Source organism: Amia ocellicauda, chromosome 4, assembly GCF_036373705.1.
Source record: "Amia ocellicauda isolate fAmiCal2 chromosome 4, fAmiCal2.hap1, whole genome shotgun sequence".
In the NCBI taxonomy this organism is placed as follows: domain Eukaryota; kingdom Metazoa; phylum Chordata; class Actinopteri; order Amiiformes; family Amiidae; genus Amia; species Amia ocellicauda.
Window position 1 is genome coordinate 46,817,499 of NC_089853.1, and position 72,089 is coordinate 46,889,587.

The 72,089-nt window shown below is 40.3% G+C and overlaps 2 protein-coding genes across 6 annotated transcripts in view; both read left to right on the top strand.

The window, feature by feature from the left end:
* The first annotated feature begins 18,285 nt into the window (after positions 1–18,285).
* Positions 18,286–54,430, top strand: LOC136748665 (pleckstrin homology domain-containing family G member 4B). 5 transcript variants are annotated; one of them, XM_066702608.1, is made up of 24 exons: positions 18,286–18,600; positions 34,268–34,465; positions 36,325–37,648; positions 39,788–39,976; positions 40,100–40,223; positions 41,346–41,439; positions 41,868–41,954; positions 42,087–42,203; positions 42,745–42,843; positions 42,956–43,104; positions 43,447–43,585; positions 44,195–44,317; positions 44,482–44,673; positions 45,276–46,240; positions 46,609–46,858; positions 47,077–47,166; positions 47,527–47,751; positions 48,862–49,032; positions 49,534–49,711; positions 49,920–50,036; positions 50,135–50,398; positions 50,727–50,971; positions 51,443–51,502; positions 51,710–54,430. In XM_066702608.1, exons 1-23 carry the CDS (start codon positions 18,598–18,600, stop codon positions 51,482–51,484), a joined length of 5,385 nt encoding a protein of 1,794 aa, XP_066558705.1. In that variant the 5' UTR covers positions 18,286–18,597; the 3' UTR covers positions 51,485–51,502; positions 51,710–54,430. The 5 variants fall into 5 exon arrangements, with proteins under 5 accessions (XP_066558705.1, XP_066558708.1, XP_066558706.1 ...); XM_066702611.1 differs by having other exon boundaries at positions 50,727–50,944; XM_066702609.1 differs by having other exon boundaries at positions 47,530–47,751.
* Positions 54,431–62,406: 7,976 nt separating this feature from the next.
* Positions 62,407–72,089, top strand: part of tgm2b (transglutaminase 2b) — a 13,644-nt gene continuing 3,961 nt past the window's right edge. The window contains exons 1-10 of the mRNA XM_066702613.1: positions 62,407–62,520; positions 65,785–65,964; positions 67,548–67,778; positions 67,980–68,098; positions 68,403–68,531; positions 68,809–68,986; positions 69,734–69,869; positions 70,175–70,278; positions 70,423–70,662; positions 71,158–71,436. Of these exons, the coding sequence (XP_066558710.1) occupies positions 62,511–62,520; positions 65,785–65,964; positions 67,548–67,778; positions 67,980–68,098; positions 68,403–68,531; positions 68,809–68,986; positions 69,734–69,869; positions 70,175–70,278; positions 70,423–70,662; positions 71,158–71,436 (1,606 nt within the window). The 5' untranslated portion in view covers positions 62,407–62,510. The remainder of the gene's footprint in view (positions 62,521–65,784; positions 65,965–67,547; positions 67,779–67,979; positions 68,099–68,402; positions 68,532–68,808; positions 68,987–69,733; positions 69,870–70,174; positions 70,279–70,422; positions 70,663–71,157; positions 71,437–72,089) is intronic.

Genomic DNA, 72,089 nt, shown 5'->3' on the forward strand with positions numbered 1-72,089 from the left:
GATCATTCTGCGGTTAGTGGTAGAGTTAAATTGTTCCATCGGTTAATTTCTTAAGATGTAGCACTGTTGTTATATTTGTTTAAACAACACACAGGTAGTGTGCTGGTCGATTGCTACCTTATTTCACTAGCTGGGATTACAGGTGTTGGTTCTCTGTAGAAAGGAAGTGAATCAGGGTTTGGGTAATTGCTATCCTGATAGTAGACACACTTGCAGTCTATATAAAGAGTCATAAGGAAATGTAAACACCTGTGTCCATATAATCTGAGAATTAGCTCACTATGTGAATCACATTTTTTTTGTCTATTGGGTGTAGGTACTTAAGAAATCATAAGAAATTATTTCAGCACAGGTAAATATCTTTGTACAAATGTCAGCTATGAATCACAAACTCATTCATGATTTAGGGATTGTTAAGTAGATGACAATTCAGTACCTAGTGAGTTTGTACACTATAATAATCATTTATGGCACGGTATATTAAACATGAAGAACAATGATAGATCCAGATAAAGATAATCAAGGAGGTAGCTGTTTTCTGCCCTTATTCTGCCTCTGTGATCAATCAATTCTCCTAGGAAATGGGGTTCAATAGGCTTTTTTTCTTCCAGCAACATGTCCCCTTTAACCTTTGCTAACCTGAATTGCTGGTACAAGTATATTATTTTCTAGGCTTGGCATGCATTACTTATTTGAAGTATTTATTACTATTTATTTTTTTAACTGCTTCAACAGACACATTTATAATAGTGAGGCATCTGTGAAATAAGAGGTCAAAGTCTTAAAGCTACATCTGCCGGGGTCTTGTCAGCTGACCGTCTATTTCAGCTGCCAGGACCAACCAAGGAACAAGTATTTATCAGGCTCCTGTCAGTCAGGAAAATGCAGTATAATAAAACCCTTTAAAAACCACTGCAGTCCTGCCTGCTGTGATTTACAGACGTTTCATACTTCACGTGTATCGATTTTCCATCCCTACAACTAAGCAGCATTTTTCAAAGCTCTTTTCATTAGGGAATATAGGGAAATAAGAGGTTGTACTTACAAATAAAAAAGGTGCAGTTGTTTTTAGTATATTTTGTAGTTATATGTTCATGAATATACTGTATTGTCACTCTTCCTTTGGCGTGTTTTTATTTATTTTGTTTTGTTTTTCCCTCCTCATTATTTCAGAGCATTTGTTTCAACAGAAACCACTCCCATTTGGTGCACACTCGATCTGTGCCTACCGGAGATAGATTTGGTTTTGTGTAACGCTAGACGTAAGGACAGAACAGAGCTGCACTTATTCCAAAATGGAAGAGCAGACATCCTGTCCAAGCAAGTCTACCTGTTGGCCAGGCCTCAACCCACTTTATGCCTATTTCCTGACTTGGCACTGCTTAAGACATTGCTGAGCTTTTCCTATCAGGGTAAGATGGATTTCAATGGAAAACAATCCAAATGAGACCAATCCAACTGGCTGCTACACTTTTAAGGGGATGTTTACAGAAAGGCCTGTGAAACTGTCACGAGTTACTGATCAAGTAACGCAAACAGATTATTCAGGCCATAAACAGATGCTGGAAGGTAGGCCGCTGATGTCTGTGCAGAAACATGAAGTTTGAGCGATACAGCTCACCAGACCCTGGCCAGAGCTGGATTGTAGACAATATTTACTTTAACACAACCATGCCGCATGAAGAAGCCTTGTGAATAAAGATATAGTTTGAGTGCTAATTGAAATTCAGTTCACAATGTAAATCCAAAGACACTGGCTGAAAGACATCTATTTCACAAATGGAAATTAGAACACTCCAGAGTTTTAATGAATTCAATATAAAAATAACGACCCTGGAGAAACAGATTACCCTCATAAAGGTCAATTCATTTACATAAGAGACTTCTTAAACCACACAGTTTTCATTACATGAATAAGGCAATTTGAAAAGAGAAAAAAATGCCACAGATGTGTGCTGTTCCATGACTGTGTTACTGATGTGTAATGTCCTTTCTTAATATTATGGAAGGTTTATCCCAGACCCTCACTATTATTACTACGATTAATTTTTCAATTTCCATACTTTTTTAAAGTGTGCAAAAATAAATTCAGATGTATCTTCATTGTGGCTGTGTTCAGAGAAACAGAATAGTTTGGAGTAATGAGAATGCACAGGACTGAGGATTGTGAGAACATGTTAATCAAGCTGAACATTTTCTGACACCGGGAATAAAATGCAAGGCAGAGTGCAGATGAAAGGCAGAGAGTTTGAAGCATCAATGAACCCAACAAATACAGAGAGACAGTGTGTGACTGAATGACTGTTTGTATTTAAAAAGAGCACAGGAGACAAGTTGCACGAGTGATGTCACTTTGGCGACGCTTTTCTTCATCTGATCGCCAGATCTGTTGCCGGAGTGACACCTGCAAATGTTCCGTTTGAGATGTTATGCCCGTGGGATACCAAACACAAATACCACATTTCAGCTATCATTTCCTCTCCTTACAGACTATATATATATTAAAAAAAAAAAAAGTTCAAAGCGGCTGTCTGCTCTCAATTGCTTAGCTATGAGCCCTGTGCAGTCTCAGGTGGATAAGGGTGATGAAAACCAGTATTAACCATTCAGTATACATCATAGCCTTGAATTTCAGTGCCTTGATTATTATTTTATTATATTTCTTAGCAGATGTCCTAATACTTTTTTTACAACTATGACATATTTGTTTACATACAATTACCCATTTAATTAGCCTTGCTCAAGGGTACAACTGCAGTGTCCCCGACCTGGGATTGAACCCACAAACCTCTGCTGCAGAATCCAGAGCCCTAGGCACTATATTGCATGCATACTTTAACTTTACATTTTAGTCACTGCTACATTTCCATTGATCTAAAATTACTGTTCACTGCTTGAGTGCTTTAACATCCGAAGTTGGCTTTTATTCCTTTAGAAACCAGTCACACAAATATCTACCCACCTACTATCCTGCTCTGTGTATTTACTTTAGTGGCAGACTTGACTTGACTTGCGTCTCAGACCAGTCCTTTTTCCATTTTGTTTTGGCCTACATTTCGTGTGTGTGAATGGTATGCATTGCAAAAGGAGCGCAGACTGAATCAGGCCGGGAGGCTCGGCTTTGTGTTAACTGCCTTCACCTTTACAGGAGCGGGGCTTTGATCTTTACAATGGGGCCGAGTCTCCCTTCCTTTTAGTGCCTGGGTTTCCTTGGCGACTGCCATACATTGGCCCTTTTGGCTTTTGTTGTTTGTGTAACCTTTGAAGAGACCAAAATAATAATAATTAAAAGAAAAAGGAAAAAAAAGGCCGGTCAAATGCAGCTACCATGGTCAGGCTCTTCTGACTTGCATTAAAAAGGAGAATTAGTGAAAAGAATAAGTCAGCGCACACCTGTAGGAATACACAAGGGCTTCCTTTGTGTCGAGGACTAGTAGCGACTCGCTTGATCTGTGTTTCCAAAGAGCTGCCAAGACATAGCATGACACCCAGGTTGACGGCTTTGTCTTTGTCTTTGTTCACTTTTTTACTTATTTTTTTTTATTCAAGAAAAAAATCTAAACGCTGCTGAACTTTCTTTTTTCAATCCAAATTTGAAATCCAGAGCAGACAACTTCCTCATACTGTATCAGTTTCATGGTGATTTATTTTTTTCTTGTATTTGTTTCTTTTTGAGAAAAGGTGTCTGACTTCATCCTTTTTTTAAAGCTGTGTCTTTTGTCTTTTAACCACACATTCTTTTGCAAAGCGTCCAACTATTGTATTTCATCAGCTGAATTGTTATTTATATTAAAAAGGCAGATTTCTCAAGGAGATCCGTTTCAAAAATATCATCAGGTTTTTGTTTTTATGACAAGTAATTCTTATACTTTTATGATAGGAAAAGAAAATTGGGAGGGGGAGTTAAAAGGGTTTATTTTAAATAAAACAAAAATATATTGCCATATTCATCTGTGATTTGACTTGTACTTACTGATTTTCAGAATATGCCCAGCTGGTGGAGCTAGTGTACATGAAGTTGGCGTGTGCCTATGCTTACAGTCATTTACATTGAAGTCACAAAAGAAGGTGAAACAAGAAAAGTATACTGAAAAAAAAGTGAATTGTATCAACATTGGTTTTCTTCCAACATTTCTTATAATTCTCTGTCATTTCTATCCATGGTGCATGCCAGGCTAAATCACCCTTCTTACTACTGAACACACTTCTCCGAGACACGCACTAACACCTTTGTAGCTTTCTGTCAAGTTGGAAAGCATTATGGAGGAGAACAGATACTTTATGTTATACATATAAACCACGTACTGCCTCACTCTTGGTGAGTATAGAAAATAAAACACACAAAGAACAGGAATATGGAGGCATATAGGACATTAAATCTGCTTTCAGTTCAGGGGGAATCTGAATTTGGCAGTTTGGGTTTTTTGTTGCACTGATTGATGGCCAACAGACATGTGACCTGCACATTGCCAGATACATCTTGCTGCCCTCTCTCTCTTTCTCTCCAGCTGTTGCTGTCTGTACCCCATTCCCCAACTTGTGTCTGCAGAAAGCTATAAATACAGGCCTGCGAGTGTAGACACCCATGGCCTCACTCTCCTGTTGTTTAGCCAGCTGTGGGCTGTCAGTCTGTGTTGGGGCGATGAGGGGAATATGTGAGATGGGTAATTTTGGGTATGGGTGAGGGATAGGCTCCTAACAGGTAGCCCTGAAAGCCTAGGACATAGTCTTCAGCTTGCAAGTCCATGATGTGGTTTAATCTCAGACAACACAAGAAGACCAGATGTTCAGTTTTGATTGCCATGCAAAAACTAAGAATGGGTCTCATGGTTTCCCCCCCTTAGGCAAAGTTTGTGCTCCTTCACAAATAAGGAGTTCATCTAACCTAGATTGTTGACATAACACAGGCTGTGTTGAGTGAATTATGAATTATGTGTTCAATGTGTTCCACAGACTACAAATCAGTGAAATGCTAGAGATGGTGGTGGAAAAAAAACTGCTATCAGAATGGATTGCGAGTGTAGGATATTGCTTAGTAGCCAAGTCTGGATGCTACTGTTGGGTTGCTTGCATGCAGCTTAAAAATGTTTCTCAAGCAATAAATGTTAAAGCACAAAAGAGTTCTGTAAGACGGGTTATGAAGAATGCTAGAAGAAAAAATGTGCAGTTCTGTGATGTTTAAATAAAAATAAATACCCTTCTGTTACATTACCCACAAAACTGCATTTGCTAAACAAGACACTGATTTATGATGCCACTCACTGACAGGGTTACTCAGAAAGTCAGGGTCAGGGGATGGGGTCTGGGAAGTGAGTTCGCCAGTAGGAACAGAATTTTTCCAGGAGATCTATTTATTGCTCTCCGTGCATCTGTTGCAAAAACTGAAACAAATGCATCATGGTGGAACCAAGAAATGTACTAAAAACAGTTTCCTATTTGACCTTATAGGATGCTGTATAGGTTTGAACCACAGCATTTACTGCAGCTAAACAATGAAGTTTCTTAGGTAATCGTTGTGTTTAATTGATTGCATTATTGGTTTTAATGGGTGGCAGGAAACTTATGTATAAAGTGATCAGTTTCAGTTAATGATCTTTCTTCTAAACTATATGGTGTCAAACCTAAAATAATGAGTTTAATTTTATTTATTCAAACAGATTAATCTGTGGAATTGTTCTGTTCTGCAGTACCATTAGTACAAAAGGAAGGGACTGTTCAAATCTGAACCTTGAATCTTGTGAATATAGTTTGTCTGCAGGAGTCTGAATCCCCTTTGCAGGAGGATTTCACAATACAAACAAATGTGAAGTTTCTAAGCAGTCAGCTCAGTTTTGAGATCGGCCAAAATATTTAGTTTGAAAGAATATGGTGTTGTTATGGTTATTTCTGCACATCTAAAAAAATAAGTTTGTTACTTGTAAATTATTTAAACTTTGCGCGATTTTACAATTTGTGCACTTTATCCACATCAATGCTCAATTTCCAATTTTAAAACAGTGTAGTAAACTCCAGTTAAACCCTGGTAATGTGAAGATATATATTAAAAAAAACAGGTCAGGTTATCATTGAATAAGGGTTCTTGCATTCATGTGGGCAGTTATTTAATGTATATATACACTGGATACTATTGCAAGCACTAACCTTGCACACACACACACACATACACACACACAAAGAAAACTATACCTGCACTGATGTCCTGAAAAATGATCTTTCTTTATCCCTCATAAGGTTTTTATGGAAAAAACTGATGGGAATTCCAGGGATGTTCCATTTCCCCCCCAGGGACAGACCTGAAATGGACCCCGGTAACAAGAAACCCAGGGGTTAAATTCCATCGTGTAGAAACAAGGTTAGCTGAGCCCGCAGTTATGACCGTGAGACAGTGCTGCGCAACCTGCAACCAGCAGTTCCTGACCACTAAATGGTTCTTCCTCACAAGGAATGTCTGTGTGCTGAAGTCTGGTGGTGTACACCGAGTGGATTAGCGTTGCTGGGAGGGAAAAGGAAAAACAGGTGACTGATTCATCTCAGGCATGTGAAGTGAGGCCATTCGGTGGAGAAGCAGCAGGTCGTTTCTTCAAGTCTCTTCTTGCTCATCCCAGTGAAGCCAGACTTCAGGGATAAAATATGACATCGCCCTGTGTGTCTACAGAGATTTTGAGTCTGTCCCCAAAGGGCAGGGAGGGAGGGTGAAAGCATATGGCAATAACAGCGAGAACACAGAAGTGACATGTTTTTATTTCAAGGATCCTTCCTGTCAGTTTGACCTTGAGGAAGTGGCTGTTGTAAGGTATAGTCTCTCTTCATATATGCTCTGCTGATGGATTGTTGTCAGGACAGATAATCTCACTGACAGAATATTTAACGTACTGTAGCTGCAGGCTGGGTTTCTGATTTTTTTTTTTCTTCAAGAAATGATGTGACAGGCTAGGCAGTTTTAGATCCACACATCTTCCTGTTGAATTATTTATTTTGATGTATTTATATTATTCTAGGGCCTAAGAAAGCAATATATAGAATTATGATTTAATGTACTGTAGAACCCCTTGTACAATCAAGAGTTATATTTTCAGCTATTAAGGCCTTCTAGACTGCTGCTTTATTAGCATTGTTAAACCAATAGTAAATAGATTGTCTTTTAAGGGAAATTATGTGTTGAGTTAGTTAATGAAGGACAGACCTGAACTGGAAAATCAGAAGTATTGCATTGAATAAGTGGTGCTTTACTTTAGCACCACTTGGTGGTCAATGGTTGTACCTGCAATTTGTTTTTACAGGATTTTGAGTTAAAGCACCTGTCTTCTGGAGATTGACTTTTTCAGACAGATATTCAGAAATAGCATTTTAAATCCGATACACTCTGCACAGTTGCCTGACAGAGTGAGGATTTCTGTCACATAACTCCTCTTGTTTTTTAAGGGGAGGGGGTTGATTCCTTAACTAAATTGCTGTATTCCACTGTAAATATTGTACTGCAGAAGTTTAATTACTTTATTGATCAGCTCTTATTTAATCATTTTAATGGATTTAGAAATTTAGAAACTTGCCTTATGTAAGTAGTTTCAAAGAAAGTAGAAATGGGATAACTTGTTTTTGAATGCATAATTTCTCCCTAATGCCCTTCTAAACTGCTCATTAGAAGGTAACTGTATAAAAATATACCAATGATTTATTGTGTGTAGACCCAGATGCCTAAATTATAGACATATCATGAAAGGAGTGTAGCTAAAGGTGAAGAATAGATAAAAACTTAGCTTAGTACATGGTTGAATGTCATTCCCCATCTACATTTTAGGTAGAGTTGGTCAAGAAAGATCTAATTATTGCTGTTCTAAGAAATAATAATAATAATAATAATAATAATAATAATAATAATAATAATAATAATAATAATAATAAACCAAGTAATTAAGTTAAAGAGTTCAGTAACCCTTAACAATTAAGAAAATCCAGGTGAAGGATGAGAACTCCTGAGAACAGTTATTTGCAAAAGATTTGCTAGGACAACCACAAATCTCCAAATATATATTTCTGTCTACTCATTTAACATCTAATCTAAAATGTTCTGGTTTACTCAGATAAGCTCATTTATCTAAAAAGTATGCATGCATGTGTATAAACCCTTCTTTATTAAGTTGCACTGTCACTTTAATAGCCCAGGGTTCAGTGTACTTAATATTCTCATGTGGTCAGAAGCAACTGGCTTGCCAATTGTGGTTAAGGGTCTCACTGTGCTGCCTTTCTTCCCATTTGAAAAAGAAAACGTACCGTTCCTTGCTGGACTTCCTGTGTGCGCGTCTCGCTCTGCTGGATAACTAGCTATCGGCAGGTGGCTCTGAACTACGTGTTTGGTTCAGGGGTCAGTGTGGGTGGGCTGAAATAAACCGTGTTTGGTAGCTCTATTGGTTTAGATTCTGGGTTTCTTTTTTGCTTGCAAGTCGTCTTGATTGTGCGCCGGTTGGTAACCTGCAGTTTCTTTGGCACATAATGCCAACGAAACATCTGCTGCCTTCATCCGCACACAAGAGTGTTAACACTTGGGCCATGTCTCCGCTGAGGATTAGGGGTTCTGCATAGTTTAGGAAGACTGTAAATCAGCCAGGGATTAGTCTGCTTTCCCATGCTGCGGTCCAGGGCCAGCTGACCAATGCCCTTTTTTGATTTAAACACCAGTCTAAATTCCCTTTTTGCGAATTAAAAAAACTAATAAAATTGCCACCTCAGATTTTGTACATCCTTACAATCCTAGTTTGTGATCCACGACATCAAATGCAAAGCCATTACATGCATAGTAAAAACACTACAAAAAACACCATTGTGTTGGAGAGATGTACACCTGTTCTCTCAGCGTCACCTGCAATAACAGCGAAGAGAAGGAAGGAATGCTTGTGTTCTTTGTGGTTTCCCATTTTGGACAACAGAATTCCTCTCTTGCTGTTTTTCTGCCAGCTCGATTCACGTTTGCTTATTCAAGGCAATTACACGTGTGCACATTTCCCATAATTATAGGTTGTCCACACAGCTGTCCAGTTCACACATCCGTAAACGACGAGAAAGCAAGTCCTCCACTTTAACCCGGGGAGCCCTTTTAAAAATGCTCCTCTCTTTGAATTGATTACAGATTTTCTTCAAGGACTTTTTTAATGAGTGAAATCAGTCAGGCAAATCAATCAGAGGAGGCTGGTGAGGGTCATTTATCATAGTCTCTGGATATCTACAGAACCATCATTCTTGGTTACATTGAACTTGTTTAAATTTACATTGAATACATAGCTTTTCAAATTGAGCTTTGTGTTGCACACCAGTACTTGGCATACATATTTTGATAAGTTTCAGATTCTTAAACTTGATTTATTATTATTATTATTATTATTATTATTATTATTATTATTATTAAGGTCACCAAACAATAAATAAATAAAAAGGTGGCTCTAGGCAAATTAGAGTATTTAATTTTTGTCACCTTACTCATGTATGAAACAGCAGAGAGGATAGCCAGCAAGTATTGGAAATGTGAAAAGACTGAAATGGAGAGTAATTCTGCAAGGAACCTTCAAACAGCAAGACATCTCAAACTGCAGGTAGGATAATACGATCATATAAATAAACCAATTACTATCCAGGCGAATACAAATAGTCATTTTAAATTGCTGAATGTACTGTGATCTATAAAAAGTAAATACACTAATGGTAACTGTGATGTTTAAGTATCTAATTAATTGCTAAATATCTGCAATTTTTGTTCTGTACCCTGGATTCTCATTTGCCAAAGAGGTTACATTAATGTAAATGTGTAGTTCAATATAAACTACAGTATAAAACACAACCCAAATAGCCTAGGCTCTTTGAAATATGTATTTAAAGCATAGAACCTCTGTGACCTTTCTATATCGAGATGTAGAGGATTCCCCATGGTACTAATAACTGGATCTTTTTCTCACGTTTGCATATGGTACTCCAGAAATAGTTGTTCAGCAGAGCGATGGGTTGGCTCTGAAACACGGGACTTCTTTAAAGATGCACTATAGATAGGGGCTGTGTCCTTCAGTGCCCTATAAACCAAAGTGACTGGTTTATAACCAATTTAGCTATTAACTATTAGTTTTCCATTAGCCAGTGGCGTTGCACTAGGGAGCGAAAAGGTTAACAGAAAACGAACCTGGCACAAATGCTCCGTTGTTAACCACCACTGCCTAGCAAACGCAGAAGGAAGTCATGCTAGTAAGGCAGTACAGTAATCCAATCATAGATTCATCAATTCCATGGGATTCGTCTTCTCAATGGAAAGGCAGTAGAGAGAACCCGACTTAACAGTCTGACAGGCACGAAAAGTATTACTTATCAGGGCGGAAACACGTGCCAAGCTTTTCCTCTGGCAGAGCTCCAGCCACTCATGATATCACTCCTGTGCTACAAACTCCTAAAATTACCTCCGTAAACTCTGGCAATGAGGTCGTCAGCGTCTGCTCTGAAGTCGCTGTAATCACACCCTGGTCAAGAACACGGCAACTGGCACCAAGTAATAATGTGATAAAGGAAAGGGGGTTAAGACTAAGGCCCAGACCAAAAAACTAAAACATGATCTACCTCTGCACTTCATAAACTTGTACCCTATCGTGTTTTGATTTAGAAATTGATCAACTGTGGTAGATTACGGGTCTGCACTTAGTGATTCACAGTAGGACAGTGTTTTGATTTGGTCTAGCCCTAATCACAACCGTACAACTAGACCGGAGAGCGTGGAAGCCCACAATGTCAGGAACTTTTAATATTTCAAAAGAGTTTCAAAGTTTAAATGAAGATTCAGACCATAGATGTGTTTTTTAAATTTACCTTGAAAAATAAATGTTATCTTAACTAAAATATGACAATGACAATATACAGTTTGTGTTGTTTATCATTACCCTTATCACATATTATTGTCGATCTCTGTGTTCATCTCTTTGATTTTATGTTCAGTACTTTCCTGATAATAGGTGATAATAGGGCAGCAGTGTGGAGTAGCGATCAGGGCTCCGGACTAGGGTTAGAGTTGTGAGTTCAATCCCAAGTGGAGGACACTGCGGTTGTACCATTTGAGCAAGGAACTGTGCCTAGACAGCTCCAGTAAAATCCCAGCTGTATAAATGGGTAATTGTATGTTTATAAACCAAATTAAAAAGTGATATATTGTAACAATTGTTGACCTGGATAAGAGCGTCTGCTAAGAAATATAATATTGTCAGACAGCATATATTTAAATGCATTAATATGTGCATGACATGAGGAATTGTAATCCAATAATTTTCACATAACTTCACCTGACATATGTTTTTAGAATAATGCCCATTTAAACCAGCATTCCTACATAACTGCATAAGGACTGGGCAGAGCAAATAATTGCACAGCATCGCGCAGTACGATAATTAGACCACTGGATTGGAGCAAGGGCGTGCCATCTTGTCATGGCGCAATAACAATGATACCATGGTGTCTTTGACATACACATCTAGAGTCCTTCTGGACAAAAACATTCATACCGCGGTGTAGCGCATAACAGTATTCGGAAAATAATTAACTGAGGTGCTTGTCGTATACTATAAAGCAATACATGTCAGCCCGGGAATAACTATCCTTTTAATATTACATTTTTCCTCTGCCCTTGTTTGAATTGTAGGCCATTTGAACCAAATCGAGGTCCAGAACCAGGTGCAGATGTTTCCTCCCGAGACGCAGGACATCTTTTCTCTCCTAATTTACCCTTGAAAAGCATCTGGGTCATGCAATGTCCGGGGAGAGGCTTGATTTAGGAGGCACCACACACACTACTTTTATTTTTACAGCTCTTTAAAACATATATAAAAACAAAAAGTGCTGAAAACTTTCATGCAGCTACACTGAAAATGTCACCGGTAGGGATTTCTGCTATGTGTCAGTCTTGGCTACTATACCCAGCACCAGGCGCAGTTCAATTTTTGTATTATTTTTCATTAATCTAGCTGTCAGAACAAAGGCCTTTTACAGATTTAAGCATTCACTGCCAAGTTTGTATTACTGGCTTGGTTGCTTTTGGTTCTTTTAATTACTAATACAGTCAACTTCTTTACAAGACTGCTAAAAAACATCCTTACCTCCAGTTTACAGTGCTGCCGAATATGGAACAAAAGTATGAGCACAGTTCATAAGATTTTGTTCCAAATCATTGGTTAAAGCAATAAAGTTGACCCATTGACAAATTTGGAAAACTTGCATAGTTGCTATTAAGTGTCACGTTTTTGTTTGTTGGGGTGCTGTTTTTTAGATCAATCAACATCGCTCAGATATAGGTAGCTATAATAGACAGTAATACTCTCAAACAGTAATAATTTTTTTATTTACTTTTTACAAGAAAATGGTTTATATTGATTTTACTTGCATTAAACTTGTTAAAGGTTAAAACTCCACTGAAAATCCATATTTTCTCAGGTTATTCTATAAGTAGAAATATATTCTGTGGCGTGAGTTTTTCATGTCCCCTTGATTGTCACGTGACCAATCTTTAACGGTTTGTAGAAACCTCCGAAGGTCTGGAGAGCGAACGAACCTTCGAATGTTCAAAGCTTCGAAGACAGCCCTATTGACAACTTATCTGTCAATACTGTGCCCGTTAAAAAAGTGTATTTAATCACTTAAGGTGAAAACATTTATTTCAAACTGTATGGGGGACTTTTATCAGTAGCTACCTCGTTCCTGTAGCGCAGATTTCCGCAGTTCTGCAGAATTCCACCGATCCCATTAGTGAAGCAGCGCAGATCCGCACAGAAATGCAGAAATCTGCGCTACATGAACACGACCTACATTCACAAGTGCATACAGAGCCATTGCATTTAAATTACGTGTGATGCAAAGGTGCGTGCTTATCATGCCATGCTTTTATTAGTTGCAATGAAAAGGTTGAAGCAGGAATGTAGGCTAATTGTTTCTTCTCAAATTGTGTGACTGATGGGACTTGGATGTACAGTTTTATTTATTAGTATTGTAGAGATATAGGGTCTCTGCTACTTGGATTCTCCACTAAACCAACAAATCATGAGAGGGAGTTTGGTTTCCAGCAACAGCTTCTAAATGGAGAAACTCTCTTCAGACTATTTCTAAACTACTTTTTGCCTACTTCTGCTCTTCTTAAGAATTGTAGGAACCGGGGCACCCCCATAGATCAGCTTGCCCCATGTTACTGGCTCCCCTGATCATGGTGCTCCCCCTGTTCCCATGCGGGGTTGACCCATGACCTCAGAAGCCACAATGTCTCGCTAACGAACTAACAGAAAACAATTGCCCCACCCCCAACACACAGAACAGACAAGACACACTGCAGTCCCAGAGCGCTACAGTATTATTAGCAATGGGGTTTGGGGTATTCTTCATGTTTTAAATGCAGATTTGTGTGTTCTTTAAATCTCTGTAAAAGTTTTCAAAAAGTACTTAGCAAGGAAGGCATTAGATTCACGTGTACTTGGACAGTACCTGGCCATATTTGCATAGTGTAATCGACTGTTCACTCTGTGTTGTGTTCCGGTTTCCAGCTTTTTCATATCAGCTTCCCACTGTCAATTTAGTATTGGAGATGTATCAACATGGATGGAACCCAGGTTTACCCAGGTAAATTGTTTTCATAAGACTCACCAGTCTCTTTTAATACTTGGGATCTGAAATATATGGAGTATGAAGAGTGATTATGAAGTAGCAAAGTGGTTGTGATAAACTAAAAAGTTGCACTTTAATAAAGCAATTTTTTCAGATTTGGTTTGGTATTGATAAATTAAATATTTATCAACACCCAAGTTTGGCAAACTGATGTTATCCATTCCTAAAACAAATTGTGTTTACGTTAGATTTGAATACTGAATCCATTTATTATAAAAAAAATTCTGCCCATCCATCAAGCACAGGACAGATGTATTGTCACTCACCTCGGTCTTCAGCATCAAAGCAGCCGTCGCGTCACATTCGCCTTTCGCAGTATGATATGACAGCTACAGCTGCGCGTCCCACACATCTCGATACAGCGGTAGCCGCTCCAGCCATGCGGGTGGGGGGGTGGGGTTTTGGTAGTTAATAGAAACTGTCTGCAAGAGAGATGAGTCACCCGCCTCTGGATCCCCCCCATCAGTCACACACACACAGTACTCCTAAACTTTCTTTAATGTTCTCCGAGAGCAGCATGAATCTTTTTTTTTTCATTTCCTTTTGTAGTCCATGCCAAGTGTAATCTATTACACATGCAAGTTTTAAAAACAGGCATGGAACGACACACTGCCTGGTGGAGCTCTGAGGACTGGAGGAGGGTTGTGACCAGACTGTGAGCAGCAGCGGGGGGGAGACAGAGACTGCTGGAAGATGTTCTTTTATCCTGCAGACTGCGGCCACTGGCCCTCCCCAGACAGTGGCAGCCAGTCCTCTATAAACACTGCGCTCCACAGTCACTTCAGAAGTCCAACAAGCTTTATAATCGGATGGCCATTTATATTCTTGGATGTAAGGCGTTGGCGTTATTTTATTTTTATTAATGAAACAAATATCTCACTTGAGTGATGGAGAAGAACAAACTTGCTCGTAGACATCTGCAATTGTTATGCACACTTTCAGTCTGAGTTATTCTTTATTTTCTTTATTCAGACTGTTTACGATTAACTATTTACAAAGTGTTGTCAGCTGTCTAGAGGTGAGGCAGCATCCACACATGTTTGCCACAGGCTCTGTCATAGGTGGGAGAGGAGGGGCAGGTAAGCTAGCACAGACTTCTCTAAATACAGTGTGTTGCGTAAATGCGGTGGGTTGGAGCCAAAAGCATGCAAACCTTTTGTTAGTCACCAGGGAGCATGACGGGCAGCACCTGCGTTACAATACTGTAGTCACAGACCACACTGCACTGCATATGAACAACTTAGCCATGTAATTTCAGCTGGAAAAAAAATGCACTAACCTGGCTGGCACCTTATGGCTGATCACTTAGCATGATCTTTCATATAGACGGGTTATGCTCTGGATGACACCAGCAGTCCTGAAGGGGCCACAACACAAGTGGGGGGAATGTATTTAATCCAGTAGGGGCCAAACACTCCCTTAGATTTGTGTTCGATAAATAATGGACAGAATCTCTGTCTTCAAATTATGAAAAATTCTACTTTGTACAAGATGGTTTCCAACCTCAAGTTTTACTGGTTGAAAGTGACAGTGACAAGTCAGCAGAAACAATACATTCTTAAAAAACAAACAACAGTGCAGTTATAAGTCCAGACAGTGAACATACAGTGGGAAAATCACATAGTGCAATTGGGTATCAAGAATAGATTCTGTGGATTTAGCCTAACCAGACACATGGATTAAACACGCTAGACATGGAGAGAACACTGTGCCCTTTATTGTCATCAACATAACTTGAGCGAAAAAGTAGCACAAGGTAGAGCTACAGCTGTTCCAGGTTAATCAGGGAACAAGCTTAACAGGCAAGTGTGACGAAAGCTCTCACTTCAGCCATAACCGAAACAGAGTAAGCATTTGTGTAGTCTTCTCTCGACTCAAGTCAGCTCCCAGAGCCAGTCCAAGTGCGGCTTCCTGTCTGGAATCTGTATTTACATACTCCGACTGATTTCATATCTGATGTTTAAGATAACCAATCCAACAGTCTAAACAAACCCCCTCGATATTATAAACATTTACATATCCAAAGGAAGGGCAAAACACCGAACGGAAAAGAAGACTCGCACGCTTCAATTCTCGCCGGGTATCATTGTAGTGCCTCTTTGTTCGAGGAAGGCACTTCACCTAATCTCCTAATGAACAGCAAACAGGGCAGGGCAGAGATGTCTGAATTATATGCACACTTTCTCCATCTGTAATCTTTAACAACAAGGAGCCAGTCAGCAGAAGAGCGCTCCGATGTTTGCCCAGAGATCAGCAGCCGAAGGAAATATAGTGTTGTGGTGGGAACGGGTGGAACGTGGGAAACAGATCATATTGGTCTCTGATTACCCTTTGGAGCACCTTGTGTTTTTTTTTCTTCCAGGTCTAGTACAGCCGATGGGCGAGAACTTTCATTGCAGTAAATGCTGAATGTGACCTCTTTCTAGTCTGTTTTCCCTGATCTGAGAGCCTAAAAATGTTCCTTGTTTTCCTTTGTGAAATCTAACATCCCTTTCATGGGCCGTTTACTAAATTATTATTATTTATTTTTTAAATCCATTGCTTGGTCCTTTGACAACAATTGGCAAAACATGACAGATTTTCATTAATCAGAACAGACCTACCAATGACTCATGGAAGCTTAAGCCCTCTATACAGAAGGGGGGGCCCCTATTGTCTGACCTTGCCTAGCAGCACACTGTGTGGTTTGTGGGTCGAGTCGTGTAATCGAGTGGGGGGATTTTTGGCCTGGGTCCCAGTTTGCTAATCATTAAATGCGTACTCCTTTTAGATGGGAAGGTTTAACCTTTTAGATGGCAAATAAAAACAACAAAGCTACAGAATGGTAGGACAAATACACCCTCGTTATGAAAAGGTTGCTTTACAGGAGCCTCCACAACTAACAATGCTATATTAAAGTGTGAAACTATGAGTCTGAAGAGATAATTCAGTTGCCCTTGACATAATTGGCATATTTTGGGGGTTATCTATTGCTAGGACAGTACAGTATTATTTGCATGTAGAGATACCTTCTTGGCAACAATTGGCAGTGATGGACCTAGAAGCTTCATGGGATTGTAGCAGCCATGTTGAAAATGTACATTTGGTGTTGAAGAGAAGAAGGTGTTAAAATCCAGCTGCAATTAGTAGTTTACAGATTTCCTTATCGAATGCAGAAGCAAGGAGACACATTTCACCCTTTAGTGTATATATATATATATATATATATATATATATATATATATATATATATATATATAGTATTTAATATAGTATATATAGGACCTAACCAGGTTAAGAGACAGACAGATGTTTACACAGAAAGTTTAGCTGTTTAATCCCATTGGGTGAGTGGCATTGCTACAGGTAAGGATTAAATGCTTTAGGCTTTATTTGCTTTGCAGCTTGCAGTTATGTTAATCGTGACTACTCTCAGAGGGCTGTGTTTATACAAAGCTCACATCTGTCGGCCGGTTTCACTTTGAAAAAGGAGCATCTGGTTAAACAATAGTGCTGTTTGAGACGGGAATCTCTCCAGCATCTGGACAGTAGTAGCAAGGTGATTTCCCATCAGGTGAGATCCAGGGGGGAGGTAGTCATTTGAGTCTGACGTGCAAACGCTGATGTCGGCGCAGATACAGTGGATTTGTGGATTTGTAATATACAGCTAACTTGTGGATTGGTTCTCTTGTTTTAGGCAGATGCAAGAATGGGTGTAGATTGGAAAGGGAGGTGGGGGGTCTATTTAAATGCAAACAGAGAGGAGGAACAAAAAAGAATGCCAGTAATTTCAGTTTGAATTCACAAGAGCACTGTGACTTCCCAAGGGGTCTGCCACTCACTGGAAAGGAATTGTCAGGAAGGATTAGTGCTCATCCAAGGCCTGTGTTATCATCAACATTTATAGGCTAAGAACAGAAAGGGACCCCTAGTGAAAAAAGTCAAGAAATAAGAGAGATCAAGAGCTAGATGCAGACATGGAGCTGCGTGTAATGGATACAGGCAATGAAAACACAGCAGTCAGGAGATCTGGATTATGAAAAGGGTTTTCCGAGCAGACGCGTTTGCGTTTGAAATCCTCCGTCGTGGAAATTCCTCTCTGCTTGCACAAATCTAATTTCCCAGACCTCCCTAGGGGCTGACAAGGGTTAACCGAAAGCAGAAAGACTGTTGCTCTGCATTCTGGGGCTGCTTTGTTGGCCTGCTCAAGCAACTGCTCAGAATTGGGCAGAAGATGTCCCAATGTAGGGGCAATGTTTGCCCATGCCTGCCTCACTCCATTGCACCATTTCAGTGCTGCTCAACACTGAGGGGAAAGTGTTATCATATCTAAGCAGGCAGCTTCAAGTGGCCATTAAGCCAAGAGGGATATTTTCTTCAGTCTTAATTACTGGAGTTCACAGAAACAGTCCTGAGGGACGAGCCTTCACTGGAAAATAAGTAGTATGGGGGTGCAGGAGTCGGGGGTGTTTGTGCTTGGCTTTTCTTTGCTCTGCTTTCAGCTGCAGAGAGGCCTGGAGCTGCTGCTGAGAATGCTCTGAAAAGCCTTCAGGGGGATTTCCTCTGAAAGGGAAAGCAATTCTCCTCCCCCTCTCCTTGTCTCTCTCTCTCGCTCGCTCACTGACTCACTCTGGCCCTCTGCAGTTATGGTCAAATCCCACACAGTGCAGACGGAGAGAGGCAGCAGCAGCAACAACAGTTCGGCGCTCTGTGTGCTTGCTGTTGATTTCAGCCATCAGGGATCATGGGGGTTGCCCCGGTCAGTTTGCTGTGCTGCAAGAATCACTTACAACTGGGGATTCCTGCATCCACGATAGTATGTGGGGCTTTGATCACTGTGGACAGAGGACTAAACTAGCCCCGGGGGTTGATAGCCAGAGAAATTCCTTTGGACAGGATTACACAGAGAAAGATGACCACGTTTAACAGCATAGCCAAGACACCTTAGGAATCATGGTAACTGACTTTGTTATTTTCATATATTTGTTGTATTTTCCTTTGATTTCCTCTGAAAATACTATTTTTATGTGCAGTTAAAAGTTTCAGTGTGTCTTTAAACTTGTATTGAGCTGCAACTGTGCTCCGCTATCATGTGAGCTGCTCCTAACAATTGTTTTTTAAATGCTTTTGAATGTGTCTTGCTGGTGTATCAGACGGGGGAATTACTGAAGCAAGCATTTTAAATATGGGTTGGACCTGCACCTTCTCAGTTTAGTTTTTCTTGCACTGCTAATATAATTATGTTACTTTCTTTCAAGTGGTGCTTTGGGAATCCAATTTGTCAGGTTTCCACCTCACTTAATGTGGCTTCGGTACTGTTAATGGAAGTGTCGCTGTAGTCAACAATGTATATTCATTTCTGAAGTCTGTGTTCACACAGAATACATTCATTGGTAACGGAGTAAAGCTGCACACACATGCTCCCTATAAGCCCGATAAACTGATAAATGCCAACCGTTTTACTTTTGCAATTTCACTCCTAGATCCTAGAAGGCGGATTTTGCCTTTTGTCTTTTGTCTAACACAAACTTTTCCTCCCCTCTTGTCTAGTAGAATATGCAAATTGAGATTCTTCAAGAGGATCTGAATATATTTCAGCTGTGTGCACACATGTAGTAGCAACTTCTGCATTTCTGTACTACTGCGTGTGATTTGTGACCCTGCTTCTGCACAATGAAAGTAGCAAACCTGCCAAAATGCCTTCAAATCACTACGGTCTACTTCTATTATATGGTTACAGTTGATTGATCATCATAATGAAACTACAACCCTCATGCTGATGATAAGACTTTCTGCTTCTCTGAGCTAAAAAAAAGGAGAGGTAGGCAGGTTCTCAGATAACAAGCCAAGACACATTAGATAAGAAGCTAATACTTGTTTTGTAGCATTTAATTACATGCAGTAGGTGCACAGTGATGAGTAAGGTGCTGAAGTTGATGTATGGGGTGTTTGTGTGGTTTGTTGTGATGGAAAATGTGATGATATTTTAAGCTTGTGGACTGAATAAAATGGTACAATGAGGGGCTACAGGTGACACCCAGATGTAAAACGGCTTGACCACTAGGTGTTTTGGAACAAACAGATCTAGCTGAAAATGACCTGAAAATATACCAATGATCACAACATTATAATTAGAATTTGAGTATAATAAGTCACTATAGAGACCATAACAAGTTTGTAAACATTACAGCATTTTTGGGTTTCTTCTCTTCCAAATTCTGCAGGGGTGCAAGTGAGATAATATACCCTTTGGATCATTAGGCTAATTCCTAAAGCAGTGTTGTTTAGCCTAAAATGCTCATATTCAAACTAGTGTATCAACCAGAATGCAACAGCCTGCCATGAGCGTAAGCACAGTGCAGTATTTTATTCTTGACAAATTGACGTGAATGTCCGAAACCTTTTATAGCATTGCACCTTTTTCCAATTTGGGGAAAGCTATCTATATATGAGTAAATCCATATGGATATTTGGCAGTGTTACCTCTGTCAGGACTGACTAACAGTTTTATGTGTTTCACTCCATTTAGCACAGATGGAAAATTGGTTTTCTTGCAACTAAGCCCAAGTAGCAGCAGCTGAATTTATCTATCTATTAATGTATCATTTATGGTTGGATTTTATATATACCTACCTGACACCCCTAGGCAGATTCGGTTAATTTTTCATTAATTTTTTAAATTTAATTCTTTAAGACTGTAGAGTTAGATTGCTCTCCTTTTGAGACATAAGTATCCCTAAATACTGACACTGTGTAAATGCTGTTTTCTTATCTGCTGTGGGTTGTAGATTAACTCCCGCAGGTCATAGAAGCCAAGACACAGACTACTTATCGCTACTTATCAGGAATGTCGAGATATTGTGCGAAAGGGTCTGCCTGTCACCAGACTCACCGTTCACCGTTCACAAGATGAAAGAGAACGTTTACAGCAGCTTACGCCACAAGACTGAATTTATTGTGACAGACTAGGACAAAGGCATTGTACTTCGCTGACGCATAACAAGAGTTAAACTCAGTACGGATAGCATACCATTCACCTGAAGGAAAAGTTGTAAAACTCCTTCAAAATTAATTGTTTTTACACATATTTTGATAATTTTACAATGGCACTTTTACAAACTTACATAATGTGTGTGGTGCCTGTACTGAAGCTTTTTTCACTCCTTCATAATTGATAAGACAGTCGCTTTTTGTTTTGGGAGGGAGCTAATATAGTTACCCCCTTTAAAGTACTTGGGTTTTTCACCAAATGATGGAAGCCAATGCCAAATATAAGCAAGGAAAGAGGTCAACAGAGGGAAAATGAGAAACAGGTAGCCTGATGTGTCTTTTTCTCTTTTACTTTGCAAGATTAATTAAAATATCAAATTTGTGTTTGTAGATGTATATGTGTTTGTGTGTGTGTGTGGTTGTTTAACTCACAATTGTAGTAATTTCCAAGCAATTTTATAATAGGTGTGTTTTCCCGGTTGAGATAGGTGAGCCAAAATGCTTGACTTCACTTCCTCTTGTGTTCTTTCTGTATTGTAATCAGAAAGATAACGCACATATGGGGCAATATCAATGTAACCTTGCAAGACTCATAGCAGCCCGGGGAATTGGCTTGAGGCCAGCATGTTATCAGCCAGTAAACCCCTGCTGAAGAAACACCCAGCTGCTCCTCAGACCAGCCATTCCTAATGTAGATCTCATTCTCTGACCATGGACAACTCAGCCGCTGCGAACAATACGATCATTTGTTCTTCCTTCCAAATCTGCTTTCCTAACAAGCATTACTCCCTGGCTTTCCTAAGTCACTGTGTTTTTTTTTATTTCTTTTCTTGGTGGGATTTGACTTTTTACAGGATATCAAAGCGTTGGGAAAGAAAAGATACTAATAAAGATCTAGGAGGTATCGCACTGACGCAAGAATTCTGTGGGGCAAATGAGGGTTAGAGATCTGCAGATCCCTATGCAAAACATAATTTTCATTTGCTCCAATGGAAAATCCGTGCAAAGGCAAATCAGAGTTAAAGTCTGTCACCAGTGCTTGCTTTTCTAACACAGCACATACAGTCAATCTGGCCCTTCTGTCTTGCAAGTTGCCACCTGTTTTACCAAGTGAGAGATTTGCTTCCCTGCTCCTCAGACTTCCGTTATCACAGATGCATCACTAAGATTGACTGGGTCCACAGAAAGAAGAAAACGGCATCTGTCTATGGTATTTGCTTGCATACCAAGTAGCACACACACAATCCAATATGCTTAAATGCATAGTCCTGGCACTGTACTGTACAAGAACTGTACTGTACAGGCTATCCTTATTGCAAGCTGTATTTATTTTACCTTATGCAAGATAGATACCACTAAATATCTTTTTGGATACATAAAATGTAATACTATGCACATATAAACATTGATAATTCTATTCATTTGTATGTGGGATTAACTGTGTCAGCAAGTAATATTATAGCTGATGTGTCATGAGATTGATTTGCAAAACTTAGTGATTGGTACAGGCTATATCAATCTCACACTAGCCAAGAAAAATAGCTGATGTCATCTTATTGTAGATAAAGGTCTCAAAAAAATCCCCATTTAGAATTAATGCAATAACAATAGGAAGAATAATGGTAATTGTACCTGCTCTAAAATCCTACATTGAACTGGTGTAGCCTTTATAATCTGAAATAACTTTTTCTCTCTGCTTCACATTCCTCTGTATATTTGTAGGACAGTTTTGCAAGGGAATGGTTTAATTATAATGGAAAAAGAACTGGAACTGGAACCTCCCTGTAATCCAAATTGTATTAAAAAAAAAATGTTATTTTGACTCCGTTTATACTGAAACTCCCATATTTGTGGCACAGAAGCCATAGACCTGGTTAGACCTTACTGTACCCCTTGAAATGCACACTACACACAGCAGTCCAATGTCAAACAGTGTTATATTTGTAACGTTACACATCAGGCGTTTTCCATTCCGACTCTGTGGTCAGACGGCTGTGAGTCTTGTTTACTTCTCCACAGGCTGAACTCTGCAGTTGTGGTCCACCTGGTTTGTTTTTCAGATCATTATGTAGCTCCTGATGTGGATTTCTGGTCCACTTTGGCACACCTGACCCCCTTTCCAGTCAATAGTACTGACTAGCAAGTGAATTCTAAGAGGTTTAGCAGATTGTGCTGTCATCCTGATGTTGGGTGTGGGATATGTGTGGAGCATTAAAGAAAGTTTACAAATGAGAACATGGTCAATGCCTGTCATGATTTTGAAGACTTGGATCAAGTCCCCACGTAGTCTCCTCTGTTCCAGGGTGAAAAAGTTCAGTTCCCTCAGTCTCTCAGTAGGACATTCCCTTCAAACCTGGAATAAGTCTGGTTGCTCTCCTCTGAACTGTCTCTAGAGCAGCGATATCTTTCTCGAAGTGTGGTGCCCATTTGTCTGGTGGGGGCTATGACTATTTAGCTTGTAGATTATGAAAAAGTTTTGGTCCAGAGCTTTAATTTAGGCTCATTTAGATCACCCAAGCTATTGGGACAGTAAGTGAGTCATGGTGACATGGATGGGACAGTACGTGACTTCGTTCACTTATGGCCTGATGAGCAGTTCTCTTGGGAGACATGGAAACTGGATCTCTTGGCACTGAAATGTTACACTTGGAAAGTCCTTTTCGAGGCAATTTTCTAAACAATGTAAATATGCAGCAATATGTATTTGAAATAGGGGTTAAAGGTTTCCAAAGTGGAACAGAAACGATATCTTTCGCTTGTGCACACTCAGTTCCTGAGGATTAAAAACGATGGCAGGATCTGCCATTCCCATTCACCACAGCTATTAAAGCTTGACTACACTTCACACAAGCGGCGACTGAAACGAAAACTTTGTGAAAAGAGAACTTTGTGAAACAGCTGTAACTAGACATATATAAAATTGTACCTCAAATTTGTGTTGTGTGGGAGTGATGAGGTGTCAGGTTTTTTTGTGTATGTGGTTTTTTTAAAGCAGGATAGAAGGTATGAGAGCAGAGATTTCAAAAATAACAGACAGGACACAAGCTAGACTGAAAATTAATTCAACGGGGGAAAGTAGTGAGTTCCTGTTGCTCACAGCACATTAATCAAAGACTTCCAAAGAACAACTGTGTGCATCGGTTCTCATTTCACGAGCATCAAAGAAATACAACAGACAGAAAGCTCATTTTCTGAATGGATTGAATCCAGTGATTCGTGATTTAACTGTGCCGATGTCAGCAGAAATTTCAAGAAGAGGACAACAGTGTGACAGCTGATCATTGTTGGCAGGGAAGATGGGAGGCCATGATGGATCTTTTTCCTGTTTTTCATTGTTTTTGTGTGGAATTATTCAGTCCAGGATTAGTCTTCAACGCTTGATTGAATTTGGTTGTGATGTGATGGGCAATTCTGTTGGGAAAGGTGTATATAATACAAGTGAGCTATTTGATGAGAACTATATTCTTGCATTGCAGTGCTGTCTCATGGTTTTAATAGGGATTGATGAAATTTAAGGAACTAGCAGTCATTAGCAGTGCTCTTTATAGCCCTGCCTTGACAACGCGCAGATATAAATACAAATTCTTATATCGGGGGGGAAACAAAATCACTGTCAGTTCTGGTGGTGTCTAAGACAAGCCTATAAAAATCAGCAATGGATGCATACCTTGTTTTATGGTCTTTTAACTCTTTTGAGACTGTCTAAGTCACATAATTCACCCTCAGAAGCAAATGGGATGGAAGACGTACAGACACATTAACAGCTTATTAAAGGAGAGATGAAAGAGTTCATGGCAGTAGGAAACAAGAAAATACTGTGATCTCTCTTTAAAGAGTCCCTTTTTCACTTTGCAGTAGTGCAGAGGGCTTTCGAATGGCCTGCTTGAATTGTGTGCATTTTGCCAAGCCCAGAGCATACGAAATAAGACCCTGGGAGACAAAGACCACACTGTCCCTGGAGTGAGAGCTCCCTCCCTAAAGAGGGGAAGAAAGAAAGAGCAAAAGAAAGCAAAAGACAGGAAGAAACAAGCAAGCAAAATAAGCTGAGGCGGCTGGGGAAGAATATGTGATTCTTTCACTAGTTCTGACTAGTCTTTCCACTGAGCAGTTAAAGTTGTGTCCACTTTCACATCAGGCTTTGCTTGTTTTTGTTTTGTCATTGGGGACAACACGCCTACACAGGGTTATATAGGCCATTTAATTACTAAAAAATATTTATGGAAAATAAAACAAGTCACAGGGCTAATAAGTCAGAAGGATGGGGAAAGTATTTATTTTTCCAGGTTTGCTGGGAAAGTAACATTATTTTCTACATCAGAATAAGGTATGCATCGAATTAAGTCTTTAGGGTTTTGATCTAAAGGTTATTGTTTTTTTGCAATTGGTAATTTCAGCATTGTAAAATATACACAAAAGTGACATAGATGACTATTACCAGGTACTGTATGTTTTGTTATGCATGGTAAATATGTGAAGTAAGTTGTGAGGCTCTGATACAGCTGTGAAAGATCCATTATCAAAATAAAATAAAAAAAAGATCCTTTAAAATCAATATAGTGCACAAGGTCTGTATTCTTACAGAACAGCAGGTTCTGTTGTGACATGTTTACACTCACTCTCGTAACATTTTTCAACAAACTACCTCTATGCTAACCCCCTCCTATCGACACAAACGGCCAGGTGAAAGCAGACGGAAAGCCAGACACCTGTTTTGATTTTTCTTTCAAATGATAGATTTCTTCTCCCCCTGCTTTCAATCCCTTCCTAGCTGTCCTCTTGCGGTGTGTCTACTGTCTGAATAGCATTCGGTCTCAGCCCAGTGACATACCTGCTTGCCAGACATTATAAGAAAAAGGAGTCACTTCGAGAGTCTGAGTCACCTGCTCTCCTCGGCCTCCACCACAACAGATGTTGTCTTTTCACAGTGCAATCACTTCTGAGGGGGGAATTCCTTAACGTCGTTTTTTAAACAGGGAGTGATTACGGCTTTATGCCTCGGGCTGGAAGTTGGGTGACTCCGCGTGTGTTTAGAGGTAAACTGTGAGCTCTGCTGATTTACAGACAGGCTGACTTCAGAGAAATTGTACTGAAGGAGGTAAAGTGATCATCGAGGGCTTTTAGTGTAAGGCCTCTTTTTCTTCTCTTGTTTTTGGTTGCATCTCCAATTAGATAAGCATATTGTATTTTGCAAAAAGAGGACAAATTACCTCCAGGTATTTTTTCTGGGATAGGTACAAGATAAGACTGATGAAATTATACAATAATTAAATATGTTGCTTTTAAAAAGGAAAGAAAAAATAAAACATTATTTTTCAAAGATATAGCATATATATTTTGTCAGCATACCTACTGTACATGGTTAATATTTTTAAGTTAATTACCTGTCCAGTCTATTACTGTAACTTGTAACTTTGATTAGTAAAAGAAAGAAAAAAATGAAATATCTGTGCATATCTGAGACAGATCCCAGTGGTTTGGTATAGTGGGTTTGTGGCTTATTTGGGTTGTGTCCCTGAGGTGTGCCTATGTTGGCTTGAGCCTCGAGTCTGACCACTGCACATGGTGTCTTGATCAATTGCCATATTTCAAAAATCTATACAGAGCCAGCCACTCTGTTCCCATTTCGAGCAGATGCTTGTTTTCAAAATAAATAAATAAAATTTGCATCTTGGTGAAGAAAAAAAAACAGTGTTGACAGCAGCAAGCATGCTTCTTGTACAAATCTGTCTCCATTCTGTCCCTCGCATGTCTTATACACTGAACTGTAAACTATGAAAGATGTCGACGAATGATTCCCTTCCCAGTTCGGAGCCAGGTTGCCGGGACGCCTGCCACAGCAATTTTTCAAATCTAGGTTATGAGGTCAGCGTTGCCTAAGTGGCCTTCATGTGCTGTGCAGTTCAGTTTTTCTAAGTCTGTGTTCTTTGACCTTTTCATTAATTACTGGTAATACTTGACAGCCTCGAGCAGCCAGGCGTGATACAGGCCCTGTCAGTTTGTTTATCAGGGATGCTGAAAGAAAGAGATTTAATGGGTGGCTAATACAGGAGCCTCTTGGGCATTGGAGAGAACTCATGACAGAGAAAATGCCTTAATTACAGCAACAGCACACACCTTTGCTCAGTAGTTAGGATTTATTGTAGAGTTAGGACACTTAGTGCAACTGGCAACTTAGAAAAGGTCAATTATTTCCCCCGAATAGACATGTTACCGTAATACTCAGCATTATTGGTAGGTGTTTGTGTCCTTACGAGGGTTGGGCATTTATTATCGAAGATGAGTAACTGCAAGAATAGCTAATCGCTGCAAAAATGACCTCATTGTGGTCGAGGGTGGTTAGGACCAAACCCCCAACTCTCCCACTGCAGGCTCCAGCGGGTCCTTTTGGGAAGCAGAACAACTTGTTTATTCATGTGAGGGTTCTGAGTAATTAAAGCAGGGGGAGCAGGCTAGGTTCTGCATTTTGTGGGTTCGTGACGTGCTTGAAAAATCATTTTCCTGATTAATCAACTGCCACTTTCCAGAGATTTGCTCCAAGGCGCTATTCTAGCTTGAACTTTTCATATTTGCAAGTAGCTTTTCCTGTTCAAGATCATTCTCTTTGCATATCAGGTATGACGGTGGACAGTTGTGTCTGAGAACCATAATAAACTCTTAATTTGTGACAGGTTTTCTGGACTTGGCATCTCCTGCTGTTCCCATAACTATGACTGTATTAAAAGTATTGTATCCAAAGAAAAACAACATAGTGATTCACAGCAGGATATCTCAACTCCAATCATCTCCCCCATTTTGAGTCTTGGGTTTTGATGCAGCCATCACCTCATCTGGAATTGTAAAATCAACGTTTTACAAAATTCACATATTGTAGAAGTAAATCAGGATCTAAGAGTCTTTAGTAAAGAATGTTAAACAGGATATTTTCAATTACATTATGAGGTGCTATGGACAGTTTGGTGAGGTTTGGCCTAAGGATCTAATCTAATCTAATCTAATCTAATCAGGAGCACAGCTAGGGTTGAAACAGTTCAAAACCATAATAGTTCTCATTGATGCTTATATCCACACATAATTTAGCAATGTTTGTATCTGCATGTGATTGTGTGTGTACAGATTTGTAAGCTTGTTTTTTTAATTATTTATGCAGATACAGAGGCACAGCATGAAAGCATAAACCCCTCTCAGTCTTCTCAGAGGAGCCCATGCCGAACTGTCTGAAGTGCACAGCTCGGGGGTCGAGTCTGCAAAGCATGCTGGCAAAGTCTCAGCTGGTAATCGGATACTAAAGACTTAATGCAAGTCTCCCTCTTCACTTGGCAAACAATCCAGCTCTGAACCAGTTCCAGTTTAGTTGAGGTTACACGCAGTTTATATCAAGAGCTCTGGCCTACGAGACCCTGACCTTACATACAAAAATGTGCATGTTAAACATGGAATTGCAGAAGTTCTCAGCGCTTGGCAGGGCTGATTGGGGTCAAGCATTCCCAGGCAGGATATTTGGTACTGTAACACCCTCAATCCGAAGTGTACAGTCACGCTGGGTTTGTGGAGAAAGGGTCGTGGCCTTGTTTCCATCTGTAATAGATTAAAGTCTCAGCAGCAATCACGGTGGTATCCCCCTATTAAAATAAACTCATCATCTACTGTAACAGCCTTATGCAGTTAGAATTAGGAAGCATAGTTTTCCTCTGAGCAAATTAAGACTCCAGCACATGTACTGGATTTTGGAGATGTTTTCTTGCCCGCTCACAATAGTTGAGCAGAGCCAGTGAAATGCAGGATCATCCAGAGGTAAACTGTTGCATTCCATGTTCAATGCATGCAAGAGATAGAAATGCCCAACATTTTCAAACTGGACAGTTGGACACTGACAGCTCCGAGGGTGATGGGAGGGCAGTTGAGCACCAGAGCACCATGGTGTCCACTCCCCCCGAGAACAGGGAGGTAGTTACAGTAGGAGACTTGATCCTTAGAGGCGTAGATCACACAGTGTGTTCTAGTGATAAGGAGACCCGCATGGTATCTTCCCTGCCTGGTGCTCAGGTTGCCATTCTCCCTAAACTAGTAGATGGGCTACTGGCCAAAGCCAGGGGGAATCCACTAGTCATGGTCCACATTGGAACCAATGACATAGGAAAAGGCAGGGCAGAGGTTCTGCAAGAGTTAGGAAAGAAACTAAAGAGCAGAACCTCCAATGTATTTTTCTCAGAAATACTTCCGGTACCACGTGTCAGGCCAGAGGGGCAGGCAGAGATTAGAAAGTTTAACATGTGGTTGAAATCTTGGTGTAGGGAAGAGAGTTTTAGATTTATGGGGCATTGGTCTTTCTTCTGGGATAGATGGGGCCTGTACACACTGGACGGTCTACATCTAAACAGAAGGGGAGCTAATGCATTGGGAGAGCATATGTGCAGAGTAGTTGAGAATCTTTTAAACTAGGGACCAGGGGGGCAGGGAGCTCTGACAATGGGAGATGTTCTACTAATGAAAGAAAACCAAGGGAAACTGCTAGTAGAAAAGTCCTGAAATGTTTGTACCTCAATGTATAAGGAACAAGATGTTAGACCTAGAAGCCACAGTGCTGGCGTGTGACTATGATGTTGTAGGAGTGACAGAAACATGGCTTACAGAAAATGATGGGGATGAATACAAGTTGAAAGGATACACACAGTTTATGAGAGACAGGCAAAATCGAGGAGGTAGTGGGGTAGCATTATATGTCAGATATGACATTGAGGCAGAAGAACTCAAAATAGATCCCAGTAACTGAACAGAATCTCTGTGGTTTAAACTTTTGAATAAAAGATCCAGAGGATTAGTGGTGGGAGTGTGTTACAGACCACCCAACTCAGATATTCAGAAAGATGTTGCATTGTACAGTGTAATCAGGACTGCATGTAGCAAGGATGTGGCTGTTATAATGGAGGATTTCAATTTCGCCAACGTAGACTGGGAAAGCCCAGTTGGGACTACAGAAGCAGAAATAGAAATGCTTGAGATGGTTAATAACTGCTTTCTAACTCAATTTGTCACGGAACCAACCAGAGAGTGTGCATGCATTGACTTGATCTTTTCAAATGACCAAGATAGAGTCAGAGGGACACTAGTTAGAGAACCAATGGCAAACTGTGATCACAATATGGTTAGCTTTGAGGCATACTTTCAAAAAACAAGGACCAAGTCTAAAACAATGATCTACAATTTTAGACAAGCAAACCTTGAAGGTATGAGGCGGCACTTAGATAAGTTAGACTGGAGCACATTGGATACAGAGTCAGTTGAAAATGGATGGTTATATTTTCAGAATATACTACTTGAGGCTCAGGAGAAATTTGTACCAACATTTAACAAATTGAGGACCAAAAACATTGGCCAAATTGGTTTAATAGAAATTTGCAAAACAATATCAAGAGAAAGAAAATGTTGTATAGTGCATACAAAAGGGATAGAGATTAAACAAAATACAAAGAATATGTTGAGCTGCAAAGAGACCTTAAGAAAGGGATCAGGAAAGCAAAGAGGGAATTAGAAAGAAACATAGCTCTTGGAGCCAAAGCTAATGCAAAGAGCTTTTTTAAATACTACAACAGCAAGAGGTCAATAAAGGAGGAAGTGAAACAAATAAAGGGAAACAATTGAAGTATCTTAGAAAACAAACAAGATATGGAAAATGTTCTAAATGAGTATTTCACAGAGGTGTTTACAAAATAAAAAACTGATAACATGCCACAGGTTAACAATCAGTCCAGTCAAACCCTAAGAGAGATCAGGATAAATGAGGAGGAGGTACTAAAGGGACTAGCAGAATTAAAAACAAACAAAGACCTGGGCCAGATGGTATATTTCCAATAGAACTTACTGAAATGAGGGAAATTATTTATAGGCCACTAACTACAATATTCCAAATGACACTTGAAGATGGCAAATGTCATACCAATCCACAAAAAAGGGGACAAACCTGTAAAATGTTGGAAAAAATTATTAGACAGAAAATTGAGGAGCATCTTAGTGAAAACCATATTCTTGGAAATAGCCAACATGGGTTTAGACGAGATAGGTCATGTCATACTAATCTATTAGGGTTCTTTGAACATGCAACTGCAGCTGTAGATCACGTGAAAGCATATGATATGATATACTTAGATTTTCATAAAGCTATTGATAAGGTTCCACACCAAAGACTGATGCTCAAATTGAAAGCTGTAGGCATTCAGGTTAATGTAAGTAGATGGATTATGAACTGTGTGTTGTATGGGAAACAGAGGGTGTCGATTAGAGGAGTCGCTTCTAACTGGAGTGAGGTTGTTAGTGGAGTTCCACAGGGATCAGTATTAGGGCCTGTGCTTTTTCTAAACATAGTCTCACTCCAGATCAAATGGGCTAGAGCAGTAAACACAAGTATCATAGTATTAAGAAAACTTTTTCTAGAATTCAGAAACCATTCAAACATTTTCTTCAGAACATTGCACAAGATTTTATATTTTAATTTTATGCTATTTGTATAAATGGTTGTTTGTTTTTTTAATTGTATTTTTCCTAACATATGTGCATACCGATTTCTATACCAGTTTACATAGTTTATTGTGTAAAATGTATTTAGTTTGTTCATGTTTCTCTAGCCTATATGCGCTCGTTTTGAAAAAATAAAATACATTGTCAATGTGAATGCAGTGTTGCTGCCGTGCAAACGTTGTGTGATGTTCATATGTAAAAACATTAAGTTTAATCCAACTGTTTATTTTCCGTAACACAGCTGTTTTATAAGGAGACACACTTTGCGGCTGCAGTGGTTGTATTTAATCCGAGATCTCGGCAGTGTAGAGCTCACTGAATGTAATCAGTCCAATTTAATACCAAATTGAACAAAAATACTGCAGAAAAGTGGTGCAATGTCTCGGCGCATTGTGATAAACCAGGCTTTTGTTTGTCTACTGGAAATCTGTGAAATTACAGCCTTATTTCTGTCATGAAGGCAATCACTCACACGCAAGGACACGACAGTGATGTGCATTTGCTTATCGCACTTCCGCAACTGATGCTTTCAGAGCCTCATTTTCGCTTGGACTGGGAATGAGGTCCACTGGTTACAACATCAGCTGCCTCTGTTTCTACCTGAGGGGTATGGTGTCTCTGTGCGGACAAAAAGCTTTTTTTTTGTGAAGCGAAAGACGCAATCTCACAATTTTCATTATACATGTAGAGTACTCCGATATTACCGAATGCATAGCTCAGAACCGTTTCTGAAATGTGTTATCGCGGTAGTATCGAAGTATCGGTATTTTTGACAACCCTACCATGGAAAAGAGGAGACTACGTAGGGACTTGATTCAAGTCTTCAAAATCATGAAAGGCATCAACCACATCAGACCAGAGGAGCTTTTCCAGATCTGCAGGGACACACGCACCCGGGGACACAAATGGAAGACAGGAGACACTTCTTCACACAGAGAGTTGTCACAAACTCCCCAGCGATGTGGCTGAAGCTGAAAATTTTGCAACATTTAAAAATAGACTGGATAGTATTCTTGGATTACTTAGTTATTAATGGACAACAAACAAGCATGATCATTTGTAAACTTTCTTATGTTCTTACAGCTGAAGTAGCTGAAGTTTTACCCTCCACAGCTCACTCCCTGCACTGTCTGTCTGCATCAGGCTCTGCATGCACAAGGCAGTGCTGCCTCATAAACACACACATTGGAGTCTGTTCAATTTCGTGCTTGTTGTTTAGTCTCTCTATATATGCCAAGGCATATTAAAGAGGGCAGGACCCTGCAGGAAAAAGACTGAGCAGTTATTTTTACCTCCCCCTCCCCCGAGGCCTGTTAGACTAGTGTCATTTGATAATTGCTCTTGGAAGGTGCAGATAATTAGAAGGAAACAGAGAAACTAGCTGGTGGCACACTTGTTTTCTCAAGTATTTTTTAGAGTACAGTTATTGTCTGTGTCCCCTTGCCTCCTCTGGCCTTTCCCCAGTTAGAGAGCTAAATCTGGGAAGCCTAAATATGGAGTCATATGGGTCATATGTCAGAGATTGTCTTCCTGCACTATAAGCCTCTTTTATTTCTTTTAAACAGCAGTCTGTAAAATGCCGCCAGGATGTATCCCTAGATTCATGCAGAGGAACATCAACTCTGTCCTAAAGCAAAGCTTGTGCTTTGACATCTGTCTCCTATAGAACACTGTAAAATATACATAAGCTATATATATGAATGTTAGATTTTCTTGGAAAAACAAACAAAAATGTGGAATCAAAGCTTTTCAGGCAATTGCTTCCGTGTGTTGATTTTTCTTTGCAGCTGCATCAGGAAAAGGAGCAATTAACTGTTTATATCTGGCTAGAAATCTATTAGTTTGACTATCTCAGACAGACACGTACAGTAAACAGTCTTGCTATGCTTGATTCTAGCTCACATTGGCCTCTTTTTACTTTGCTTCCTTTACAGCTGACAATTTGTCATCTGTTTCTTCTGTTGTTCTACGAGTGGTGATTGTATCTGTTAGTTTCACCTTTTACATCATCCCCCTGTCTGTTCCTTTTAGGGAAACCGTGGCAGTTTTGTTGTTGTATTATTTAGATTCTTCTTACCACATTAATGAAGATGAAATTAAATACTTATACATGCACCATCACTGTTTAGGAAATGTCTAATTGCTTTGAAACAATGCCAGGAATGATTGGCAAGGGTCAAGGTTGTTTTGCATACAGCCAAGAAAAGCTCCAATAAAGTGGCATTTATAGAAGCCATGTTTATTTTATTTTTGTATAGTTTCATGTATATTTAGGATGAATCAGCCTTATATCATGTTACCAGCAGTTCCTGACGCCTACTTCTCTGGCCCGGGATTGTGTTGGATAGATTTCTTATGTCAGAGCCAGCGAACGCCATAAAGCCTGACCCAGGACTGTCAGGCACATTTATGAACATCCCACAGTGTGCACAGAGCACAGGAAAATACAAACCCACTGAAGCTTTTTTTCAGCTCAGAATGAATGATTTTGGATGACATTTTCCTCATCAGATCCTAGTCCTAGATTTATACAGAGGGGAATCAAATTCAGCTGAGCCTCTGGATTGCTAAACATCATATTCCTTAATCTGCAGTAATTGGCAAAAACAGATATTTTAACAGCTGTAGCGGTGGACGGGCAAGGACTGAAACATCACAGGGAGGGAGAGTGGAGACTGCAGCTCAATAACACTATAATATGACACAGCTATGGCCAAAACATGGCAGTTGATTACTGTAAGGTCTTCCAAAATCAGATTGAAAAACAATTATGATTTATGTGTCTTTGTGTTTGAAATAAATAATACAAAATAATGGAGAATATGTGTGGGCGCCACAATGGCGTGGTGGTTAGCGCTGCTGCCCCACAGCTCCCGGGTTTGAATCCCAGCTCAGGGAGCCTGTCTGAGTGGAGTTTGCATGTTCTCCCTGTGTCTGCGTGGGTTTCCCCGCAACCCTTGCCAGGATAAGCAGTTTCAAAGATGGATGGATAGAGAATATGTGTTTATTGTAAGAGAAACATTACTCTGTGATTGTGCCCTTACCTGCCAGGTTTTTGTATTCGTCTTCAGTCCTTGTGCTTTTGTACATTGCCTAACACAGTCCATGTCGCCCTCCTCAGAACCCAGACTCGCTGGACTCCTCCATTCAGAGCGCCCTCACGGCCCTCTACCCACCATTTGAGGCCACGGCCCCCACCGTCCTCAGCCAGCTCTTCCGGGTCATCGAGGAGCGTTACCAGGGCGACGCATTGCAGTGCTTCCTGGACTTCCTGATCCCCACCAAGCGCATCCTGGAAAGTGTGCAGCAGGCTGCCTGTGTGAGTGTCACTCCAGCACGTGCGTTGCTGTCTTCCTCAGATATTGTCATTTGGAAGACATTGCACCAAGCGTTTCTCATCACTAATCACTGTTGCCATTCAGTCCGCTGTAATTATATTAATGAATATAAGTATCTATATATCATTGATATATAGTATTTACAAAACTGTTTTATCGAAATGAAGACTGTCCTTATTGTTTTTTTGGCCACCAGTTTCTAAGACCAATTCATTGGAGATGAGGAATCTGTTCACATGCAACTTGCTAGCGTGTCAAATGTTGAATTTGCTGGCGAAAACATCTTTCACTTGCTTCTTCCAGAAAGTATGGTTCACAGATGTAATAGCCTGCTTATGTCTGCATATTTTGTCCTATTCTGCGTAGAAGTCAATACTTTTACGGTGACACCAATACAGCCACAGTCCATGAGCTGCATTATGGTACCATGGAAAACTATTGTGGAGACTATACATCAACATTAGCTTACTCTTCTTCTAATTTTTGTTATGATTTCGTCACATAAATCAAATTATTCCACTTATTTAATCCCCAAAAATGTCTTGCAAAAGCTGCTGCCCATACAGAGGCACAGTGATCTGTGTTGTAATACGCCTCAGAAGGAAGAGTTACGACGGCGTTATTGTGTACAAGAATAGATACCATTAATAAACCAAGAAGATGAATTAATGAAAATGATGCTATCTGACACCACATGAAAACAAAGGTGTTATTTAAAAGAAAGTATCATTTATAGGGTGAAAGAATCAGCCTATTGTTCGGGCGCTCACCATCCCAGTGGTTTTAGGTTTAAGGAGCTCATATTCTAAGCCAGACAGACAGCGGAGGCATGTCTTTATTCCAGAGGATTGTATTGTATTGTTTTATCTGCAGGATATGTAAATAGAAAAGCAATGCGGCATTCCTGAGATTCTGTTCTGTGGAAGGTGGGAGCAGATTTGTTCATACCAGCCTCAGTGGCTAGCTAGCTATAACCTTTAATATTTTATAGCAATCAAAATCCATAATATTAACCTCATGAGTATTCATAAGAACATGACTTGGCACCATTATCCAGAGTCTCATTGTTCCAGGACTTCATATGTCTAGGTTCGGCTGCTTCCTAAAATTACTTTTTTTTGCTGTAAACGAAACCCCTGGCTTTTGTGTGTAAAATTCAATCAACTGTTCTTTCTAATTCACTTCATACACACTTATTTTTTTGGGGGAGGGGGGCGTTGAGATTAAACAGAGCATTTTGATTCCCGTCTTGTGTTTTTGTTTTGTTCACAATTCTGGCAAGCCACCCTCTTCAAAATTGGCATTAACTTCTAAGGAATACAGAATTGTTTCATAGGGAGTTTCTTAAATTGATCTGATCCAATCCAGCAGTGTTTCTTCTGCATAGAATATCTCGAGGGTCATGCTGATTATATGATATGATAATTTTTCTTTTTAGTTAATTTATTACTTTCAAAAACAAAAATAAAAACAAGGGCGTATAATAGATACCACATGGTGAACGTCAATGTGAGTTTTCATCAGACCCTGCAATGGCTACTTCAGATTCTGTTTATCTGGCACACTATACTGGCCAGTGGTAGTTTTTGAGGGGGGTCGTTTCCCTTTGTTACACACTGTCTACAGCATGCTTTTCGAAAGAGCCAAATAAAACGTTTGTCATAGTGGATACATAGTAGATTATATCCAAACCCTTTGACTGGAATTGAATAAATGTCCCTTATTTTACCTCTATCTGAAGATTTCTTGTGTTCTAGGGTTAGAGTTAGGGTACCCAGGAGTCCCTAACCTCAACCCTACAGCGATGCCCATCGTAGTAAATATTGACCTTCTCTTGCAGGCTGTGTACTCTGACGTGCTCTTCCGCTTTGAGGGTTGGCCACTCTGCCTGAGAGAGAGGGTGGTGATCCAGCTGGCGTCCCTCAACCCCTTGCTTTTGCGCCCAGGAGATTTCTACCTGCAGGTGCAGCCCTTTGGGGAACAGGCAGCCCGTATCGTGCTCAAGAGCCTGCTGGAGGATCACCGGGAGGTGGAGGAGACCCCTGTCCCCGAGACCTCTTACCCCAGCATATTCACCAAAGACTGGCTGGAGGAGATCAACCAGGGACGCCATGGCACCCCGCTGCACACATGCCTGCTGTCCACGGATCAGGGCATCGTGAAGGTACCGTGGGCACAAGTGGCCAGTCCAGAGTTTGTGGACAAACCTAAAGCCATGGCCAGCTCTCTGGTAACCCCTGAGGTTCCCCCAACTGCGCCGCCCCCTTCCTCTAACCCATCTCCCTTCTCCGTGGAGACCAGGATTCTCCCCGCCAAGGACGGCATTGCAGTCTCCCTCAGGCTCGTCGATGGCACCTGCACCAGGCTTATCAAGGTGGACCAGCCCAAGGTGGCTGGCAAACCCATTGGCTGGGTGTCACCCAACACCTGGGACAGCCGCAACCGAGAGCTGGAAGGGGATTATGTGGACCTGGTGGAGTTCACCAAGGAGAGGGCTGCTCTGGCCCTCAGCAGGTTACCTCCACGGACTACAAAGGACCCCCCTTCCTTTGAGGCATCCAGGCCTCTGCCCCCAGCCAGCGGGGACCCCACGCCCTGTGGTCGGACTGCCCAGTTCTCCGAGGAGCCCTGCACCCCGTGTCTGAGGAGGAAGCTGGGGCATGAGTCCAAACTCCAGGAGCTACGGTGCAGGTATCGGGAGTCCTACATGGCAGCCCTCCAGAATCCCGTAAACTTTGAAAGAGGGGACATGGCACCCATTTCGGAGGAGTCGGCCCCTGCCAGGAGAGGGTCAGGCTCCGTCTATGACAGTACAGAATCTGGCCAGGCCTACCAAACAGAACCTCAGTGTCAGGTTGTCAGCAACGATTCTCCCGTTTCATGCAGGGAGTCAGGCAAGGTGAAAGGTAAGCCCTGTTGTACTGGGGAAGACTCTGTGAAACAAACAAACAAGAATGAGGGGATACCTTCTTCCCCTTCCCCTTCCCCATCCCTTGTTTCAGAATCCCCTAGAAAATGTTCTTTGGGGCAAAGCACAGCAGACATTGTGAGCAGTGACGTTTGTACAGAAATGATTCCTACCATCCATGTTGTACACTGTAAGAAGACAACAGTATTCGGACTGGTATCCCCAAAGGTGGACAGATGGAAATCCATTAAAAAAGGTGAGCTGAATGGGACTGTGAAGTGAAATCCTCTGGGATTGGTTTCTGTGAGTTTTACTAAGGTATTCATTCTTTTGCTGACACAGATCACGCACTGTTCTTACTGTCGTGAGCAGCAGCATCTACATAAGAGACTTTTCTAAATTAAAACAGGCTGATGGCTTCTTACGAACTGATTTCAAAGAAACTGTTATTGGAAACAAGCAATCTGTTGACATGCAACCTAACGTGTCAGATATTGAAGTGGTTGGTATTTACGTCTGCAATTTGCTTTTTCCAGATAGTATGGCTCACAGATGTGATGGATTGATTGTGTTTTCACATTTTATTTCCTTTCCTGACTAGAAATCAATACTGCAGCATTTCACGATCAATGTCAGAGACCAATCCACTTTTAGTTCTTACGCTGCAGTCTGTAACTGTCTCCCTCTGTCTTCGGTGAAGTGAATTGTAGTTGCCCTGTACTGTTCTCCAAAGCTGCTATTTAAGAACTTCATATTTTACCAATGTGGACAGGCAGTTGTTCCATTTCAATGTCCTCCATCATATTTACTAAAGAACATTTAAAAAGCTGCAGGGTTTGTATGTCAAAATCGCTGTTTTTGCGCTTTGATTTTTCTGGTTGTCATAGTCCTCGTGCCCTAGCTCCTAAGTCAGTACAGAATATTGATGCCACCTGCCCTGCATTGAGCAAGGAGCAATATTGCATTAAACTACCCTCTGAAAGGACAAGTGATTTAAAACCCGCCTTTATTGCTGGGCTGAAAAAACACTTCTGTAGTACCGACCAAAAAGAGATGGCTTTTTTTTAGAAGGCCCCTTTGCACTCTCTTGCTCTTTGACCCCCAGCTAAAATGATGCCATTCAAGTCAACTGAATGGGCATAGCTGAGCCAGAAATAGCATTCCCCGAGTGATCTCAGCCCTCATAGGCTGACGAAACTCTGCGTTCCTAAACCGGACTGACGTGGTTATCACAGAGGCAGGAAAGGGCACAGTCACAGCCTTTTTTGACAAGCATCAAGAATTCCTGAGATGGGTAGAGAGGATATTAAAACAGGAAAAAATGCACAGAGAGACTCTTTGTAGTTCTGGCAGCACAATACAGAAATTCAAATACAAAGCCCAGCCTAATAGCCAAAGAACGACGGGCAATAAGTCATTCTTTAAAGGAAAGAGGGAACAAGGGAAAATGAAGTCGTCTATTAATGGACATCTCGGCCTGAGAATGCAGCGCTTCAGTGGCAAGTGGAAGAGATCTTGCCGGATCAGATTACTCCTAGTGGCCACTGCAGGGCTCCCAAGGTATTTGACAGGAAAGGGAATTCTCACATACAGGCCCCAACAGTGACTGAACATCAGCGTGCCGAAACAATCCGAGTTTAATTCTGAAGTTCAACTATGAACCTTTTATAACCAAAGGACTCATGGGGATTTTGGCACTCATGGACAAAGATGGAAAAATCCCAAAGTCGTGCTCTAACAGTTTGACTTGAATCTATGCCTCTTCCAGAGAGTGATTAGGGGAAAAGCACTGCTTCCCCGAGGCACGGTGCATCTCTCTGCATTATGCATGTTGGCCGTACTGATAAACTTAGTGCTTCGTGGGCAGTAAGAATGAGGGAGGAGTCAATATGAAATCGCTTTAATTGCTGACGAGGTTTGTTTGTGCAACATAGATGCCATTGTGACTTTCACACGTTCTCAGAACAAATTACATTTATAGTGCCTGCAAACTTGTGACATGTGCGATATGTGGTTGTAGTGTATATTTAGATGGAAGGTCTGCCCCTAGGGCCTAGGTAATAAAGTAATCAATCATTATGGCAGGTTATCATTACAAAAGTGGACATAAGGGGAGAAGGAGAGATAGAATCAGGAATTGTATTGACTTAATCCAGAAATGTTGTCTTTATGACCGTATTGTCCCACAGTGCAGTGTTACCAACTGCTGCTACATATCGATCCTGCATTTAAAAATTTGAACAACTGTGCATCTTGGTTTTCCACCTCTGTTAATCTTGGTTTACTGGATGATATTACTGGTGGCACACCTGGAAAATCAAGCAAGGTTAAGCCTGAGCGGGCACACACTTTGTAACTGGAGGTTATTCACAAATCTTTATTTTTTCCCTTCCAGATGTTAGCCAGGTATGCAGAGCTGAAACGGAGGCTCCCACCCAACAGACAAACGGCCCTGAGAAAGCATTGCCCTCTAATGCAGAGAGGACCGCAACCCAGCCAGCATCCCGCTCTTGTGGACCGGGGCCTGGCTCAGCACAGGAACCCGGCGGTCATCTTCTGCATTTGGGCATTGCATGTTTACCAGGTGAGAGGCATTGTGAACGAAGAGCAATCTCAAACAAGACACGCCTCCCTGTTGTCCACTGGGACTCCCTTTTTCACAAGGATATAACACCCTAAATGGAGTGTTCCCCTCTCCCTGATCCAGGCAGCAGAGACAGGGCCGGGAGGGCTGTGGTGGAGGTGTATGGAGACCATCACGGCTGGAAGTCCCCTCTGCTCTCCAGCCAGGAGCTCTGCAAGCTGCTGTTGCACTTCTACTGCATTCCCAGGTAGGCTCCCCACTGAGGGACCTGCTGTTTCTCATTTTGTTGTCATGGTATGTCTTTTCAAACACAGGCAGGTGAATGGCAAAGGACCATTGCTAACCAGTCATGAGACGCAGTGATTTTGTCATAAATCAGAGAATTCAGATGATTTAAAGAGTGGAAAATTAAATCTAATGCAGACATTTTACTTGGTTACCAAATTACAACAGGCTGAACCAATGCAGTGTGGTCCTTTAACTACAGGCCTCGACATTTGACTAGACTGCACCATCAATGGAAAATTCAGCAGAAAACCTGTCTACTTTTGTCTACGTTACTTACACAAGCCACAAGAGGGCAGCAGGGTGCTAGTAGTAAAATTAAACATAAAATTAAATATGCCAGACTAATTCTTATTTCTAGATCTGCAGACCCATTAAGGATTTTGATTCAGGCTGTGGTAAATTGATTTATTTTCAAATGTCCACTTCTTTACATTCCATTAAAAACACTCTTATGTTTTGAGGCCTGGAGCCCATGGTAATTATTTTTTACACCACTGGTAAAGGTGAACTGAAGTTTGGTTTTAGTTTGAGAGCTGCTGTTACAGGCCCAGTGACCTAAAATAGTCCTTGCTGCCTTGCATGTATTTGCACAGCTTTAATGAAAGCCCTCTGAAGTTCAAGGTGGCAGTCTTGTTAAACAAATTGCACTCCTTCCATCTCCGGAGAAGGGTTTGTCATAACAATGACAGCATTGTAACCAGACTGCTCGTTAAACTAAAATACAGCTCCAATGTCTGGTGAGCAGGGTTTTAAAACAAGAGGCTTATTATGCAGTTTTATGAGGTACTTTAAGTTGTTAGTTGTTAAGGAGTGATAAGTGTGAAATATCCTACTACAATGTGACCAACAAGCGCACACAGCCCATGGGAGACTGAGAGGACAAGTTTCCTGAGTCAAGTTTACTTTTATATAAGTCTACGATGGTTCCCACGACTGTTCAGATTCATATAACATGAAGCAATCACAGATCTCCTGCAATCAGACGAATTTTTTCTCCCAAAATCTCTTTGCCGTATCACAGAGTTTCAGAGTATAAAGGCAGGATGAAACACGCTCTCACATTGCATTCTTGCATTTCCAGGAAAGATGTCCGGGATCTTGGAATGACCTTAGTCACAGATGCCAGAAGGAAAGCCCCTCCCCCAGCTCTGTTTAAAGCCTTGTTGATGGTGCAGGTACCGTTCAGGTCTTTTTGAATTACATACCTGTACCATTTAAAACAGCCACCAGGGGGCACAAAAGATCACACCACAGGTTTTTAATGGCCACGCCCCCCTGGCCATATATAGGTAGTTCCATGAGCTTGGAAAATAACCCAAAACACGTCTTAGGACATATTGGCAGTAGTGCTGTTGTACCTAGCTAGCTAGCTGTCGTCTTCAAAAATGTGTTACAATGCTGTGTTGTATAATTTAGTTGGCTTTTTTACACTGTTAACTACTGATAGGTAAAACTGACTAAAAAATGTGCCTACTAAGCACACTAGCATTTCATAGGACTCAGTAACAAAACTAGGCACTTCATGTCATGGTATACTGTCTATACAGCATTGTCTAGGGTTCTGTTGTTGACAGACAGTGGGTTTTGTGTCCTGTTTACCTAGGAGCAGGCCCTCCATGCCGTTCATGGTGTCCTGATACTGGTGGACAAGGAGACCAGCCCTCGCACAGAGAGACACCCAGGACTGCAGGTCAGCGCACATCTAGAGCCAAGCCACGCCCCTTTTCAACATTCGTTTTTTTAGAAAGTACAGAAATAACTCAAACAAGACACTCACTTTTTTAAGCCACAACACGCCAATTTGGTTTCTCCCTTCATACAGGTGGAAGTGATGACGTCGTTGAAGGCGCTGCATAAGGTTGTGGAAGGAAACCAGCTAACGGCCAGTTTGGAGGGCACATTTCCTTACAGCCACAGTGACTGGATGCAGCTGTACCAGGTCTCAGTCCATTTCTGCTGGCCTAGTCCGAGCCCTGGCATCTTCTGGGTTTCATTCAAGCTGAACTTTTGACTGCCTCCTCAGTTTTTTACTTAATTTACCTAAATCACCACTATTTCCATGTCTTTAGACAATGGGGCTTTAAGTTTGGTTTACAATTCGCAAGACTGGGGTCCTGCAGAGCCACAGGCAAATATAACTAATGTATCAACCAATAATTTTTTGATGAATAAACCATTCCATGACAGTACTGATGGTGTTTACGGTTAGGAGTGTGGACTTCTAAGGAGAACATTAGAACATTCATTTCTGCTGAATCAGTAGGGGGTAATGAGATTAAAACAGTCATCTTTCCCACACTGGGTGGAGTGATGCTATGGGATTAGTTTTCCCAAGTGAATGTTTTAAGTCTGGCTGATGTAATCAGGGGTGAAAAAACGAAGGGAGCAGCTATAAAATGTTGAGCACCAGAGGCTGTATGACTAAGCTGCTGACTCGTTAGTCACCAGACCCTGTAATGGCTGCCTCCCTTGTGTTGCAGAAGCTGGACCCTTTTGTGCTGGATCTACGAGAAGCATCCAGTTTACTCCAGAAGGCCATCCGGCAGTTTGAAGGTAGCAAGAAGATCAACACCATTCAGGTATGCACCCTTTTCAGCGCTGATCGATGAGAGGTGTTCAAATGCAGTGTTTCAAGTAGGCTGAGGGATACGTGGCACTTCTGATTGTCGGCCATGTGCTTGCTTATGACAGGAAGTCCAGCAGTGCATTCAGGACCAGAAGACCATGATGAAGGAGGTGCTGGAGGACACTCGATTGGTGGCTTTGCAGCGGCAGGGCGGGGCCATCCTAGCCAGACTGAGGAAGGAAGAACCCCGGTTCACTCACTCTGAGGACTACCGGTAACTGGCCTTTACCAACCTACATAGTATATTTCCCATAAGGTAAAAATTAGGAAAACCTTGAGATTATTGGCCAAAATCATGGATTAATCAGATCAAACTATTAAACCTAGCATAATTTTATGTTAGAAGATTGGGAAAAAGAACTAGAACTGCCTGTTCTTAATCACTTTCAGAGGTATATCAAGTGTAAAAAATCCTTTTCCACATCAACACAATTGCCCATTACCTCGACAGCCAGCAGACGTAGGTTAAGGTTAATGGTCAGTTTTAAAAGAAAGAACCCCAAGCATCAGGTGGAGACATTGCTCAGTTACTGATCTCAGTTCTCTCTCTGTGCAGATACGCCATGGAGTGTGTCACCAGCCTGTACAACCAGGTGGAAGACCGGGTTCACATGCTGGTCATGAGGTCTAACCAGTGCCTGCAGCATCTCGACTTCCTGCTCAAGCTCAGGGAACTGGAGGGCAGGTTTAAGAAGGTAGGCACAAGGGAGGAGTCCACCCTGTGATTCACTGTGTCCTACTCTGGGCTGGTAGGGAAGATTTCAACTATAGGTGGACTGCAGCATTGTATTTAGACATTGTGCCGACTGATTGACTGACATTTCCAAAATATACCGGAAGTATCGATTGAAGGGGAAAGTAAATATCAGTTCATGGCAATATAATCAACATTACAGAAGCTTCCAAAGAAAGATGAAATTTCTGATAGGGTGCATTATTTGGAAGGACTCCTGAAGGTTAATTGTCACCTTGAGCTGAACGTACAGGGAGCAAACTAATGCTGCACCTGAAAAGCATTGATCTTCCCCAAGTCACTGGTCATCCAGATGTTATTAAGATGCAGCTGTTGTCACATGGAGAAGGTCTTGTTACTTGTTTTACAAAAACCATTGTGCTTGGATATTTTACAAAGCACCAGTCAAACAAATACAAGCACACAACTACACAGAACAGAGTAACGGGAAGTGAAACAATAGGAAACTAAGAGATGTGCCCATTAATGATACCATTCAAGAAGTGCTCTTCCAGTGGTTCTGAAGCTGACCCACAGTGGGCAATCTTCCTTTGCTGTATCTCGCTTGCAGATCAGGGAGTGGTTCGATGCGGAAGGGGAGAGGCGACTGCTGGAAGCCGATTCAGTGGAGGACTCTCTGGAGAGGGTGGAGCAGACGCTGCAGAGCTTTAAGTCCTTCCTCAACCAGGCATCTGTAAGTTGAGGACACTTTGACATCCCTGCCATGCTTTGCTAAAATGCCACACTGTTGTTACTGATGTGAAATCCGGGTCTTTTCTACATCAAATTGATAGCTCAGCACAACGTTTGAAATTTGGGTGTATAAGTATACATTTAGTGATCTTCCATTCATTTTAGGAGCAGAAACTCCAGGCCATGACTCTAGTGAAGGAGGCCGAGAAGATCCAGGGGTCGTCCTACCCTGAGATGGAGGTTTTCCGCACCATGGTGTACACCTTCAAATCCAGCCTGGCTGACTTCCTGTCCCGAGCGGAGCAGTGTCACACTGAGCTGGAAACCATGGTCAGCCTGTACCAGTTCTGTGAAAAGGTTGGTGAAGTCCAACTTTCTCTGTTGACGTCTGGACTAGCCCCTGCTGGGATGAAGTTTCCTGTTCTGCTTTGTGTTTTAGGACAGGCTCTCACCTTGTTTACATAAGCTGGTACTAGAAAACCAAAGACTTAGTCTGGGGTCTCATCATCTAGCCTGGCAGACAGAATTACTCTATTTAGAGAAATGACTGATTTGTCTTGGAAGTGGAAGAGGATTTTTTTCTATGTATGATATAACAGTTTAACTGAAACTCATATGCATACCTCAGTAAGATTATTTTCTAAGGGAGGACACATCAAGGTGTGCAGTAATTATTACAATTATTTAGTTGTGACAATTTGTGTAAAACTAATATACTTTGATAGTATTCATTAAACTTGTAATATCAAGCTTCTGTTGAGTTACACAGGACACAGGCTCCCATGGAGAAAGAATCATCCACTGTAGAGAAATATGAAGTACTCTAGAATAGCTTACACCAGAATTCAACCTTTGTTATTTCTTGAGGGAATTGTGCGACACGCCAGCATGATGTTACACAATCATAAATTTAAAGTCTGTTAAAATAAATAAAACAAATAAATGTCTTTTGCTTTCAGGCCACGGAGCTTGCTAAAGACTGCAGACAGTATCTGGAGCAGGCCAGACCCAGTAGCAATTCAGTTAAGGATGACTTGAGTGAACTTGAGAAATACCACGATAAATTCACAGCCTTTTCTACAGAGCAGTTCCAGGAGGTCAAAGCTCAGGCCTGCACCCTCAAAGGCTCCAGGGGGATGCGGCTGTGGAACGTTGCCTGGCTCAAGGTCCAGGAAGTCAGGCAGCAGCTAGAGGAGAGGGTGCAGGACTTTGAGAAGGCCCAGGGTTCTGTGGGGGTGACACAAGATCTCAGGAGGCCAGGACCAGAGGAGACTCTGTTGGTAACATCTTCTGTTAGTATTGGCCCTGTGAGGGCACAACCCTCACGACAGGAACCAACAAGGACTAATCAAGTAGTGCTGGAAAGCAGGAACAGCCAACCCCAGGAAAATGATTATGCCACTGTTACATGTTTTAATTTAAACTTCAAACCTGACAACAAAAGCTGTAAGGGACTGAAAACTGTGTCGGCTCCCAAGAATGAACCCTGTGTCCTCCAATGCTCTGATAAAGAGGGAGTAATGGCAGTTCTGAAGGAGGGCAAAGAGCTTTCCAGGGAGGACAGCAAAGGAGCGGATTTCCCTCTGCACGCCCCTGGGAATGAGTGGTTTCCATGGCATCAGGCTCTGGGCAGGTCCCTAAGCGAAGGCTCGGCTGTGTGCGCTCCTCAGACTGAGCCACAGGCCTCACTGGCCTCTCGCGCTCACAGCCAGCCCTCGCGCAAGATCCTGCAGGCTGCCCGGGACTTCCAGATCTCTCGGCATGGCAGCTTCTGCTCTGATGACTCCTGCTGTCCATCTGCAGGCGACACCGGTGACCTGAGCAAAGCAACCTGCCCCACAGCCACCCACCACAGGCTTCCCATATGCCAAGGACCAGCCTCAATGACCAGCACACAACCCGGGGACAATGCTGGCAACTTTTTGTAGGTTACACCTTAGAAATGCATGAAGTGGTCAAAATACCTAAATATCTAAATATTTATTGGAGAATTTCTAAAATGTCTTTCTCTTTTTTTCATTTTCACAAAGCTTCCCATGAAGCCCTGCAGGTACAAGTTACTAAATGTTTCTGTAAATGCACTTCAGCTTAAATAAAAACAGTTAAAATTAAAGTTGGCCACTAGAGAATTAATTTCAAAGATTTGTTTCCCTGCTTTCATTTTGAAAGACCTCTTACAAGTTCCCTTTCCATTGAGAGTGTAGATGTGCAGTAAAGTGAAGTCTCTTTGATGTCAACCTGTGAATTCTAATTGTGGCCTTTCTGACTGTCTCTCCATCGCCTTGTTTCCAGGAAGCTGCAGAGGATCATGGAGGAGCTGTTGCTGACGGAGCGGGAGTATGTCCGATCCCTGGGCTACATCATCGCTCACTACTTCCCACAGATGGAGCGGCCCGATGTTCCCCAGGACCTGAGGGGCCAGCGTGGCCGAATCTTTGGCAACCTGGAGAAGCTGCATGACTTCCACAGGCACTTCTTCCTCAAGGCGCTGGAGGGCAGCGTTAAAGAGCCCCTGCGTGTGGGCCGCTGCTTCCTCAGACACGTGAGTCCAATCACAGTTTCAAAATTGAGGACGGATTCATATCTCGTTGGTACATAAAAGTGGAGAGGAAATATATCCAATAACAACAATAATAACAGTAGTCATTTAAGTGTTCACCTCAAAAACACTAATAAGAGTTCACAAAACATTTAATCTACTTTTTAAACTACCTACCTACCTACCTTCTGAACTAGTCTTTTTGCTATTTTCTGATACAGAAGGAGAGCTTTGGTCTCTATGCCCTCTACAGCAAGAACAAACCCCAGTCAGACTCTCTGCTCATTCACCATGGCCATGACTTCTTCAAGGTAAGAAATTCATTATACACCCTTCACGGATGCAAAGAGCTAAAATAATATTCTTTCTATGCAGTAAGATGACACTCCCATCTATATATTCAGATCACCATTGAGTTCACATTAATCAAGCTACAGCCCTGGAACTTGATCACTCAAGTTTTACCTGATCGTTTTAGAAATGTATTGATTTTGTGTAAACTGGAATATACATTTAAACACTTCGGAACAAAGATAACATGTACTTTTAAGCATGCTTATCATTTCAAGTAAGGCAAGATGGTATTGTTTAGAGATCGTGACCAATGGGACCACGAAGTGATAAAAGTGTGATTTTTGTGGCCAATGCGGTTTCGTCTCTTCTGAGGAAAGCAGAAACAGCTGGAGCTAGGAGACAAGATGGACCTGTCCTCTTACCTGCTGAAGCCAGTCCAGAGGATCAGCAAGTACAACCTCCTCCTGCAGGACATGGTGAAGGAGTGTGGGCCGCACCGGGGCCGAGAGAGGGCCGAGATCCAGGGCGCCCTTGAGGTCATTCGCTTCCAGCTGCGCCACGGCAATGACCTGCTCGCCATGGACGACATCCTCGACTGTGACGTAAGACTGCAGGATCAGCATGAGACAGACGGATAAATGAGCAGACGGATCCATTATGTCTATCATCCTGTGGACTGACTTAGGAACCCAGATTTCACTGTTATTTACAGTTTTCTAACAGCAGTAATAACGTACTGGCATGATTACATAGAAATTAAAACTTCATATAAGATAATTTCCTAAGCATAGGTTAATATAATCCCTTTTTATTGCTTTCTGATCGCCTATTCCTAATTTTGTGCTTAGGGTCTGTTATTTGTAATGGAAAAACAATCAACGTATTTAGAAGAACAGTCAATTCAATGTATGCTGACGACACAGTCTCAGTGAACAGAAATATTTAGCCTAACATGTAATGTAGGATTTATTATTTGTGATTAACAGTTACAGTGAGTGAAAAAAGTATTTGATCCCCTGCTGATTTTGTACGTTTGCCCACTGACAAAGAAATTATCAGTCATATGTCAAATTGTCATTATTTAAATTTTAATACATTAACTGTGTTTTTTTATTATTACTTTGTGGACAGTTTTCAATACACTACTTTGTATGGATCATGTACACCCGTTTCATCAAGACCATGTCTGGATATTTTTGTATTTCCAGTGAATATGTTACATATAGATATTTATTTATTTCTCCTGGGGAGAAAAACTGGTGTGTACACTGTACATACTACAAAAAACAAACCAGATGAGCCTATCTATATTAATCTGTGTTTCTGTCAATCCAGAGAAATAAAGCTTTTGTTGTATTTTTTTAAATGTTTCTATAGCCCTCACTCCGCTGGGCACAGCAAGCTGTTTTAGAAGGGTTAAAATCCATAGCATTCAAGACAATGAGAAATGACTTCCTATAACTGCTGCAGTGTGAGTTCCTGGAACCACATGGGAATTATTGCCATATATTGCTTTAAGATGGCCCCCATTAACATTCCTCACATTTTCTCAGGACCAAGCTTTCCCTCTCCCAGCAGCAACATAAACAAAATTAATTTGTCTTCCCTGGAATGGAAATAAAATTCCTTTGAAATATTGCTATACTGCTGCATTTGTGTTCGGGGTCTTCATGTGACTTCTGTGTGCTTGCTCTCTCTGTCTCCTGACGCAGGTGAACCTGAAGGAGCAGGGCCAACTGATTCGACAGGATGAATTCCTGGTCTCCTTCCGGAAGAAGAAGTGTTTCCGGCACATCTTCCTCTTCCAGGACCTCATCCTCTTCAGCAAAACCAAGAAGACAGAAGTGGGGAATGATGTGTATATTTATAAACAGTCTTTTAAGGTACACTTGCACAAGCTCTGATTGTTACTAGCCATCCCATTTCAGTAGTTTACAACCCTGAACTGGTCTGAGTAGTTAGTGGGTAGAGACTGGGTATTTATACTTATTGGATGGAAGTGGGTGACCTGAATCAGAGTTGTCTACTCCCAAAATTGTCTCCTGTTCAGCTGAATTTCAGGTTGTTCCATCTTAAATCCAGTTTTAACCCAGATACCTTTTTATGCATCATTGAATTACTGCAATTGACTTGGATTCACATTTAGGCTGATATCAATGTTTGCTGTTGAAGATTATATATTTCCTCTCTTTTGATTGATTATTACTTGATTGTGGATATATACACATAAATAATTAAATGGCCTCTGTAATCAAACGTACAACGTTCAGTTGTTTATTTAATGAAAACAGATTCTTAAAAGACCCCCCTGAGGCTTCTGAGAATATACTATGTTTATGTAATTTGGACCATCCAATACTGTATAGTTGTGTTTTGTTGGCCAGACCTCTGACATTGGAATGACTCACAACGCGGGCGACAGCGGACTGTGCTTCGAAATTTGGTTCCGCCGTCGAAAGTCGCATGACACGTACATTCTTCAGGCAGAGAGCGGAGAGGTGAAGGAGGCCTGGACCAGAGACCTGGAGAGGATTCTATGGGAACAGGCAGTACGCAATAGAGGTCAGAATTTCGACACTGAGGACACTGAAGAGGGATGCAAAATACTCTGTTTTCATTCTTCCTGTTTATGTGTCTCAAGTAACTTAGATACATGGACCATATGACATATTCAAGAGCAGCTGAAAGTAGTATAACGTGATGGGGTACACTGTACAACTCACCCATTAATGGGATCAGTGTCAATCTTCACTCTGCTGCTCCCTTCCAGAAATCCGGATGCAGGAGAGAGTGTTCATGGGAATCGGTAGCAAGCCCTTCATGGATATCAAACCCAGTGAGGCGGCCATTAGCGACAGGGCTGTCAACTGCGTCCCAACTGGAAGAGGTACTGTCACTCACTGGTTACTAATGCTCTGGCGAAAGTGATCTTTCACTCTGTCTGACTTGGTTAACCTGATGTGTTTGACTGCCTTCTCTGTACAGAATCCAGAGCATTATCGGGCGTTCCACTGCCCACCAACCACGAGCTACTCCTGTCACCAAGACCGAACTCCATTGGCTCAGGCAGCAGTCTGTCATCTTCTGGTAGCCATACCTCCTCCTCATCTGGAAGGGGATCCCTCCCTCCCCACAGCTATCTCTCCAGCCCATCACAGAGAGGGGATGCCAAAGGGGGCATCTACTCCATGACAGGAGCTCTAGAGGAGGATGATCTGGACAATGACACAGAGAACCTTCATCTGCTATGTGAGTCACCGCTGCACTGAGCCAACCTTACATCTCCTCAACCACAAGGCTGATGAGATTCAGAGATATTGCATTTGTTTTGTATTAATTGAATTGATAAAATAATTCAACATCATGAGAGGAGCCGGGCATTAGGAGTAGCAAACAGTTTTTTGCTTCGATAAGGGTGTACCATCTTTGGACATAAAGAAACACAGGTCTCGCTAATTCAAACAGCATTGCAGCTTTACAGCTGAGGTCTCCATAGAGGAGGACTACATGAGGTTTTGTGGGTGTTTTTCCCCTGCAACATGGCTCTAATGTGTATGATTTCCCCCTTCGCCCCTAGTGGACAGCTCTGAGTCCTCCAGCGAGAGTGTCAGTGGATTCAGCAGCTCAGACCAGAGTTGCCTGTCTGTGATTGGAGGAGAGACAGAAGACAGCTCCTCCGTCTCCTCCTTGTGCTCCAAGCCGAGCTCCGCCCACGAGCCTCCATCTGAATTCCGCAGACGCACCTCCCCTGTTATATCCAGAAAGAGGACTTCCCCAGCCCCCAAAACCCAGGCCGTGAGTGCAGGGCAGCACCCGCAAAAGGTGGGGTGTTACAGTGCAGTCATCCTGTGTGGGGCTTGAAAAAGCTCTCGAGATAACGTGTACCATCAAGTCTGCTTGGTACCCTGACACAATGTCTATCCTGTAGTTCCACACTGCAAATGATTTAGATATCTAATTCAACTTGGTCATAAAGACTAAAGATTGTTGTGTCTGAGTTTTTTGCTGACGATGATGATGATTAATAACAATAACAACAGTAATAATAGTAATAATATTTATAATAACCTAGCGCCCTCGGCCTGCCAACGTAGACTCCAGCTCACTGTGACCCAATACTGAATGAAGTGGTAATTGAAAATGGATGCGTGGATAATTATAATAATACATGATTTTAATTACTATTATTATTAAATCAACAAAATAATGACATTCCTCATTTAGCAGTTTCATCTATAGAAGTCAGGGACATTTTTGGTGATTTGGTTGATTCATGTTTGTCTGTCCCACCAGAATCCGGGGAAAGTTTTTACTGGCCGATCCACAGAGGTCTGAGCAGCTGAGGCAGTATTGGTGAGTATTGTGGGTTTGTCAGAACCTGAAGTGACTGTCAATAAACATAACAAGTTTATTAATGTATGTATAGTTTCTGAACATAACCTTAATTTGTCATAAAAATCTGAGACTTCAATTTACAACAGATGATGGAATCTGTGCAATGATTCTGTCAATATGATTGCCAAAGAACTGAAAGATACTCCTTGCTTTTCTTCTCCACAGATATATTGATTGACAAGCGTCCCCCAATGGTGTAGAATCCTATATGGGTCCTGGCTGAAAGAAAGGGAGCACGTAGACAAGAAAAACAGTCCTTGCATTTCCCTGACACATGTGTACTTTAAAAAGGGAATACCTGAAAATGCACCTGATTTCCAAAACTGCACATCAACGACATGCCAGCGTAGAAACTTGGTCCAGAGAATCTGATGTCATTCATGATTTCTGATGGTAAATGCAATAAGAGATACTGGACCACCAATCCTAACAAATACATTAAAAAATACTAATTATCTCTATATCTTGCTCCTATTTCATTTCACAAATATTTTCTGTCCGTTAATCTAATCCTGTATAGGTTTTGGATCTGTACAGTCTACACTTCACTAAGCTATATGATGGTTTTACTACAAAAAGTGGTGGGAACAAATCTGTCCTGTGGAACATTAACCCTCTCTACAGATATAACAACATAAAGAGAGATTTTATGACTGAATATGACCTTTTTTGAATATCAGCAATAAGCAACAAATTGAAGATTTCGCAAGGAAACCCGTGATTTCTCTTGTTTACAATCTGTACTCAGTGATCTAAGGAATTTATGCTTGTAATAAAAACCTTCTAAATGAAATGCTTCATGACCAGTTACCAGTTTTCTATGATGATGGTAGTTGAATTATATGCTATTTGTTGTATCTATGCTTGATTCTTGCAGTATTATTATGAGGCAGTATGATATTTAATATCATATATTTTTTTGTGTTATTTCAGTGCTATTAAAATGTTAGTTCATAATAATGAATCTATATTTCACTATAATATAAACTATTCTATTGTCAAAGCTAAATCAGATCATGCTATACATACAGACAAGTCTTAAGTCATCTTTTAGTTTTCTAAATTGATTTTTAAGACCATTATTCATATGTATCCTTATTCTTATGTAGAAGGTGCTGTGTCTTTGCTGTACTTTAATGTGAATTGAACCTGCCCCTTGGAATGTTGTGCCACACAGGTCTTTATAAGAATGTGAATTAAACATGTTTTAGCATGCATTTAGTGGCATATCGAGTGCGTTTCAATGTCTACCAACACATAACACATTCTGAATAGTCTTAATCTTCATTTTCTTCATTTGGAAAGCATGGAATGACGAAACAATAAATGGATTAAAGCATTCAGATTTTTTTAGACAAAAATGTAACATGGAGACATAGATCTATTACAAAAGACCACTGAATTATGCCTGTATATACAGTTCTATTTGAAAGTATTTTCACATCCTTCATGTAAGACAATGTTATTCAGTGATGCGTTTAGTTTAATAAATATCATCCATTCAATTGTTCATCCTCAGTTCGTCTGCTACTCCATGAGAAATCAATGTTGACTGTATATATTAAATAAATTATTTGTGTGTTATTGTTGACTTTAAGAAGTATCTCTTATAGTTACCCATATGTGAGATGTATAATTTGAATTGTACAAGAAAAATTTGCTACTTAAATAGACACTTTCTCAGAGATGATTTCTGTTGACATATAAAATGTATCAAGGCCAGTTTTGGGACCATGATATACATACACACACTCTAGAATAGAAGGATTTTCAAAGGTTAATGAAGGTTGACATAAGATTAGCATTCACAGAGGGTGGCACGATATCAAAGGACCCAATGCTTTAAAGGTATACATTCTTCTGCAGTTTAGGCTGAGCTGGCTCAGATTTGTCTCATAGGAAGAGACAATGATCCATGCATATATAAAATGTTTCTATTGATTAAGTGTGAATTATTGCTTTATTTGACTTTGAGGAGAGATAAACATCTAGAACTGCTAGTCTTGTACTGCAGGGCTGAGGTGGAAAGAACCAATTGTGGAATATTAGAAACATGTTTGTGTGTTTTTTTCACGTGAGGTATTTATCTGGGTCACACTAAAAAGAGATTCAAGAGGTTTGGGGGCAAAGACCAGCAGAAAATATTTCACACACTTTGACTGGCTTTCAGAAAACCAGCTCTGATGATGTTTAAAACATGTATATCTCTGTGTATACTATGTGTAAAAGAAGGGTAGGACAGCTGTTTCTGTCTATGCTTGTGTGATAGAGAGAGCTTGTGGATGTTGGTATTGTGTTACACAGTTTGAACATGAGGGACGTTGCTGTGTTGGGTGGAGGTGGGCGCAGAGAGAGTTTAAGTATGTAGAGCAGTATTTCTGATATATTTGACAAGAGGCAGGCAATCATCTCTAACGTCATTGTAATGAACAGAGACCCTGTACATCCTTTAATAATGACTGGAAATCAGTGTTGCATTCTTTCATTAAAAATAAAATAATTGTCGATTATCGATTACCGATTGTGCCCCGACTGGTTTTATTTGTCATCATATTTTGTATAGGTTTCCCAGGAAGCTGTCCACACTGGTATCATTTGATGTGGCTTATCCATCTTGTATCCTGTGCTTTCACTTTGTTTCCCAGGGTGACAGGGTTTCCAGTCTGATGTAATAATGAAAGTACATGCAATATTGCCATTGACATTGTTGCTTTCATGCCAAAGACCTTCACCAAAAAGCAGAGGTATCATTGTACGTTATTAGTCTGCTTTTTTCTTATTTCTTGCTTCACCCAACATGTTTACGTATTTATTGCTATTGTTTTCTTACCAGCTGTGTCAAATGTGGCCCAGCTTCAAAATGTAATAAAAAATGTTTCTCCAAAATGCTTCATGTCTTTCCTTGCATATTACACAGTGAGCTGAATATCTGGCAACTTGAACTTTGCAGTTTCCAGAGAGCGACCAATAAAAGTATAGGATTTGCAAGTTGGAAATTAAATAACATCACAATGTTGTTCATATAATCTTTTCAGGTAGACAAACACTGGGAATCACTTTAATGCAATATATATATATATAAACAAACTTCTCTTTTGAACAACAGGTGGCAGTATTTATCTATTATGCATGTATTTATCTGTTTATTTAATTTGTTCATTCATTAATTCATTCATTCATTAATTAAACTCTTGGAAAACCAATATTACCCAACAGTTACTCATTGAGATTCTCGATTCATAACAGATATTTAAATGATAATCCTGATACTATAAGTGTAGTAGATCAGTAGAATTTTAATGACAAAGGTTTTTGTTTGCTACCACATATTTTCAGCTGCAGTAAGATTAACACTAGAACACAATACCCTTTTGTTTTCTTTCATAATGCTAATTGAATTCTCAAAAGTATAAAGGAAATGAATAAGACACAAGTACAAATTTATCCCCACACAAAACATATTCAATCAGAGACTTTACAAAGTTGTTCAGTCAGAGAGAAGATAAATTCTTCACATTCCCGTCTGTTTAACGACATTCCTTGGGCTGGCAAAAGTCATGCTCAACCAGTGGAAAATGCGTTGGGGATCGAGTCCACTGTACCTAATGAAGTGGTTTAGCTGTGTAGCATAAATATGCTATTTCACAGATGATTATAGATAAATACATACATACATACATACATACATACATACATACATACATACATACATACATACATAAATCAAAGTCCAAATTAGACATTTTATTCATTTGGTAAAATTAGAACAGTTTACATAAGGTCTTCATTAGTCTTCATTACCTTTACTTGTTAGTTCATGAATTATGCCTCTCTGCATCACTTGGATTGGATCAAAACCTGCTAAAAGCCAGATGTACAATAATTTAAAAGAAAGCTTAAGCAGCCCTTGCTACTCCTTCCATATGACTTCACCAGCCAGCTGTTGCATCTTGTTCACTAGATCAAGTCTGGGTTTGATTAGCTCCCTGTAGAGCGTGATGCCTATGCCCTGATGTAATACTATATTAACAGTCCTGATATTGTTAACCACAATAATGGGGATTTAAAGAAGAGGGTTCCAGCTTTACTGTGATTTATACAATCATTCCACAAGAAAACAATGCTGTTTCTTCTCACGTTAACTTAAAAATCCTCTTGAGGTTTAAACGTTTAAATCTTAAGAACATAGAGCTTCCGTGCAGGTAATTCACTTAAGATAGTCTAACCTTTGCGCAATCGCATGGCTTTTCACTTTGAAGCACACTCCTGTAAATGTGTTTCCCAGTTCTTGAAAGCCTTCAATGTCATCAAAACAGCTCAAGCAACGTGGTATTCTAGCCTTTGATGCGTGCAAGCAATTTCAGATGAGCCACTGGCTGGTGAATATGTTAGTAATCAAATCAGATTCTTCCCACCTATAAACTGGAATAATATCTACACTTGTGTATAACGTTTTGCACTTTTGCGATACAAATGTAATGTAACCTATAGCCCAAGTGTTAGAATACATTCTCTGGTGTCACTGCCCTGTTTGTGGTGTGGTATTTTTGATTATATTTATTATCAAGTTAAAGACTGTTACTACAGCTTACCTATTTTTTGTGCAACATTTTAAATGCATTTGTATTTTGGTTTGCTTTGAGCACGTTTTATTTAGAAGCAGTGACGCCTTTGACTGTGTACCTCTCTGGGTACTATCTGGGAGGAGTTTATATCCTTAGCGATTGGCAGATGTTAACTTTCTGTTTTTTTAGTAACCAGTAGATGTTTATTTGTTTTTATGTGTATTTTATAATAAAGACCCTTGCCTGTGGTAGGGCAGAAAATCCTCTATGCACGCTGTTTAAGTTATTCTCCCATTTAGTTTGGAAGGGATCTGAGTGGGGATTGTAAAGCGATTGGATTTGGTGCTCCCTTTGCTCCTGGTATAATCAAAGGGTGCAATAGAGCACTTAATTATATAATAACCTTTGGGTGGGGGGACCCACATTATTATTTTTTGTATCTTGGCTTGTGGCCATTGCATATAAGTAAGATGTATAGCATCTTATAATAATCTAATAATAATGACAAATGTCAAAAGCCAACAAGATCAGAAATGCAATGTTTAACAGTTTTGATTACACATAATCTATATTTCACCTGTCAAGTGCAAACCCTTGTATCTCTCTTTTTGTTAAAAAATATGTATTGCTCTTTAAATGTTTAAAAATATCTACATAAGACCTTCACAACACTATTTAAGTATAAATAGGGTGTGCAATAATATTGTATCAGCCTTTCCCACAATCGTTTGCATTGTATCTACTTAAAATGGCTTGAGAGGAAAGAATGACCCACAGTTCTTCAAGTCTTAGAGCTAATTGCTGAAGGCTTTGAAGTACTATTTTTATAATTTAATTTGGATAACAGGGTTATGTGAAACTTACACTTGTTTGTTATTGCAATTATATTTTAAAACATTGCTTACAAATAGTTTATTACTGTGGTAAAGTTTATGTCTAATCTATGCCGAAATAAAGACTGCAAATTCACATTATCACAAATCTTTTTTTTTTCTCTCTCCATACAATACAGCAAGTGTAGAGATGAGCAAAGTCATTCAGAAGAAACAGGGGTCAAACATGTAGCTAATCAGGGGTCATCTGTAGTGAGGATGAGAGAGTACACAGGAAGAGAGAGAACAGCAAAAGAGGAAGCAATATCAAAGAAATTGGACAGACGTGCACTGTATGTATTAAAACTCAATTCTGGGAAAATTTGGCAATTTCAATGACAAAGGCACACGTCAAAAGTGCTATCAAAGACAATATATTTCACACAAATACATGTGGGTGAGTCTGTAAAGATTCATAAGACCTTTTGGGATCATGGAAACCAGAAACGAACAGCTGATTTTGTTTCTGTCTATGTGTCCAGAAACTCCACCGCATGCAGCACAATTGAAAACAACACAGAATAATAATATTTATTTTTTTACTATCTTTCAGGTCTGCAATCATAACTTTTGATGTTTCTGATTACATGGTGCCAAAAGCCAAACAAGCCAAAACAATTTAAATCAGGAGCACATCCAAGCCAGAACATCCAAAGAGCAAGCCTAACAACTCAAAGAAGGAAAAGTTACTCACACTTTGGATCTCTTCTCTGTGCTCTAAAGCTCCATGTAGGAAGTGCATAATAATATTACCTGAGCAAACTGGTTTTAATCAGGAGCACTAACCTCAAACTGGACATTTATTTTAAGTGATCATTCTTTCATGAGTGTGACAGCATGCATAGTGTGATTGAAAGAAAAGGAAAAACATGCAGGAGTTTATTTGCCATCAGATTACTATCGATTTGCAAAATAATCCTGCTTACAACAACCATACAATGATTTTGTATCCACACTCATTACTTCCAACAAAATGCATCTTCTGGAATTGCTGCTGTCCATTACATTCGATATGAAAAAATAGCTAATGAAATACAGCGGCATTTCTGAAAATAAATTCATTAAAATTAAGATCTCCTTTGAATCCAATTCAAGAAGCGGGCTGAATCTTGTTTCCTGCAATCTGGAGAATCTTCACACACTGACGCAATCAAGAACAGAGACATTTTGACCCTTTCGTACATCAAGGTACTGTGTAATGTCAAGGCTTTTTTTTACTTTGGTGATAGAATAGTCACCGCGTTTATGACCCCTTCACCCCCTGCACTTTGTTTTTGCAATAAAGATAGAGTTGAGAGGAATAGAGGTTCGGTATTGTATGTGTTCTTGTTATGCTAATGTCCAATAACCTGTTCGTTTTTAAATGTTCAATAATTATTTGAAGAACTCCTGTTACACACATTCAACAGACAGCCATTGTTAATGAAAATGATTTGTTTGTGACGCCAGTATGTTGAATACCAGTAACAAATTCTAATTTTTCATTAACAATGGCTGTCTGTTGAATGTGTGTAACAGGAGTTCTTCAAACTTCACATTCAAGAAGGAGCAAATGTCAAGCACTTACTTCTCATAATTGAAAGCAGGACTCATCTAGGGCAATTGTAACTAGTGTTGCTGGGTCAAGCTGGGGGAAGGGTTACTTGACATAGTTGCTCAAAAAGCTAGTTAGTCTGCATGTTTGAGGATACTGTGAAGAAATTACATGAGATATGATGTCTACAAGTACAATTAAATAATGAAGAAAAAGGTTTGTGCTTTAACACATTTAATTGCAAATACTAGATGTTCTTCATACAGAAGGCATAATCACACATTTACATGTCAGATCGATGACTATTCCATTGCTGTTTGTGAAATTCAGTCAGATTTACGTTCTTTTGAGTGTCTTTTGTCATTTTCCATTGAAATAATGTGGAAACATTACAGGGTCTTCAAAATACTAAGAAAAATTGATCCGAATGGCATAAATATTGATAACACATTATTATGTGTCATCACATTGCTTTCATGAGAGGCATTTCTATAATGTGATAAAAACAGGAGAGTTCCTTTAGATACTGTCATCTGTTTGATACAAAACCTGGGATAAACTAAACCCCACTGCAGGAGTTGAAATGTTATCTTACATTTTATTTAATTAACTTAACTTTGCATTAATTGTTCAAATGTATTTATGCACTTTAAATTAAACTAAATCAGAAGAAGGTTGTCCCAGTATGAATGGTTCTACTTTAATTTTAGATTAATTACAAGGCTTTGTAAATTAATCTATTGCTAGATATGCTGGAAAGGATGTATGTAAAAGCTGAGAACAATATACACATATATATACACATCGATCAGCCATAACATTATGACCACTGACAGGTGAAGTAAATAACACTGATAATCTCTTATCTTGGCACCTGTCAGTGGGTGGGATATATTAGGCAGCAAGTGAACATTTTGTCCTCAAAGTTGATGTGTTAGAAGCAGGAAAAATGGGCAAGCATAAGGATCTTAGCGACTTTGACAAGGGCCAAATTGTGATGGCTAGACGACTGGGTCAAAGCATCTCCAAAACTGCAGCTCTTGTGGAGTGTTCCCGGTCTGCAGTGGTCAGTACCTATCAAAAGTGGTCCAAGGAAGGAAAAATGGTGAACCGGCGACAGGGTCATGGGCGGCCAAGGCTCATTGATGCATGTGGGGAGCGAAGGCTGACCCGTGTGGTCCGATCCAACAGACGAGCTACTGTAGCTCAAATTGCTGAAAAAGTTAATGCTGGTTCTGATAGAAAGGTGTCAGAACACACAGTGCATGGCAGTTTGTTGCGTATGGGGCTGCGTAGCCGCAGACCAGTCAGGGTGCCCATGCCGACCCCTGTCCACTGCCGGAAGCGCCTAAAATGGGCACGTGAGCATCAGAACTGGACCACGGAGCAATGGAGGAAGGTGGCCTGGTCTGATGAATCACGTTTTCTTTTACATCACGTGGATGGCTGCTGGGTGCATGTACATCGCTTACCTGGAGAACACATAGCACTAGGATGCACTATGGGAAGAAGGCAAGCCGGCGGAGGCAGTGTGATGCTTTGGGCAATGTTCTGCTGGGAAACCTTGGGTCCTGCCATTCATGTGGATGTTACTTTGACACGTACCACCTACCTAAGCATTGTTGCAGACCATGTAACCCTTTCATGGACACGGTATTCCCTGATGGCATGGTATAATGTGCCTTGCCACAAAGCAAAAATGGTTCAGGAATGGTCTGAGGAACACAACAACGAGTTCAAGGTGTTGACTTGGCCTCCAAATTCCACAGATCTCAATCCAATTGAGCATCTGTGGGATGTGCTGGACAAACAAGTCCGATCCATGGAGGCCCCACCTCGCAATTTACAGGACTTAAAGGATCTGCTGCTAATGTCTTGGTGCCAGATACCACAGTACACCTTCAGAGGTCTAGTGGAGTCCATGCCTTGACAGGTCAGGGCTGTTTTGGCAGCAAAAGGGGGACCTACACAATACTAGGCAGGTGGTCATAATGTTATGGCTGATCTGTGTGTGTATATATATATATATATATATATATATATATATATATAGTACTGTGCAATTTTTAGGCAGGTGTGAAAAAATGCTGTAAAGTAAGAATGCTATCAAAATGATATAGATTATATTAATCAATTAAGTAAATTAAAAGTGAGTGAACAGAAGGTGAGGTTGCTGGAGACAGTTTACTGTCAAAAGTCATACACCATGGTAAGACTGAGCACAGCAACAAGACACAAGGTAGTTATACTGCATCAGCAAGGTCTCTCCCAGGCAGAAATTTCAAGGCAGACAGGGATTTCCAGATGTGCTGTCCAAGCTCTTTTGATGAAGCACAAAGAAATGGGCAACGTTGAGGACTGTAGACGCAGTGGTTGGCCAAGGAAACTTACTGCAGCAGATGAAAGACACATCATGCTTAATTCCATTCAGAAGATGTCCAGCAGTGCCATCAGCTCAGAATTGACAGAAAACAGTGGTACACCCATCTACTGTCTGAAGAAGTCTGGTCAGAAGTGGCCTTCATGGAAGTCTTGTGGCCAAAAAGCCATACCTCCGACATGGCAACAAGGCCAAGCGACTCAACTATACATGAAAACACAGGAACTGGGCTGCAGAAAAATGGCAGCAGGTGCTCTGGACTGATGAGTCAAAATTTGAAATATTTGGCTATAGCAGAAGGCAGTTTGTTCACCAAAGGGCTGGAGAGCGGTAAACTAATGAGTGTCTGCAGGCAACAGTGAAGCATGGTGGAGGTTACTTGCAAGTTTGGGGCTGCATTTCTGCAAATGGAGTTGGGGATTTGGTCAGAATGAATGGTCTCCTCAATGCTGAGAAGTACAGGCAGATACTTATCCATCATGCAGTACCATCAGAGAGGCATCTGATTGGCCCCAAATGTATTCTGCAGCATGACAATGACCCCAAACATATAGCGAAAGTCATTAAGAACTATCTTCAGCATAAAGAAGTACAAGGAGTCATGGAAGTGATGGCCCCACAGAGCCCTGATCTCAACATCACTGAGTGTCTGGGGTTACATGAAGAGAGAGAAACAAATGAGGCTGTCTAAATCCACAGAAGAACTGTGGTTAGTTCTCCAAGATGTTTGGACCAACCTACCTGCCAAGTTCCTTCAAGAACTGTGTGCAAGTGTAAGAATTGAAGGCAAACGGTGGTCACACCAAATATTGATTTTATGTAGATTTTTCTTCTGTTCACTCACTTTGCATTTAGTTAATTGATAAATATAATCTATTAACATGTCTATTTGTGAAAGCATTCTTACTTTACAGTATTTTTTCACACCTAAAACTTTCACAAAGTACTGTATATATATATATAAGCTGATCACCAATTAAGTGACAGATAATGCCATTATCGCATTTGATTAAATGCTGTCAACTACAGTTGTCTTTAAAAGTACATTAACAATTTATGTAGATTAAATGTGAAAACTGAGATGCGCTATGTTACGACTTGTGTTGATATAACTTATTGTCCGTGTAGAGAAAATTGGTCTATTCTATTCTCTACAAACTGAGTGTACATTTCAAATGTTATAGCCTATGTACACGTACAATGTATGTATTAGGCTATTGCAATGAACGTGTGTATTGTGTCACTGAGGGACTCGGTGGTATTTCTCATTAAAACGCTATTGCACTGACCAAATGAAACAAAACATTTTTATTCGCCTGAATATGACGCACTTTTCGTTTCCAAGAACTTCAGAAATAATAATAATAATATATATATATATATATATATATATATATATATATATATATATATATATATATATAAATAAAGATGTGGGAGTGGTATACAGGATGTTTGGTTTGCCTGTGTTGCATAAAAAAAAAGGAATTCGTGTCTCAGTGACGCGCGTTTGCAGACACACGTATGTATATAACGGACTCTGCTGCCTCAGTCCACAGAGCCTTGGCTACTTAGCAGAACCAGAATCAGCACAAACACTTCACTTCATCAAACAATGGCATCAGGTAAGTCTTTCACTTTTAATCACATTTTATAGAGAAACAACTCAACAGCAATAACTTCCTTGGATTAAGTTACAGAACAGTAGTGATAGAATTCAGATTCACCGGGTTTCTACAGAATTAAGCGCAAACTTGGGGAAATGTTGCTGATGTGAATTGAAGGGAAATGGAAATCGACAGAATATTTAAAGATAATATAAAATATATTCAAGGGAGACATTGGCTTTATTTAATAGCTGCGTGCACTCAATTACCTGCAAAGTATTTGCAATATGCAGTACAGGCTGTGTGCACAAGTAATGTTCACGATTATTTAATTAAGTTTAATTGATTTAAAAGTCCTAAATTAAGCTCAACGTGTCCGTTCTCCTAAAGTTTTGAACTTCGTTGGGAGAGATTTTTTTTCTTGATAGCTTTTTATTACAACTAATTTAATAGTTGTTTTGGTGGATGCTATTATTATCCACAACAAAAATATATTTTTTAAAGTAATCCAAATACAAAATGATTTTATTTGAATACAGTAAACTACTGCCTGTGAGGTTTGGTAAATAAATTCATACATGAATAATGCCATATAGTAAACTATGTAACTATGTAAGTTGACAGCTTAATGTTTCTAACATTTCTAACATGTTTCTAAGGTAGACTGAGTATATATACAACCCTAAGGCTACGTTGACTAACTATGTAAAATCATGATAATAATAATATATTTTGAAACTCATAGGTATCGTGGGTACCTTTAACAATGTGTGACACATTTAAATGCACCCATTATTACAACTGCTTTAGTTTTGTTATGTATACATTGTTATGTGTCAATTGTCTATAACATAATAACGGCTTAAATAGTATAAGAAAACTAAGTATCCAAAGAGAACGTGCATTTGTTATTATTTGATATACTTTAGGTTGCTTCACTATCAGATACAAAACATTGCTGATGTAACGCAAGAGTTTAAAAGCTGGCAGATATAGACTAGGCTTTCTTGCATGCTGAGCCAGAAATATTTCAGATGCCAGTGTTTTGAAAGGTCTGTTGTAATCGTGGGCACTACAGGCTTTTCTTAGCTATGGAAAATAACACAAGCAGCTGCAATTATTCTGAGCTGTACTTTAGACGCCTTAAATGCTAAGGGAAATGTATCAATTCTCAGGTGTGAACTACAGTCCGTTGTAATCTGGATAAAATGTTTTATTTAAAGTAAAATGCTTTGGTTTAAAACACATATGCTTGCAAAGATTATACCTGCCCCCCGAAAAAAGTTTGGTGTTCATTTTGCATTCATTTAGATCCGATTTTGATGTTGTATTGTATTGCGGTTTATTATTATTAATGTTTTAAAAATGCTGGGGTCGCAGTGTGTGAAATGTTGTACATTTTAGATCATGCTGTGCTGTGATCCATCCAAATCAAACATACCTGTCTTTACGCCATCTACAGTACAAATTGTTTATAACATGTATAGTTATGCATGTATTTAAAGTATGCATAGAAATCAAAGTTTCAGAAACCCCCCGGGACAATTTTTAATGCAAGGAAGGGGACTAATTACATGCATGTGGAACTGATTATTTGTCAGAGAAACCAAACAAACCTATGTACATGAGTTGAAATTTGGCATGTCTGATTTATGGTACAGCTTAAGCCAGAATATTGACCTGCTTACTTGTGCTGCATTTACAGACACAGCATACAAAACCTCTCAAAGACAAGATTTGGTTTCGGTACAAAGAGGTAAATTGTGTACCTCACTTTGATGGAGAAAACAAAATGCTAGCTTGTTAGCTGGGTAAGGACTTGCCAATGCTGTCTAAAATGCAAGTTTGGACCAAAATGCTCTCTCCATAAATATAGTTTTCCATTACTGCTTTAAAAGTGCCCGATTTTCTTGGCTGTGAAAATACGAAGAAAAAAAAAGAAAAAACATAAGTGTCCATTCACAGCCTGGGCTGAGAGGCTGAAAAACCAAAACCCACCCAAAATGCACACATCAGCCAGGAGTTAACCATCCAGACCAGGTTCTGTGTAACAGAGCCACTGACCAGGTAAATAAAGTCTGCCTAATGATCCTAAAACCACCGGAGGAGTGAAACAGACTGCTATTGCATAGAGGCTGAGAGTTTAACTAATATTACCTCCCTGTCTTTAACACCAGGATCTTCTTGAAAGCTACAACAAAGCCTTCTTGTTTATGTCATCCATGACTCATCTGGTCAAACATGTACAATCAATCAATAATACTTTGATTTTGCAAAGTTGCTATAGAGCGCTCACACAATAAAACCGCAACACATTGGTTTTGGGGGGTGGGGTGCTTCACAACTGCCATCAAAATTCACACTAAATGATTATTTCTTTAGAGCTGGAATGTCACTAGTGCAGATTTATCTCAAATCAAAAACAAATGACAAGGTTAATCCACATTTTTCTAGAAGCTAAATAGAGCTCAGAATGAAAGAGGGAATGACTATAATTAGAAATAATTATTATAGGCTTATTGTATCTGCTTACGCACAGATGTATGACAACTTTTTAAATGGCCAATTCAAGGCATACGCATACTGTTTATTCAGAAGGGTAAGAAACGTGAAAGGAATTCCCTGTGCTCCAGATGGGAGTTGTCTGTTTTCTTAAGTTCACTACTTCAGGAACAACTGAACTGACCTGCAGCTTGGAAAAGTACAGTCTCCTAATAACACGAAACAGGGCTATATAGTTAAAGAAAGGGTTAGGCTATCTTTGGTTTAAATTCCAGCCCCATTATAGACTCAGACATCAGTGGAATTAAAGTAATCTTTTGTCTATTTGCTAGAACCAGACTGAAGGGAAACACTTTGCAATAGAGCAGGGCCAAACCATGCAATCAGTGTATGTCGATTATTCAGTTTCAGGAACTTGGAAGTCTAAATTTGGGGAGAATGGATACCTGGATGATATATAACAGCTAAATTACTAGCTTATGCAATGTTTGGAGACAATACTGCTAACCTAATCATGTGGCCTTTTCTTTTTTAACTATTTCTTCCAATTGTGTCTGATGATTTATGGTTTGGAATAATTAAATAGACAGGCAGCCAGGGCCAGAATAGTGGGTTGTTGCTAAATCCAAGATATGACTATTTGACTCAGATGACTCTATAACCACAGTTCTTCATTTCATTTTTTTGTTTTGTTTTTTAAACTCTGTAAATCTCTCTCTCTCTCTCTCTCTCTCTCTCTCTCTCTCTCTCTCTCTCTCTCTCTCTCTCTCTCTCTCTCAGCACTTGACATTGCCAGGTTCAGTTTGGCATGCGACTTTAATAATGCCGATCACCGGACTGACCTGAATGGAACTGATCGTTTGATTGTGCGGAGAGGCCAGCCATTCACCATCACTATGCACCTTCGCTCGGGGCACTTCCAGGCAGGAGTGCACAGCTTCAGCCTCACCACTGAGACAGGTACACACCACTGCACTGGAAGCAGATAGAAATAATAAAACACAAAATCAACAATGATACAGGAACATAAGTGGGAACTTATGAGAACAGGTTGACTGTTGACTGTGGCAATCCAGCAGATCTGTGGTCTGTGTTAATCTGTTTATGCACAGATGTATGACAACTTTGTAAATGGCCAATTCAAGGCGTACGCATACTGTTTATTCAGAAGGGTATTCTGTGTTAAATATCAGCACCTTCAAAACTTGGTAATGTTGCTTAATTGGCCAAATTAGGATAAGGTGGAATGACCTGTATGCCCCAGAATGGGCTCCATTGCCCTGATGTTTGCCTGGCCATCCAAAATATTGTCAGTGAGAGGGATGTAAAGACCCCCACTTAAAACCCTTAGTTCAGCTGTTTGCAGTGTGTGATCTTTGTAGATTATAAGGATGACCCTGATTGTAGCTTCTGGAAAATCAGATTAAAAATAAAAATGAATGAAAATTTATTATTTACTTAAACCCCCCCAGGGAAATTAATGAAATGTACTTCCCACGGTTTACATTAACCAAACAAATTCCATGATCTTTTCCATGTTCTCACCTCCCCATCGATATCCCATGGTTATAAACGCCTGCCTGCATACACATGCACATGATTGGGAAACAGGACACTGTCTCACACAGTCACCATGGAACATACTGTACAAATGTGAACTGGCAGATGAACTTCCTCTGTAGGCTCACAGAGAACACAATGAAAATAACCCTTTCATCAGAAAACAATACATGAAGTGGAAGTGCAAAGGGTTATTGCCTAGCAATCAGTGGAATTCCTGTGGCTGTCCTTGTTTTTTCTGGCTAATTACTATGGCCACAAAATTAAGCATGCAATCTTAAGTTGTTGCATGATACCAAATGCACTCTTTTACTGTAAATGAGTATCCCAGATCCAACTAATTCAGCTAATGGTAAATGGTAATAGGCAATGCTACCAAAATAATGACTGCTTATGAAAACTACGTGATTAAGGGTTTATACCTTCCACGAACATTGGCATGGTATGCTTTGCCAGATTGATTTATTGGATTTTGGCTAAAAAAGCATGTTATTGTACAATCACATTCCGGAAATCCAAAACGTGTCTTGAGCCATGAACCTTTCATGAACACTCATAACTGAACTTAAAACTGAAGTCTACTATATACAATAATGCATATTATCAGAGAGGAATCCATAATTGGTCTTCTCCATACTTCATAATTAAAACAAATACAAATCAGTGCTTCTCTATGATGCATGTAATCTCCCTTACCTTTTTTCATGCATTGTATACTGCTAGTTTCCCTCACCTCCAAAAAATGGTGATTTAAGCATGTATCTCTGGGCCTTAGAATAGTAGACTTAACTTTTTATTTCTAGGGGGAAATAAAGTGTCCTTCCATTTCTAAAAGTACTAGAGATCCTGATATTGGATCCAGGTGGTGTCATTATTCAGGCCTTCAGTAACTTCCTGTGTCAATTAGCCTTCGGAATACAAGTGACGTCAACCCAGAGGAGCATTCTAACCGCTCCATCTCCATGCCTTTTGTGCGTTTTCAGGGCCTTGTGGATCTGAGGCCAATGGCACCAAGGCCATCTTCCATCTGCAGGACGCCATTGACTACAGTCGCTGGAGTGTTGCAGCATCCTGCCATTCAGGAAATGAAGTGGAATTGTCCATTTGCTCCCCACCTGATGCCCCCATTGGCAAATACTCCCTAACCATGACCCAGGATTATAGGACCATCAATGTAGGGGAGTTTGTACTGCTCTTTAACCCCTGGTGCCCTGGTGAGTGAGTCTTATCTGACTAATCCAATACAATTATAGGGACATTACTGACAGTTGAAATGACAACCAGAGCAGTACCCACTCTAACTTTCTGTATAACTCTTTGAATGTTCTGGTGTGACATTGTACTGTGTCTTTGTAAACTCCATCCATGAAAGAATAATGGCTTGAGTGACCGCTATGTATGACTTGTTTTTTCAGCGGATGCTGTGTACATGCCGGAAACTGAGAAGCTGAATGAATATATTCTGGCCCAGGACGGTATCATTTTCCGAGGCAATCATAAATATCCTGTCTCAGATGCATGGAACTTTGGACAGGTACCACCACTGCAGTCAAACCCGTTTCAAATCTCAGAACATCAACTTGAAAGTGGAAGCTTACAGATTCCGTTCCAAAGTGTTCTGTTCGCCTTGTCATCCAGAGAGTACATTGATTATTTTAAACACCCATTTTAAACCAAGAAACATTAGCAGATTCCAAAACTTAACCCATTGCTTTGTGTGTCGAGAGTGTGGGAGTCTTTCAGTGAACTGACATGTAAAACACATATGGGTGGGTTGGGTTTAGAATGTATTCTGGGGGGCTTGTGTGAACCCTGTGTCTTTTTCTCATCTTCTTAAGTTTGCACCTCGGATACTGGACATCTGTTTGCGCATTTTGGACACGAACCCCAAATTCTTAAGGAAACCAGAGATGGACTGCTCAGGCAGGAGGAACCCTGTGTATGTGACTAGGGTGGTGAGTGCAATGGTGAGCAGTGCTTTACTATATCTGTTAAATACCACGTAATCTAAACCAGTTCTGAGCATATTCTAGCACATAGAGATAATTAGTGGTAATGCAAATAGAAATATTATGATTACAGAATATGTCCCAAATCCATGCTAATGTCTTCGCAATTCAATTATGACAATCATGATATTTCACCTGTAAGTCTGAATCTGCCATGTCTGTCAAAGTGGGATGAGAAAAGGGGTCAAAAGTGTATTGGAAAATCAAATGACTCTTAATTTTTATATCGTCCCAGATAAACTGCAATGATGACAAGGGGGTCCTTTTTGGCAGATGGCAAGATGACTATGCTGATGGTGTAAGTCCCAGTAGCTGGACTGGCAGCGTGGATATTTTGCACTGCTGGGACTCCAAGTCCTGCCAGCCTGTTCGCTATGGACAGTGTTGGGTGTTTGCTGCTGTTGCCTGCACAGGTAATCAACTCTCCACGGATGTCTGTCTAATCTTGAATGCACCCAAGCCTATCAATACTATCAGTTGAGTCCCTGGCCATTTAAACCTCTGACTCCCTTTTAGTAAGTCATTCAGTAAGCAGCACTGTCTTGTAAAGCAAGCTAGCTCTTACTGAACAGAAATTACAGAGAGAAAATGGTACGAACTGTCATATGAAATCATGGAATATTAATGGAGACCTAAAACAGTTTTAAATGACTTTGAGAGCACTGATCCTTGGATGTTTCAGATGTAGCAGTCCCCTATTATTTGTAAATACATTATTCTGTGACCTTTCACCTCTCCCCTACCAATGAGGGACAGCTTATCAGACTGTTAACTGATGTTTTGCTTATTGAATGCAGCTTATGGCACAGACTAGATTCTACCAGGGATCTCTTGACTACATTACACTACCTGTGCTCTATGCCTTCCCTTCTCAAATGAATTGGGAGCTCTGTTTGATATGAATTATGAATTATAATTATAATTATTATAATCAATTATTAGGTGTTCTGTGTATCACCAGTGGTGGGTTTTTGTGTTTGGAGTGGAGGATGCTGAATGTCATCAGAGTACTAACCAGCTAGGAATACTATTATTAATCAGGCCAAAATTGGTGCTGCCTGGCCAAACAAATAAAAACAAATATGTGAATATATTTTACTTCTTTAAATGTTCAGAACCAAACTTTCAGAACCTCATTTCTAAAACCTTGTGTTCTCCAGTGTTGCGAGCTCTAGGAATCCCTACTCGAGTGGTCACCAATTTCCTGTCTGCTCATGACACAAATGCCAACCTGGTCATCGAGCGCTACTATGATGAAAATGGCCAATCACAAAAAAACTCCGGCGATATGATATGGTAAGGACACTGAAAGTAAATACTGTAATACAAGATAAATAAATCCCCCCAAAAAGCTACTATTCAATTACTATGAACTGTTCTTCTGTTATAATACTCTTTGTTTCTATAACAAAGTAGAAAGATGAAAAACAAACTGCTTCTGCTACTTACATAAAAACAATTATGATATTTGCTTGAAACATCCAAAGTAAAGTTTTGATTGTTTATAACAAATATAATTTGGCATTGCCATTCAAGAAATTGTGCCAAGAAATGATTGTCCTCTTTCAAGGAAGAACCATTAGACCCCTCTTCCATTGCAGGAACTACCATTGTTGGGTTGAGAGCTGGATGAATCGTCCTGATCTTAAAGCAGGCTTCGATGGGTGGCAAGCCAGTGACCCCACTCCTCAGGAGAAAAGTGAAGGTAATACTTTTTCACCTTCATGTTCGAAGAAGATGGCATATGGTCAATATGTTTGCAAATAACTGAGATCGTTAAACATGCTTAGTATGTAACATCCTGTTAGTGTCACTGTGGCACTCACTTAAACTTCCCCTTTTCCCACAGGAGTCTACTGTTGTGGACCTGTTCCCCTAAAAGCCATCAAGGAGGGTGAGCTCAAATTGAAGTATGATGTGCCCTTCGTTTTCGCGGAGGTAAATGCAGATGTGGTCACCTATATAAAGCGCAAAGATGGCACCCAAGACAAGGTGAAGGACCACAGTCAGGTCGGAGTGAAAATCAGCACGAAAAGTGTGGGCAGTGACAAAAGGGAAGACATCACCCACCTGTACAAGTACCCTGAAGGTTGGTGGACCAAAGCCAAATTCTGATATTTCAGAATGTAATGCAATCAAAGTATTAATGCTTCTGTAGATAGAGTGGATTTGTATTGCACAGTGGTTGGTCTCAGCTATAGTTTGTCAGTCAATTAGGAATAAAATACTTTAAATATTTTGATAAATTAATAGGAGACTGGGATCAACTCTACATTTTCCAGTGGTGACAATTTCCCTGGACTGTTTGTGGCTGTTTCAGGTATAATTCAAACTGTAATTCACACTATCAGAAACCTAGAGATCAAGCTTAAAATATGCATGGACATATATGGAATATGCATGTCTCTAAAACCATCATGCACACCAATATTAAATTGTTATCCTATATTATTTCATATTAGCCTTAAGACTACCTCAGTCACTTATGCTAGGATTGCAGTGCTGTTCCTTCCATTTGCTTTTATGGTAAACAAAGTGCTCGAGTCACTTAAGTTGGTGGCTGAGAGACTGTGAATACTTGCAGGCTCAAAGGAAGAGAGACAGGTGTTCATGAAGGCCAACCACCAGAACAAGCTGCTGGACGAACCCCAGGAGCCAGGCCTGGACCTCAAGATCAAGGTTTCTCCCAACATGAAAAAGGGTTGCGATTTCGACGTCTTTGCTGCCATCACCAACAACACGGACAAGCCCAAGCTGTGCCGCCTGCTGTTTTCCAGTAGGGGTGCCTACTACAATGGTACTACTTTTGGAGCTGAGTGTGGCAAGAAGGACTTGCTCAACCTGCAGCTCTCCCCTGATGAAGGTGAGTAGTTGTAAAGCTTGTTTCCTGTAAAGCTAGATATTCTTCCCTTGTCCTATTTTTAATATATTTTAAATTGTTACTTGTTATGTCTACCAACAACTGGTGGCTTCCAAAAGCTTTTCCAAACCGTCTTATGGAAGAAGACACTTTGGCGTATTGCCAATTCACTAACAAAAAGGTAACTTGCAACATTTTCTGTCAGGACAGCTCACATCCAATACCCATTCACAAGGAGTTCAATTTGGGCTTGGATTTCTAAAAAAAAAATCCCAGTAATCTAACTGGGAAACCTTGTGGTTGTTTTGAAAATTACAATTCATGCGAGCAGTAATATGCTTTACATAATAGAATGTAAATTATAAATCACATATGAGAAACGAGCCAATCACAGAGCAGCATTTGCAAAAATTCCTATGCCTCTTATCTTTGTGTATCAATGTCATCCTGTGCAGAGAATTATCAGTGTTAAAAAATTATTCAGTTACCCACAAATTTCAGGACACTGCCAGTTTCTCAGGATGAACTTCTGTTTGTGATAAATAGTTTTGTTACTTTTAACTAGTGTGAACACACAACACATATGGACTGCTGCAGGTCAGTTATAGCGGATCCTGGACCATATCATTTTTAGACAGAGAGAGGAGGGGTTGATT

What these genes read in the sequence shown, in the direction of transcription:
- LOC136748665 (XM_066702608.1), top strand. An exon ending in ACTCACTCTGAGGACTACCG is followed by an intron (nt 43,105 to 43,446) that starts GTAACTGGCCTT and finishes CTCTCTGTGCAG; the next exon opens with ATACGCCATGGAGTGTGTCA. An exon ending in CAGGGCAGCACCCGCAAAAG is followed by an intron (nt 50,972 to 51,442) that starts GTGGGGTGTTAC and finishes CTGTCCCACCAG; the next exon opens with AATCCGGGGAAAGTTTTTAC.